The sequence below is a fragment of the Hippocampus guttulatus genome, chromosome 10 (assembly GCF_054856545.1).
Source record: "Hippocampus guttulatus isolate MCC_2025c chromosome 10, RoL_Hgut_1.0, whole genome shotgun sequence".
Taxonomy (NCBI): Eukaryota; Metazoa; Chordata; class Actinopteri; order Syngnathiformes; family Syngnathidae; genus Hippocampus; species Hippocampus guttulatus.
The window spans coordinates 3,015,650-3,087,041 of record NC_141270.1 but is presented as its reverse complement, the minus strand read 5'-3'; the positions used below and the strand labels follow the sequence as shown (position 1 = coordinate 3,087,041).

At 44.7% G+C, this 71,392-nt stretch overlaps 3 protein-coding genes, 2 long non-coding RNA genes and 2 other non-coding genes across 9 annotated transcripts in view; 5 read left to right on the top strand and 2 right to left on the bottom strand.

The window, feature by feature from the left end:
- Positions 1-4,599, bottom strand: part of LOC147198915 (uncharacterized) — a 17,278-nt gene extending 12,679 nt beyond the window's left edge. Inside the window, exons 1-2 of the long non-coding RNA XR_015101953.1 lie at positions 490-4,599; positions 190-368 (exon numbers count right to left, since the gene is read on the bottom strand). This is a non-coding gene — a long non-coding RNA (uncharacterized LOC147198915). The remainder of the gene's footprint in view (positions 1-189; positions 369-489) is intronic.
- A 6,305-nt stretch (positions 4,600-10,904) lies between these two features.
- On the top strand, positions 10,905-11,387 carry nkx1-2a (NK1 homeobox 2a). Its single transcript, XM_086122615.1, has one exon. The coding sequence runs from the start codon at positions 10,905-10,907 to the stop codon at positions 11,385-11,387; it is 483 nt and encodes a 160-aa protein (XP_085978741.1).
- A 5,210-nt stretch (positions 11,388-16,597) lies between these two features.
- Positions 16,598-32,773, top strand: LOC147198913 (carbohydrate sulfotransferase 15-like). 3 transcript variants are annotated; one of them, XM_086122269.1, is made up of 9 exons: positions 16,598-16,854; positions 23,427-23,910; positions 24,159-24,495; positions 25,004-25,150; positions 25,969-26,125; positions 26,198-26,354; positions 27,050-27,197; positions 27,392-27,616; positions 29,668-32,773. In XM_086122269.1, exons 2-8 carry the CDS (start codon positions 23,470-23,472, stop codon positions 27,580-27,582), a joined length of 1,578 nt encoding a protein of 525 aa, XP_085978395.1. In that variant the 5' UTR covers positions 16,598-16,854; positions 23,427-23,469; the 3' UTR covers positions 27,583-27,616; positions 29,668-32,773. The 3 variants fall into 3 exon arrangements, with proteins under 3 accessions (XP_085978395.1, XP_085978394.1, XP_085978397.1); XM_086122268.1 differs by lacking the exon at positions 29,668-32,773 and having other exon boundaries at positions 27,392-27,853; XM_086122271.1 differs by lacking the exon at positions 29,668-32,773 and having other exon boundaries at positions 27,050-27,193; positions 27,392-27,572.
- Positions 32,774-33,290: 517 nt separating this feature from the next.
- LOC147198910 (uncharacterized) lies at positions 33,291-40,465 on the top strand. Its single transcript, XR_015102076.1, has 4 exons — positions 33,291-33,763; positions 33,937-34,033; positions 34,134-34,189; positions 39,256-40,465. It is a non-coding gene; the product is annotated as an uncharacterized LOC147198910 (long non-coding RNA).
- Positions 34,890-41,683, bottom strand: LOC147198909 (G protein-coupled receptor 26-like). The gene is given in 4 exon segments (XM_086122272.1): positions 34,890-37,593; positions 37,596-37,848; positions 39,293-39,406; positions 40,858-41,683. Coding segments are annotated over 4 exon segments (1,095 nt in total). The 5' UTR covers positions 41,535-41,683; the 3' UTR covers positions 34,890-37,542.
- trnak-cuu (transfer RNA lysine (anticodon CUU)) lies at positions 36,056-36,128 on the top strand. The gene has a single exon. It is a non-coding gene; the product is annotated as a tRNA-Lys (tRNA).
- Positions 36,855-36,927, top strand: trnak-cuu (transfer RNA lysine (anticodon CUU)). The gene has a single exon. It is a non-coding gene; the product is annotated as a tRNA-Lys (tRNA).
- Positions 41,684-71,392: the final 29,709 nt, after the last annotated feature.

Genomic DNA, 71,392 nt, shown 5'->3' with positions numbered 1-71,392 from the left:
TTTTAACTGGTTTTGGAGTAAATTTCCTTGGGCGGCTTTTGCTCGTACACGAAAAGCAAACTGATGTCAACGGATCTAAAGCAATTACACACATTGTGTTACGGGATAATTCAAGGCATTTACAACTATTTGGAACAACTATTCCCACACAGTCGGTGGAAATGTCGAGTGAAAATGATTTAAGTCTACCTCTGATATCGGGCCAGCTCTGGAGTCGGTCACGAAGCTTCTCCCCAGGAAGTCTGAGCTGGGATCAGCCGTAATTTTGCTCCCACGGAGGTCACGGTCCTCGTCGAGTTCCCTCAGCTCGGCCTCCATCAGCCGTCGGTCCGTCGAGACATACACTCACACACACGACTGGCGCAGAGCTTGTTGGATGAAAAAGAACAATTAAGGAAGAAATGAGGGAGAATCATCAGGGGAAATAGCTGATGAAGACTTTATTGATTAGGGCAGCTCCACTGATCCACATCTCACTGTAGCAATTACCAGCGGCTGCTGAGGGTGTTGGGGGGGGGGGGGGGGGGGTGCTCATCCACAGGGAGAGCAGTGGGGCGCGCGTGTCACAGTGCAGGGGCCCACTTTGAAAACCATCACGGAAGGGGACAGGAAGTGAACCTGGCAAAGAAAAAGAGCAAAAAATGACAATGAAATTGTTGGGTGTTGAAGTGTTGAAGTAAGCTGAGGAGTTTCACTCAGACAAAAGTAGTGCCTTCCCACCATCTGGTGGCAATTTTGTGCCATGGAAAACGATGACGAAGTGATTTGAGGAACGTGAGTCAGGCAAAAGTAGTACTTTGCCGCCGCCTTGCAACATCCAAAGGCAATTACAATCCTTGGCGTTCACTGTAGAGTGAAGAGTTGGCCCTGACGTCATACCCTTTAAAATTTGAAAATGTGGATGGTGTATGAAACTTCGGGTCAGCAATCATCAAAGGATTAGCTGCTTGTTTTGATTTTTCTTTGGCCCTTTTTCTGGGTGACACTTTTTCCAACTGAAGCAGCAGCCTCAACCAGGAGTCTTTAGAGAAAACTAATTACACAGGAAATGACCTGGAGTGAGTGAAGGTAGACAGATTGTAGGGGTTCCGGTGTATTTATGTACGCTGAGTCTGCATTTACATACATGAGGAACAGAAGGCAGGCAAGAGGACAACCCAGTCTGGACAGCACACTAAATGTAAATTCCTTGTGAATAAAGCAATAAAACGCAAAACGCTGAGAGGACGTGTTGACAGTACGATCGGAACCTCCCCTTCCGTTTGCTCAGGTAAAACAGCAGCGTATTTGTACTGAAGTCTGCCTGCTGTCGCTTTGAAGAACAGAGATGTCGTTGGACGGGACGCTTGCTGGAGGCGAACGCCATGACGGCGATCAATCACACGCCGTTAGCTTTGCGTAGCGGCACTTCCAGAGCCTGAATGTCAAGAAAGGTCGTTGTGGAGGCAACCGGGATGGGATCCAGCATTTTCATCCACAAGATAGCAGGTTCAAAGGTCAAATGGGGCATTTTATTACGAGGTGAGAACCCCAAATTTAACCTGGAGATGGTTGATGGAATGACTGGGGCAGAAAATCATGTTTTCTGCTTGCTCTTGAGTAGATTGATAGGACACTAAAACTACTAAAATAAGCGAAAACGAAAGGCAAAAATGGGATTTTCTTGGATAGGTTTCAAACCCTGCAGAGTTTAAACAGCAGTTCCGTAGCATACACTTTCTCAGTTTGAAACCCTTGTGCACTATTTGGCAAGGGCACAGAAAGTGAGAGAGGGAGAAAAAAAAAGAGCTAACGGTCAATGGAGAAATATAAAGGGACAAACACAATCTGTTGGTGCACAAGCTGGAGATGAATGGAGCTAAATCCTTTCGCCTTCCATCACACCTCTCCACTCCTCTCCAATGATGATAAATACTCCAGCCACTATTTATATTTCCTAATTGTAATTAGCAGGAATTATCAATTACCGTTAGTGCCTAATTGCCCTTCATAAAGACAGCTCCCCAGGTTTAAACGGCTCCATTTAAATAATGTAACTAATAGCTCGCACGCCTTTACATCTTCATTGTTTCCGTGCGCGGGCCCGCGCGACGGCTTCGCTCGTAATTTAGCACTTCGGCGAGAGGAGGAGTGCAGGTGGCACCGCGCGTGTAATTACTGTTAATGAATTATGATGTGACCTTCTCAGAACAATGGCTAATCAATGCTCACGTTGAGTGACAGTACGACCGCTGCAGATGCCAGCCACGCTAGCAAGCAGGCCCAAGTAAAGAAGAAAAAAAAGGGAGAAAAAACCCCCCAAAACACTTCATTTGTACACAAAAGCAACACAAATTGTGAAAAGGGTTACATTACAATGCAAGATTGAAGACACAGCACACTGGAAGAAACAAGTTGACGACTTCGAGCACCACAACCAAAGATTGAGCAGATTGGAATCGCGAGGGTGACAGATAAGTCAACGCTGGAGGATCGCGGTTGTTGATAAGTGGAATGAAGAGGTCACAAAGAGAGTTTGGGGCAAGGTCACAGGCCGTACCGTGGGTAACCAGGAGGATCAGGCGGAGCTTACTGGGAATTCTACAGGATGCCATTGTTGGGTTGCAAGAACAGGGCTTATCTGAGCCCCGTGGCTGAATGATCGGGTAAGGTGCCTCGCTGATTGAAAGGAGAAATTTTTGAAGAGCCAAAAGGGCACTCAATCTTATCATCGACACAGCAGCTAAATGACAACGGCGAAATAAAAATATTTTTGGATGAAAACGTATATATTGGAAACAGTGGGGACTCTAGAATGGAACCCTGAGGGATGCCACACTTGAAGGAGGGGGATTTATGAACAGACATATGTTTTGCAAGAGAAGTGCATCAATGTATCATCGACGCTACGATTATATGAAATCACTCGAAAATACGGCTGCCTGCAACTAATGATTATTTTAACACGTAATCAAGTGAATTAAAAAAAAATCCATACCTTTATTTTAAAAATTACCTCAAATTGCAGAAAATGCACAAAATCTTCGTTTATCTATGGAGCCCTCAATAAACTTAGAGAAACATTGCTGTCATGACTGAGATGTAAAAAAGTTTTGACCCTTCACCGACATGTCCACAGTGTACGAGTAGCGCCGATGACGTCAGTGCGTGAACTGACCTTTACCTTGTTCCGACAGGGGCAAGGCATGACTGACGGTGTCCCTCAGCGTAATTTACCCCCTCCCCACCTCCATCCCTCTCCATTGGCCATGCGATGCAGTTGACCCTCTGTACAAATCACCGCCCAACTTTCCACATCTGCTGCCTGTCAGCATCTGCCAGGCGCACTCACCCGTCTCGCATATAATGAAAAACTCTCATTACTCGCCTCCACCCAACAGGTACACAAACCGTTAGGACAATTACCGGGCAATGCCACTGACCTTGTTGTCTCCGAGAGTCACACCAGCACGTGCACAACAGTGAGTGGCAGGGAGCCTGGTAAATACACCCACAGACGCGGAGATGTGGCCGAACAGCATGTGAAGATGATACGCACAGAATTCAACATGTACGTTTTTCAAAATAGGACAGCCATTCGATCTACAGATGGACTGAAAGGGTTGTTTTTTTTCAGGGCCGAACCGATCATTAGAAATCAAGGAGGCTGATAACCGATATTTGGATCTATATTCACGCCAACACTTCACTATATATACTAACTCCAACATTTACTCATTGGCCGTTAGGTTTTCAATATTATTTGGATGAATGTCTGTTTATCCCTGATCCATTCAACCAAATTTTTGGATTGTCCCCATTAGGTTGGCTGGTGTGTACCGTAGACCAGGGGTCACCAACATGGGGCCCGAGGGCACCAGGTCATCCCCAAGGATTACATGAATAGTAGTAAACAAGCATCAAAAATATGTTTAGAAAGATAAATTAATCTTTGCTTAAAATTCGCTGGTGGCCAATAATGGGTCATTTGAGCCACTTTGCACTAATCAGTGCTCAAGTAGCAGTTTGAAGTTTCAAACAGGAAAATGCAAAACGTTAACGCCAGCAACTTTTAAAGCGAACCGATCAATGAAATGGACATTAAAAAGTAGTTCCTAGACAACATGGACCCGACATAGAACAGAAAGGTGATTGAGTAGCTATAAAGTTTGAACAAGAATCTGGCACAGAGGTTCAAACAGCCCAACTTTGTTGCCCGCAAGTCACTTGCTGCTCCTTTGTTTGCCCCCCAACTTTACAGCGGCGTGCAGGCAGACAACAACGGAGACTGCAGTCTGCGAATACCAGTGCAGCTCATCATACCTCCTCCACCATTCGACAAGTAATCTGACGTTTATCAGGCTAAGGGCAGCCTCCCTGCCAAGTGATGACTTTACGGGTCTTCGGATGGAAGTGTGGCTCGGCGGCTCCCCCGGCGTGTGCGACGTGGGGTCTGCTCCACCCTCTCTGGGGCCACAGGCATCTTCCCGCAGAGCGTGAAGACAACCCGAGGGCCTTTATGTCCTCCTTTGTCCCACTCACACGCACAAACAGATGTCCGGCCATTGGGCTTTCTCGTAGGAAGTTGTAAAGCTCCAGCGTGTGGCCGGCCCCATTCATATGCACGGCACAGAGTGGCGCCTGCGTGCGCGAGTGCCATACACATGCAAATGTTGACAAGCAAGCCCCCCCCCCCCCCCCAACCACCCCGTTGGGGCGGCTTTCACAAATGTTTGACTATGTAACTGAGTCAGAGCTCACCGGTGCACCAGGTTATGACCGGCTCGGGCTGAATGCAGAAAACAACAAAGTGCAGCCAACGCAGGAAGCGGCAGAGGGAAGAATGACAAAGACAGACAGTGTCAACACCTCGCTGACAGAAGAAAGGACCACAATCTGGACCTCACACACTTCAAAAAAAGTAATTGCAGAAATGCGATGCCCGCGAAAAGTGGCGCTCAGCCACATAGTTAGATTATATTCCAGGAAACTCCTTTCAATTCCCTTCCTACGATAATGTGCCAAGTCACAGGCAGCACATAATGAACGATTGTACATCAACAGAATCATTGATTTATTTTCCTTTTGACAAAAACAACAACCTTGAAGTCACATTAATTCTGTTTTATGAACAGGTACTTGGGGTACTGCCTCAAAAGGCAGCAAAAAAAAGACAGAGTGGTCGACACCCTTCGAAAACGATTCCAAAAACAATCATTGTGATAGCAATCAGAGAATTTAGTTATGGACAAATTGATTGTAAACTACTTTCTTGATCTTTGGAATTAAGTCATTGGTTAAACCAGAAAAGGTACTGTTGATTCAGTCTCCAATAGTTTGCTGGGTCCCACATATGAAAAATGTGCAAACTTCACGTCACTCCTGAATTACCTATTGTTCTGTTCCAACAACAAGGAAGTTCAGAACAATCATTCGGAATACTTTGGGGGGTTAACAGATTCATGGTCACCACCCCTCGAATTAATAATTGATGAAACTTTCTGAGGAGAACACAATTTTAGCACAGAAACATATGCGGGATTGCTTGGATTAATTTTAGCGGTTCCATGAAACATCTGCCGGTTGTTGCTAGGCAGAATCCTCCATTAAGAAAAAGAAAATAATCAACTCGCATGTTCGAGTGAAACACATTCTTAGAGATGCGCATTAATTTTAAAAAGACTGTTTTAAATCGGGATGTGTAAATATGTATTGAATATGACAAACTCGTTTTAATCCCCTAGCAGGCATCATGGACTGGAACAAGAAAATAAACTGTGTCTGAGGACAAATTTATATCTTGGGGAAAAAAACAGAACTCGTTGTTGATTATGAGCTCGAGTTAAATAAAGCTTTGCCACTGCAGTAATTGGCTTGGCCTCCCGCTATCTGAAATGGCGTTCTTGGTCACCATCGGTTTGTTTTTATCAGAGTCGGACACCTGCTGGGAATATTGATCCCGCGGCAGTTTCAGCATTTAGCCGTCATCAGGCGGCAGGGTTTTGAACAACCCCTGTGTCACTCCATATTGAATACTAATGGCAGCGACTCGGGAGCCCATTGATTGTGAATATATATCTATCAGCTTAGGTGAGAAAACAATCAGCGCCGAGCATTGTGTGAACGTAATTTGGTTTGCATGGATTACTTCTAGTTGGACAAAAATGCGTATTAGTGTTGTTTAAGTTCTCACTGTGAACGACTACGATTATAATTGGAATAGGACACAACATAACTCGTCCACAATGTCACATTTGTCAACAAATGTAACGGGCTCTCCAAAACGTATATTATGGAAACAAGTGTTTATTCATATGTAAAATGCTCATACATGCACACATCTAAATACTAGGCATTTTTACAGCTGTTTAAGCTCTTATTGTGAAGAACCAATATAAACTACTATTTCTGATATCGCACACATATTGCTGGCACCCAGTCCTAAAAATTATATTTGCACATTTTATATTATAACACACACACACACGTATTTTCAAAATAACGACCAAATAATTTTTAGAGTACTCTATGACAGCAGGAATTACTTTTCATCATGTGTAACCCAAATGTTTTGTACATTGTCATTGAAATACCTCCACAAAAATGGTTGCCAATATTGTTTGAGTTGTTAGTACGAAGAAAAATAAAACTGCTTTCTGTCATGGATATTAAATTAAAAAAAGAAAAAAACACACACACGCATCCCTGCTCAAATGTTTCTGTGATATTTAAAAATATATAAATCAATCAAAACATAAAAGAATAAAGAGTTCAAGACTGGCGGCCCGGTAGTCCAGTGGTTAGCACGTCGGCTTCACAGTGCAGAGGTACCGGGTTCGATTCCAGCTCCGGCCTCCCTGTGTGGAGTTTGCATGTTCTCCCCGGGCCTGCGTGGGTTTTCTCCGGGTGCTCCGGTTTCCTCCCACATTCCAAAAACATGCATGGCAGGTTGATTGGACGCTCTAAATTGCCCCTAGGTGTGAGTGTGGGCGTGGATGGTTGTTCGTCTCTGTGTGCCCTGCGATTGGCTGGCAACTGATTCAGGGTGTCCCCCGCCTACTGCCCGAAGACGGCTGGGATAGGCTCCAGCACCCCCCGCGACCCTAGTGAGGATCAAGCGGTTCGGAAAATGGATGGATGGATGGAGTTCAAGACTGTTTAACCGTGAAATGCAGATGTTCTAGAAGTCTTTTTCCGATATCTTTTTGCTTTCTCATAGAAGCCTGTTTGGTGCCAACTCTATCCGGTATTTGGAACAGTCCACCTTGACTAAGGTTCTCTAGGGAATTTGGCAATTTTGGGAAAGTGGGAAGTATTGGAACGTGGAAAATAGTTCAGGGAAGAATGGGAAAGATGCGTGTGCAAGCAGAAAAATGCCAAATTGTAAATAATTATTAATTAAGCTTTTGGGAGGAGAATCTCGCAACATAATTTCCTACAGGGATCAAAATGAATAGAAACTCTTTGTGAAGGTCTACCCCCCCTTCAAAAAAATAAAAAACAACAACAACGACAGCAACAACAACTCCCAATTTGGTGACTCTGATCCTTCCCAGCACCATCTGTGGCCAATTTACTTTCAGCTCGAGCAATATTGAATTTAATGATATGGGTGATTATTGAGCAATACCCGGGGCTCATTAGGGGGTCGTGTGAAACACTAATAGTGTTTGCGTGACGTGTGTGGTGCCGGTGGGGGTCAGACGCTTTAAAGGATAGCCAACTCGCACCCCTCCTTCAGGACTCCACAGACGAGGGGAGAGCGCAGATGAGCTGGTTCCAAGAAGCACCCAGACTATGAGAGGATCCGCTGCGCGCGCGTAATTACGCATCACCCCCCTCCCCACCCCACGACAGTCTATTTTTGGTTGTCGCAGTTTTTTTGTTGTTGTTGGTGCTTTTTTTTTTTTTAAAGCATGCTGGATTCTAAGCACCGTGGAGTGACCATGACGTCCACTCACAAAATCTCCTTCTCGATCGTCGACATCCTGGACCCGAACAAATTCACCAGCAAGAAGGCGAGCGAATGCGCTAAGTTTGGAGTGGCGGACAACGAGAGCACTAGTTTGGAGACACAGAGCGACGCGGAAGGAGGCGACACAGCTGAAGGTAAAGAAGAAGAAGACACATGTCAAAACATATTTTGGATAATAGCACAGCAAACTGTCTAAATTTTGCATATGGCTGCCTTTTCCTGTGAAGATGGATGTACAGTATTCGTCAACGGGAAATGATGGTAAATGTTCAAGAAACATTGATTAAAAAAATAAAAGGGCAATTTAATTGTGCCTCAAATATGTACACCTGCGAAATCCAATCAAACAGAAAGCTGTTTGTATTATGATAATAATTCCCAAAGTAAAATTATTAACCTAACTAATACCCCCCACCACCCCAAAACCTTTATTGAATAAAGCTACATATTTTACATTCGCAAAAAAAAAAAAATAATAATAATAATAATAATAAATCTCACAGCACATCACCAAAGAAAAATGTCACCAGTAACCGGTATTTACTTTCAAAAAAAATTATTTTAAGTCGTCTTGCGGAAGAATATTAAACTGTTCTGGCCGTCACTATACGCCTGCAGCATAGATAGTTGAATAGTGACACTTCCGCATCTGGTTGGGGATAACTGAACAAAACATTTTTTTTTCACTATTGTGACTGCGGTGGTATTGAAGTTGACTGCAAAAGATAATATTTTGATCAACTTTAAGTTCACAAGTTGGGGAAAACAGAACGTTAGCCAAACAGCATTGTAGCCCAAGTCATACTTGTAACAATTTCGGGAAAACAAGAAAGAAAAAGAAAATTCAGCCAACAAGAAGAGGCCGGTTGCCTCATTTCCACCTTTGCCGTTTATGCTGACTTGAATGAAGGAGAATCGTCAGCCATAAACAATAGATAAAAGTTTTATCAAACATAGTGGCATTTTTTAAAAAATCATTATTTATTGTGACTGTTCGAGAGACAAATAACGCGATTAGAAACATCTCTCATTTGTTTCCTATACCAAGTTTGTTAAACGGTTGCACATAATCATGCTAACAAGCAAACTGTACATGACAGAATTTATATTAAATAAGGGAAGCATGCATCCAATTCCCCTGCGTCAAAGAGTTTAAAGAATGTTTGTAAAATAAATAGGTTTTTTTTTTTTGCAAGGAGTGAGTAGAATCAGGTTAAAGCCGTTATTTCACATTAAATCAGAGTCATCTTTGTATGACCTTCGCCTAATTTCCACGGTTAGTTCTCTTTCAAGGAAGCCACAAAGGCTTGTATCCCAGAGCCCCGGCGGTGTGATTGGCATTGGGGCAGGCAGGCTGAGATAATTGTTTAAATCGTCCCATTGAGGACGCTTTGATCGATATCCCATTACCACATCCTGCATATCTCCTCGCAGCACCTTGCAGGTACAAACCCGCACACCCCAGCCATGTCTGATCCCAAAAATCGCTCGATTCCGACTCCCCCGCCCGCCCCACCCCTCTTAAATAGATGACATTTATCGACCCGCGGGCAAATATGAAATCCATTAGCACGTCACGGCTGAGACGGCGTGGCTGGATTTAGGCGGGATTTCTTTCCGCAACATGACATTTGAGGCGCTATCTGCCGCCGATAATTTATTGAAGGATTAGTGGCCGAGTCCCGCCACCGCTGACACTTCGGGAAGAGTTTACTTCTGTATGTCCACTTTCACGTGATAAATAAGCGCGGACGTCGGTTAGACAAAAGTGAAGCTGACCCTTCCGCACGGACAGCCGTCGGTTGTGTTCGCCCAAGTGACATTATGTACTCAAAAAATAAAAAAACGGAGGAGACATAAGTAGCATATCATTAAATGTACAACATTTGTATCCTATACAAACACAGTACACTGAGTGGGAATATGGAATGGGAACTTCACATGAAGAGATGTATCAATAAAGCCTTGTCATTATTATTATTGATATTATTATTTTAACTCTTTCATGCACCGTGCTTTACCGTTGACATATGAATCGAAATTGTGAATCCATTACACAAGGGCAGCACAGTGGTTTGGTGTCAAGAAGTCGTGGGTTCGATTTTCTGCTACAGGCTTCTTATTTGCCATTTGCATGTTTTCCCCAAGCTTGTAAAAGTTTCCTCCGCGGATGACAACTTCCGCACACTTTTCAAAAACGTGCAAGTTCGATTCATTTAATCCTACTAGATCTGAAGGTGCATGAATAAGTTGTTAGTCAAGAAATGGCTTGTAATTGGCTGGCCATCACCCAGCTGGAATCACCTCCAGCTCATCCGAATGAAAACAAGTATGTCAGAATTGAATGAAAATGTCAACAATAAAAACGGTTAAAAGATCAGATGCACCAAAATGGTGCGCCAACCGAAAAAGAAAGCAGAAGAAGAAATAGAAGAAGGAGAATAGAATAAATAAAAGTCATGGCTGCCACCTCTCATGGTCACAAATGATGCTGGTTAATTTAGCATACGTCTTCCGCCGCAACAAGGATTTACAATTTACAGCACCAAAAGGGGTGACAACCAACCAGGACCTTCAGCCACAATGTGATGCAGCAACCTAGTAAAGGTTAACTTTTCTGTAATAAGAAGCACCGATTTCAAATCCAACCGCAACGTGTTCGCTACCGTCCACACAATCAGGGAACAGGGACTTTGAGTCCGAGCTCGAATTTTAATACATTCAAGTCGCGGGTCGAGCCAAACTATGAAAAAAAGTGCAACTTTTAGTCCGAAAAATATGCTAAACTGATCTGTGAGCTCATGTTGTTTTTCTCTCCATTCCTTCACTCCAAGACGACCGGTCTGGACACTCCAATCACCGCCCGGTTTTTGTCGACCCCCTTATGATCGCCCAGACCACCGAGAGAAAGCAGTGCCTGCCCGAGGAGCCAGATCACACGGCAAAGGAGATGACAGTCACCCTGCAGGATCCGCCTTCAACCCACAACAAGAGGCGGCGACAAGACCAGAACGGCGCCAAGCCCCGCCGCGCCCGGACGGCCTTCACCTACGAACAGCTGGTAGCGCTTGAGAACAAGTTCCGTGCCACTCGGTATCTGTCGGTGTGCGAGAGGCTCAATCTAGCGCTGTCCTTGAGTCTGACAGAAACGCAGGTAAAGATCTGGTTCCAGAACAGGCGCACAAAGTGGAAAAAGCAAAACCCCGGCGCGGACAGCACCTTGCCGCCCGCCCCCGCCCCGCTCATCAGTCCCGGTCAGGCCACATGCGGCTCGGGCCAGGCCGCCTTCCACCAGTCTTTCCCCAACCTCAGCTCTGGGAATGTTATCTTTCACACGACCGCAGCTACTCCGCTTTCATCCAGCGGAGGGCTCCTGCATCCCTTTCTATCCGGTGGATTTGTGCAGCCCTCCTATTTCAATCCACACCTATGAGAGAAGGACTGGACTCTCATTGCTTTTTGTCAATTGGGTAAAAGTGACTTATAAAATACTTTACATGAGGGTTGTTATCATTAAAGACTCCTAATTGTTGAATGTGTGAATGTGAGAGTGAATGGTTGTTTGTTTATATGTGCTAAGTGACCAGCTTGGGGTGTACCCAGACTCTTGCCTGAAGTCAGGTGGGAAAAGCTCCAGCTTACCCTCAACCCTACCGATGATATTAAAAAAAAACTGGTGGATAGTTGAGACTCTGGACTGTCTGCCCCCACCAGCAAGTATGAAATTCAAAAGCAAGGTCAATCTTTTATCTGCCTATTTCTCAAAATGTGTGTGAGCAAGTTGTTGGTTAACCACTGGTTGCTTTGAACATGCGCCATTCATTTGCAGTCTGGAGGGGTGAACATCTGCTTCGTAGGGAGTCACAGTCTCCAAAAACACCACCCAAAAAATAAATGAATAAAAATCACTAGATTTGTTGAACATTGCTTTACGAAAAAGGGTCGCTACAGCAGGCAGAAAAGTTGTGAAATACAGCGAGTGTCCTATCTCCTTCATGGTTGTCATGTTAACAAAAACTGCACTCTTTCATTTGCATGAGATTAAACCACCCCGCCTCAAAAAGTTACGATTTGAACCAGTGTAACAAATGGGTAACACGTGTAAAATACGTCTTTATCTCTCGTGTATTTTGACTGAATCATGTTAAGACACCCGGAGTTGTACTGTATTCCAACTGTGGAAAAGAAAAAAAAAATCGCCTTTAAGTTCCAATTATTTGTGTTATGTCCCACTTATGTTGCACCAAAATTGTTGGAACCCCCCCACCCCAAAAAATCAGTCTGTTTAAAAAAAAAAAAATAATAAACGGTCACTTTGTTTTTTGAAACACTGTAGTCAACAGATCTTGTAACACAAACGGTGGCATATTGCAACCAACCAGCTCACATTGCTGTTCAGTTATAGATATTAAATTTAAAAACAAACAAACTTGGGTCTGTGTCTGAAGGAGAGTTGAATCAGTCTACCCTCATTTTGTGCTTACATTCTGCCACCACACGGTGTCCCTATACACTCACGACTAATCCCAAACCCATTTCAAGTGAGGCTGTGTTTTTGAGATCATCTCTTGGATGTGTCAAGTAATGTTTTCCAAATTACCCACACGTGCTTTTGGAGAATATTAGAACGCCACAGTTTAAAGGTGATCACAAGCTCGATTGGTGTCGTTTTAGAAAGCAAGCTCACCCATTCCACTTCCTTGTTTCCAAGTGGTCATGACTTGTAAACCAGACATCTTAGAATAATACTCTTTGTCATCGGTCCGAGTCAGCAGTCTGCGCCTTTACCTGCAGGAAGAGAGCACGCATCAGTCACCGGAGTCAATTTGCCCCTGACATCACTTTGACAGTCTGAGAGTCTGGCATGCAATTTCTCTTTTTTTAGATGGGGCTTACTCAACGCTGTCAAAACCGAGACGTCAATCTGCTCTCTGTGTGTTGTTGTTGCGCACGAGCTAGGGTTCAGGTGGACATATTAGTGCACAAATGCTCTTAAAGGGGCGCTGGGATTAGTCTGGCGTCCAAGAGCATGTTAATCAGTTACCTTCGACCTGTGAGATTCTGGGACGAATGTCCACATTTTGGAGAAAAAAAATTCCAGGATAGTGGAAGCTGATAGACCTGTGAGGAACTGCAAGAAGCAACCAGCTTGTCTTCAATTTACACGCGTCCCAATACTTTTGCCCGGTATGTGTCTGTTTCATTGCAAGAATCCATCTATCCTCCATTCCACTGTTTATAGTGCTTATCCTGTTGATTGTCGCAAGGAGGAGGAGCCGATTCCAGCTGACTTTGCGCTAAAAGCAAATACCCCACAAGGACCGCGCTACATCATCAGTGGCCCCGGTGTCAAGACTGGGAAGACAAAATTCCACCGATTGGAGATGGGTAAACACATTCCAAATGAAGCCTTGATGTTGCGTGACATTGCTTTCGGGTATCTGCATGTGGCGGTTGGAGTGAGAAAATTCCATCTAAAGCCGTTGTTTGCTGTATATTTGGCGGCGAAGCGGGTGGCATTCGGAGCAAAGGATTTCCTGGCATGAGAGTCTCTGTGTGTGGTATCTTTGGTATTTGAGTCTATGGGGGAACAGAATGCTTTCCGCTGGGGGTTGGGGGGGGGTCGCGGTCATCAGGGAAGGAAGGTGGGAGGTGGATGAATGACGATCCAACGCGGCAAAAAGGAAGGACAGGACGAAAGAAATATGATTGCACACTGAAAGTACATTTAGTAGGTTGCACAGTTCACAAAAGATACCTTCATCCTGTTCCCAGAAGGGTGAAACATCCAAACATCTGCTTTTTTCCACTACAGCTTACTTTCCAAGTTCTAAAAAAGAAGGTTTAGTGGGCAACAGTTGAATTTATGCAACAATTCAATCAAACAATCAATAACCACCGCCGTTCTACTCATCACCTCCTAGTGAAGGTCCTGGCCTCTGGTTGCCTGGGAAACCGTCAGCAGTATGGAACACTCCCCCTGCCGGTGACCACAAACACTTCAATTAAAAGTGAGAGGTTATTTTCTCATGGGAGTCGATAGTCAAGCGACTATCGACCCCCCCCCCCCCCCCCCGCCCGCCCCCCCATCAGACTGGCAGTAGCAGAGTTCATTAACCTGCCGGCAGTTCGCTCAGAGATAATGTCCTCTAATTACTACAAAGTCTTTTTGTGTGTGTGTGTGTGCACGCGTGTGTGTGTGTGTGTATTTGACCTCTCCTCCGACATTGTGGTCTTTGAGTCAGCCTGTAATTAAGCGCCATCTTTACTCTTCTGTGCTATTAGCATCGCAGGTGATTGGAAGCGCCATTTGAAAACAACATGCAGCGGAGAATATAAAACACCAATAATGTCTTCAAGGATGTCCTCCATTTAAAAAACAACTCAGAAGAAACAAAACAAAGCTGCTGCACAAGTGGGATTTAATTGATGTCACATGCGCCGATGGTTACCAGAATAAACAACTTTTGTGCTTAAGTGCCGAGAGGAAACTGCTCTGCCCGGGTTCATCCTGAAGTTCAAGAGGATACGATGATCTGGAATCCCCTCCCGGCCGCCCTCATTTGACAAAGTCTCGTCACATGCTCTTCCCAAACCGCGAAGCCTTCTTTTGGAAAATGTGCTTTCAACAGCTCCTCGCTTCCTGTGCCAGTGATTATGTACTCAGAGTGCGTGCGGTGGACGGCGCTGCACACAAAGTCCTACGATTTGCGAGGCGAGAGCGGCGTTGAGCAGACAAGCTTGATCGAGATCCGACCAAGACATCCTTCATACTCTGACGCGTCATTTCCCAAACTATCTTGAGCGTGTGCTGGCTGGGAAGTGGTCCAACTACTTCCCAGTGTCATACTTAAATCATGCCCGCCTGTCAGGACCTGCTCGTGCTCAATTGAGAATCTTTTTATTGTCTTGCCACTGAGGATTGCGCCAGTCAAATAAAACGGCTTAACTGCATTATGATTTTTTGGAGTTTGAAAAATCATGAATGACATAAAAAAGGAGAGACAATGTGTAGACTGTTGAGGATTGGGGCGCGCAGTCCCATCGTCTGGAAAGTCTAAAAAAAAACCATTCTAAACCCAATCACCAAATGGAAAAATGGATTGTTTTCCTTTCGAGGCGCGACATAGGATTTAGCCGGTCTGATAGCATGCCTGTAAAAACCTTTAGACACAACTTTTCACCAACAAAACTGAAACAGAATTTTTTTTCAATGGCAAAGTAAGAACGCAGTCTAGCAAGAGAGTGTATTACAGTCAGATCTGCATTGGTTCCAATTCCCAGCTGACACGAAATGGATGGTGCGGCTAAAGTTAAAAGGTCTGATTTTGAATGACCTACTACACCAGCCTTGCCTGAAATTGTGTGATCATTTCATTATGAATACAAAATGGTGATTACAAATAATATGGCGGCGCTGCATTATATTTTGCAGTGACCAGCTGTTAGCAGCTGTGCCCGACAGCTTCTATGATGACAAACAGAAGAGCGACGGAAACAGCTGTCCTCATGATCCACATGTTAAGTACGGCCGAACAAACTGGTCTTGTTCTTTGCTAATGACTATGTACATGTTGTTCTAATTCCTGCCGATGAAGGGGATGAGGATCTGGAGTACAGCTTCAATCTGAAATTCCTGAGCCTTGACCCCTTCAAGGACTCCCCGTAAATTTGACTTTCACTTTAAACAGCTGATTAGAAGACCATTACTTCTGCCCCGCTGGTCCGCCGGTCCCTTAACTGCCATTTTGAAGGAAGCCGTTTTTGTGAGATGGACTCCCCTGCTGTGTTAGTGGATGCAGTTGAAAGAAAAAAATAAAAAGAGGCACGAGGCAGCATTTCTGACATTTTTTCCTCCTTACAGAAAAGCATGAATACTCTCGACAAATATTCAAATACGGAGTCAAAGAACACTTCATTTCAAAGTGGTGTTATGGATGTCGTCATGTCTGCGAGAGTTCAATTAGCAGAGGGATCCAAGGATCCGTGTGCTTTTTGTTTTCTCAAATAAAAAGTATCAGTTGAAGAAATTTGTCTTACTTGGCGGAAACAAGCTCCATGGGATCATAGCATGGTAATCCGGAAACACTCATTTCTTTCTTTTTTTTGTTACCTGAGACAGATAAGATCATTTTTAGGGTGTCAATCACACAACAGGCCAAAAAAAGGGGGGCTGTCGGCATCTTGAGAATATTGATGGACTGCTAGAGGAAGAAATAATCAGCAGAAAGTATACTTTAACCGTACATGGGATAGATATGTGACATCTGACTTGTTTCCGCCATTTTGTTTCATGGAGCCATGTCAGCATAATCAAAAGTCAGCATGTTTTCAAGATACTGTACAAATATCTGTAATGAGCGAGGTGTGTCAACAGGAGCGGCTAATGCGTTTTCACTTGTCCATGACTGAAGGCCAAATTATCCAAAAAATCTCTGTTTAAGGGAAATGTCATACGTGTTATAGTGTTAATACTCTTGTAGGTAATAAACACAAAGGAAGCCAAACGCTCGCACGACTCACCTTGTCACCCGCCAATTCTTCGAGTCGCGCGGTGGATTGTGGGTAGGGAGAGAAAGGCCACACCTAATCAATCGCGCATCAGTTGTAGTGGATGAGTAATAGGATGAGTGTTGCAAGATTTGTTCGTCGGTGCGCCTCCCCTCTCTCCAGCAGTCAGATGGAGGCAGCGGAAACTCTCTCAATTGTGCTGCGAAAGCCGACCATGAGCACAGTACGCGCTCGACAAGCACTCCGTGCTCTTTTCTTTTCCACGCAGGCAGACAGACACCTGTTCCGTCGTCTTTTCTATCGTTTGGATTAGCATGGGGAGGCAGATTGATTGATCATGTCTAGCAGGCTGCGAATGAAACGACGACTAGCTGCTCAACTCAATTGTTGTGAGTATATACGTATATTTTTAAGAGTAATGTGTCTTTATATATTATAAAAATAACATATGTATTTTAAGTAACTGTATACGTCTAATGTGACTAACAACAGGTAGACATTCTTATTGTATTGGTGGCTTTTTTCCCCCTCTTGAAATTTCTTTCATTCCATTTCTTTCATCGTTATGATTAAATAACTGAAACAATCTTCTCGTTTTCTCGTCGATAGCATCTTTTTTTATGTAAAGATTTTTAAAGAATGTTTTGCAAGTCAAGTTGTCACTTGTTGCTGGGTAAAGTTTAAAGTACTTCTTCATAACTACTCCATAAGTCTGGAAAGGAAATAATTTCACAAACAACCCAAGTTTAAGAATTGTGGGTTGCATTTATACATGCATTCATTTCACTGCTAAATCTGTATTAAATACGTTTTTGAGGAACAATTATTGCACTGTTTTATCAGCATTATTTGATGATATTCTTCTATATAAAGCAGTTTACTGTACATGTGTTTCCATCTAGACATGCAAATATGAATCATATGAGACCTTAATCCTTTGTTGTTCATGGAAACCTGCCAGTTCGCTCTTTTTTTTTTTAACCAGTCTTTTGTTTTCTTGAAGAAAATACTTTGCACAGTAGGTTTCTAAGCATTTGAAATGCGATCAACCTTGTGGGTTTTTGGGATAATAGTTGTGGTATATTCATGGTATAAACCAGGGGTGTCCAAAGTCGGTCCTGGAGGGCCGCTGTCCTGCCTGTTTTCCAGCTCTCCCAGGAGCAACACACCTGATTCACATCATCAGGATTGTTCTAATGCTGCTCCAGAGCTGGTTGATGAGCTGATCATTTGAATCAGGTGTGTTACAGCTGGGAGAGCTGGAAAACAGGCAGGACAGCAGCCCTCCAGGACCGACTTTGGACACCCCTGGTATAAACTATTAATATTGTCAAATGTATAGTTTTAGGATGATAGCTTGTGGCATATACTCTTTGGTTTACTGCAACCGGCTCTGCATTGCAAACCATAATCTGTTCTTAAGAGCCAATAGCGAGTATCCACTGTTTTAAAGGACCCCCCACCCCCCAAAAAACTGTTTATCACTGCTTGCTAGATGTGAGATTAGAAATCCTTAAATGTTGGCCAAAGCTCTTGAAATGAGTGTGCGTCAAGTTGTAATCCTCAAAGATAACCCTCCGCTCATTAAACAGCTGTAAACTGTCAATGTTATTTCGTGTTGCCCAAGTGGAGAGTGAACTGCAAACATTGCGACATTTACAGTGAACCGACGACAGCCTTATAAAAATATTCTAGTTCACATGGGCGACTGTTTGCGCTTCTGATTGTTTTTTCTGTTGATTCTAACATGACACGTTTAGATGGGAGTGTTGGACGAGTTACAGTGGCAGATTCCTTTGAATGCTCCACAATCCCTAGACCCCTCTATGCTGTTTAAGTGATGTTGGGGATATTTGGAGATGAATGCTCAATGCAATAACCTCACCTTTATAAAACACAGAGGCAGCACCACTGCAAGAGGCACTGAAAGTAAACACTGGGTTTGTCTATGGCAGCGGTCCCCAACCTTTTTTGCCCCACGGACCGGTTTAATATCACAATGTTATCAGTGACCGGCCTTTAAGGTGTGGCGGACAAATACAACAAAATAATATGGTATTACCTGCATGAAAACTGTGGTATTTTCGAAACATAAACACGAATCGTGACACGAGGAACGTCTTATCTGGCCACAAAGCTCTCTGGTCGCTATGATAACATTTAAACTACCTTCAAAATAAGATACAAAGCGCATAAAAACTACGACTCACCATCCGCCGGATATTATGCACATTGGGATTGCTTGAGCAAGTTTCTTCGAACATTTCATACTAAAAACATAACTAAAATCATGTAGCACTCCGACTGATATTGTATCGTTTTTTTTTTTTTTTGATCACGTAAAGACTTGAGACAGAGATTTTGATTCAAAATTTAAACTAGGAAGTAAAACACAACTTAGATGTCCGAACTGTTGTATCAATACTCTACCTTGAGATAGCAATTTGATATCCTTTACAACTTGAAAGAATAAAAACCCTAAATGTGGACACCCAAACTGGACTGTCCATCTGTCCAGCCATCCATTTTCTGTATTGCTCACGGAGAGCCGGAGTCAATTGCAGATAACTTTGAGCAAAAGAGGGACGCTCATAGAGAGACAGCCAACCGGTCACATTCACATTCACGCCATCACTGAGTGGGAACTGTCGTCAGCAAGATGGACGCTAGACTATCAGTGACCCCCCTCCTCCCCGACCCCCCAGAGTGTACAGCCTGGTGGAAATGGTCTTTATTCATCAAGGAAAGCAAATACAGTCACACCCAAGACTAACCTCCCTCAGGCTGCTGCCGTGTGGTTTATTTGGTCTGCCGGGCAGGAAGACTTCAGGTTGTCCCACCAAGTCCCCCCGCCTGCCTGCCTGCCTGTCACCTTGAAATAGTGGAAGCACTTCCCAAGATGTAAAAACCATGCTTCTTTTGGCAACCTCCAATCTTGAGCTCATGCTCCAAATATGAGAAGGAGGATGAGAGAGTGCTATCTGACTGTTTAGACTTAAGACTGGGGATCTACTACAAGCCTCAGAAGATTTTTTTTTTCTTGGCGCATCGGGAATGTGGGAGGAAGGCAGTGTGTCTTGACTGTCTTTTTTTTCATTGTTTACTCGTCACCATTTACCGCATAGCAACGTTAGCAAACAAACTATTGGCAGTTTTGTTATCTGCATTCGTCATTCCATCCTCCTCCCATCAAGTCGTTTTCCCGATGGCTAATGGCTTTCCCTTTCGATTCCACGTGATGGTATTTCAAACGTGTTATTGCTACGTCTTGTTTTAAGGAAGGCTCGGTTCTGAATGTTTTTTAACTCAAGCTCATTCTGACGTCTTTTTTTTTTTTTTTTTTTTTTTTTTTTTTTGGATTGGCATTGGATAAATTACACCATGACAGATGAGAACTTTCCACAGTCTTCAAACCGCATACCATCATTTCGATCCGTCCATACTGCCTGCGCGGACTCCATTACGTGTGCGACTGGCTTCTCCGTCTCCTTTACAAAATAAATATTTCACGATATCGTCAACTGCATGGCGCTTAGGGCTTTCGCAGACAGACGTCGGGTTGTCTCTTCAAGAGTGACTCCCGACAGAAGCCGCGGACGTGAGCGGGATCAAGCTAGGACATGTCATGTGCGCGCGCTAGATTTCAACTTGCGTGTCTGAGAGCGTTGACAGGTTTATTTTTGTGAACATAATCAACGGCCAAAGTGTGCGCCGAGTTGAAACCGAGAGCGGGCGTGTGCCAGGTTCACGCACCACCACCGCTTTTCACATTCAAATGCACCACCACCGCTTTTCACATTCAAATACAAAAATGAAGAATTTATGGAAAGACACGGAACATTGGTAGTGTAGTGGTTCACATATGTCACAGTGCAGAGGTCGATCCCAGCTGCGGTCTTCCAGTGTGGAGTTTCCTCCCTGGGCCTGCGTGGGTTTTCTCCGGGTATTCCGGTTTCCTCCCACATTCCAAAAATATGCATGGCAGGCTGATTGAACACTCTAAATTGTCGCTAGGTGTGAGCATGGATGGTTGTTCGTCTTTGTGTGCCCTGCGATTGGCAGGGCTTTTTTTGATGATGCTAATGTGTAAGTAAGTGAGCCTTTACGTTCACCAATACTCCAAAGACGATTGCAGTGCGAAAAGCCATATGCAGTCCTCCAGAGAAGCTGGATACATTATTTTATTTTTGTTATTTAGCAGGACAGACCACTTGGCAGCGGTTTTCTTTTGCTCTGAAACATTAACGGCAACGTTTTACGTTACCACCACTTTCTCCAAATAAAGTGGTTTATAATAACGCTCCATTTGTCTCTCAAAATAGCGGTAATAAACCCGAATGACCCTCTTTTACCTGCAATTACGCCGCCTCTTCCTCACATGCCGCACAGTAGTACCCATCTTCAGCTGCTCTCTGCTTGTTATTAATGTCGCGTTGGCTTTAAAGAGCCGCTAAAGAAAAACAACCACCTGCGCGTACATACACAACTACACGCGTGTGCAAATACACACTGGAGCACATATGTGATCCATATGGCCGGGTGGGCTTTCCTGAACAGATGTCATATTTATACAAGAGGTTTAAAATGACGTTGCCTTTTTTTTTTTTTTTTTGAAGTGTCTTGTTTTGGTTTGAGCGTGTTTGTTGAACAGATTATAAGAGGCCAGATTCCTGGTATGCAATCCTCATTCGTCAATGACAAAATCAGTCATGAGAGGCGTTCCGGTGTGACTGAATTTTCCAAATATGGAAATTATCCATTTGGCACTCAGCTTTTCAGTCCGGGACAATTGTTTTGACCAGCTACAGCAGTTTGCGATCCCTCCACGTCGCCATCCCAAACAGATTTAATCAGGCTTATTTGAGCCTTTTGCGATTTGGTGGTTGCGATTAACAGCCTCTTTATTGTGAAATTGCAAGGTTAATGTTGTCGCTGACTTTGATCGCAAGGGTGGGAAAATGCCCAAACTCAGCTCGATAGCCATTGCCATATGTGTGCAACATGCTTGAATGTAAACAAAAAATAAATAAATTGCTTCACTTCCATATGTGGCTGTGCTTTCTGTTTCCAACACTTGGATGCAGCCAAAACACACTGGCAGCCGGTCACTCTGTACAGTATTTACGCAGCTATAAACATCGGGATGTCATGCGTTCTGTGAGAGAGTCGAGCGCTTGCCTGCGCATTGTCACAGAAGGCCCTGCCATTTGTAGGAATCTGGTACAGAGTGCAAGTTATCATGCTGATGCTAAACAGAGCATAATGATCTCAAGAAGCAGAGTAGAAGAAAATGGAGGTCTTTTTTTGTTTCCCCGAAATCCACAGCGGGCACTCTTACAAGAATGAAGCAGTACATTGGAAATGTAAAGGAATCAAAGTACCTTCGAAAAGCATCCCTCTCGATTGATGCTAACTCTTACCACTTGATACTAAAGTCCCCTTGAGCAAAAATCATAACGCTTCCCTCGCAGGATCACGAAAGGTGGCTTACTTTACTCCCCTCGAGCATCCCCAATAAGCCTGAGAGGTGCTCTGAGCTGTTTTATTGGAACGCATGCTTTTTTTTTTTTCCTTCATGACCTTTTTTTTCTCACTCAGCCTTCATGTTGGCACTTGTGCCGACTTTCTTAAAACAAGCCCAAACCAAAGCTGACATCACTCATCACAAGCTGTGGCCTACTACAATCTCTTTGGGTTTCTGAGCGTTTCTTAGATATTTATAGATAGAGAGTTTCGTGATATGCTAACGTTTAACCTTTCTTTTTGTTAGCTTGCCGTGAATAGCGACCATCCACGACTATATAACGCCTTAGAAAGGTTTATACTTGCTTAAAGATGCCACAAGTTGGCGGCAACTTACTAAAACTGAAGTTTAAAAAAAAAAACTAAACAATTATATTTCCTGTATTTTGCTGATTTTCACCTATTGTAGGTGGCTTTTGAACTTATTGCCCCAGATGAATAGGTGTGAACTGTATGGGGGGGGGGGGGGGGGGGTTCCTGAGCGTTCCTGACGTGATACGCTAACGTTTAGCCTTTCTTTTTGGTAGCTTGCTAACATTTAACCTTTTTTTTTTGTTGTTAGCTTGCCATGAATGGTAACATTCCACGACTATTTAAGGCCTTCGAAAGATTTGTACTTGCTTATAGATGCCACAAGTTGGCGGCAAGGCACTAAAACTGAAGTAAAAAAACAATTACATTTCCTGTATTTTGATGATTTTCGCCTATTGTAGGTGGCTCTTGAACTTATTGCCCGTGATGAATAGGTGTGAAGTGTATGGGTGAAAAAGGGCAGGCTAAGCAATTTTGACGGTAGCTTTCCAGTCACCTTTTCCTCCTTTTTTTTTTTTCGTGAGAGCATGTTCGTGAGGTGCTCTTGTTTTCTTAACTGATTGGCCAATACGTTATTTGATGTTACTGCTAACGTGCTAAGTGATGTCATGTTTTCCGGGCTGTTGTCCAACACTCCTCAGCTGCACGATGACGGAGGGGCAAAGAAAAAGTCTCCCAGTCGAGTGTCGCGAAAGTGTTTTGGCTCTGTTACACGTCTGCGTTCGCTGCTTGTAAGGAAGCGCTGTTATAATTGCCGCATTCTCGGGTGTTTTTTTCTTTCTTTTTTTTAATCGCCAGCGGTGCTCCTCCACCTGTGTCAATATGCGAAGCGTGTTCATTCATGTGCTGCGCAATGATCCTCGTAGGGTTAACAAAAATAAAGCTGCGGTGCGACAGCTTTGAGTCCGCCGAGAATTCGTGTTTTGTTTTCAGTGTTGAATTACAACGTCACTGTTATTCTGACCTCGACAGCTCGGCTTTTGTGTTCAAAGGACCACACGCACGTGCACGCGCCTCTCAGCTGAAATTAGGAAGCTTCACATTGACACGCAACGCCCCCCCCGCGGGAGAGTAAATATTAAAATGATCTTTTCCGTTGCTTGAAAAAGTGCTTCGACTTTTGCAGAAAGCCCAAGACGTGACCGTATCGATGCCTGCTTCACGTCAGCATGTTGGGGTCCAAGAACGGCAGAACCTCCCGGTCGGACCCCCGCATTTCACCTATTGTTGAGCATTATGGAAAAACACCCACCAGGGCCTATTTCCACTTCCATGGAAATGTGTTTTTGAGGTGGTCCCGGTTGAGCCTGTGGACCTTCTCCAAAGTCCAAGCGGTGGTCTTCCTGCTCAGTTTGACGCTGAGCTTCCTCATCATGGCTTCCTACGTCCTGACGTGGGGTAAGAAAGGACTCCTGTTGACGCCCTCTCCCTATCACTTTAAAAGTGCAGACATCCCGACCAATACCACAGCAATAGCTTCGGCATCGGGCCACCCCTTAAAAAGGACGTCCGTAGACATGAAGTTGTTGACGAGGATGATCCGATCCAAACTGGACTACCCACCGCGGAGGGTTCCGGATGAAAAGGACATCATCGGCACGGACACTCATGTGAGTATTTCAGTCAGGGATTTTCACGTTGAACTTGGGGATAGAACAGAGACGCGCCCCACACAGAACAGGTAAGGAAAAGGAAATGTAACTCGTAATATTAATACGATATATTGAATTACTCATGATACATTTTAGTTAATTTTGTCTTTATTAATTGAACGATCAATGATTTCTCCGATGACTCTTTCTGCTGATTTAAAGTCCATCTGTTTGATTCAATACTCTCCTCCTCCTCCTGTCCACAGTTGTTCTCTGCGATCCCTCGGCACTTCCTGCCAGGCGTCAAAAGCCCGTGCTGGTACGAGGACTTTCCCGTGGAAAAGATCCGAGATCCGTACGGGGGGAATCTGTTCACCGTGCGATCCAAGAAATTCAAGATCGTGTGTGACCGCCTGGCGTCCGCCTTCCGGCATCGCCCCGACATCGACGGCGGGCTGTCGCGCCTGCGCTGCCTGCCGTACTTCTACATCATCGGGCAGCCCAAGTGCGGCACTACCGACTTGTTCCACAGGCTGCTGCTGCATCCCGATTTCAAGTTCAACATCATGAAGGAGCCGCACTGGTGGACCAGGAAGCGATTTGGTGAGGCACCGAATGTACAGAAGCACAGATACGCTACCTGTGTAAAAACAAAAAGAGCCTGCTCTTTAACCCTTTCAGGGACAGCGGTGACGACAGTGGACACCTTATCATGTTACAGTTTCTTTGATTTTTGGGGGGGGGGGGGGGGTAACTTATCCTTTGCTGGTGCACATTCCAAAGCGATGTTTTACTTTGGCGCCATCTGCTGGAATTTTGTCTCGCGGTTCAATTCATTTAATCGTCTTGAACTACTAAATTAAATCGTTTATGTCTCATGAGTTAATGACTACGCGATTCGGAGTTGATGCTTTATGATCCTCTTTATTTGAAATAATTTGCCACCATCTTGTGGCATACATTTGAAAATGCAAACCCGAATTTTCACTATTCACGGCAGGTCCTGATTTCCCGCGAATCCTGGCGATTCCCTGTACTTTATTTTGGATTCGATTGATCAGGCTGTGTCGACTTTGATTATTATTTTGGGGCTTTTGTTTTTTTGTGCCAGGTTACATCCGTTTCAAAGATGGCTTCCAGGAAAATTTCCCCGTGGAAGATTACCTGGACCTGTTTGACTTGGCTGCGTACAACATCCAAGGATCAAGCGCTGGAAATTCCCCCGGAGAGCGACGGCGCCTCGTGCGGCTCATAACAGGTGAACACATGTGAAAGTCTACATACAACTCTCGGGTTACGCTGAGAGTTCACTGCTCATTTTTTTACCGTTTTCCCCTGAAGAGGCCCAGATGCAAGCAGATGGAAATGAAATCATATTAAATTGTGAATATTTTGTGGTTGCAATGGAACAACTCGCTTTTGAATTGAATGTTCCGTGCATGGGGGGGATGCGTCGGGTTGACTCAAAATTGTCCAACTTTTGAGTCAATAAAAATGACTTTATCCTCTCGATAATGCTTCAAAGGGTATTCATTTAAATTCCAGAAAACAAATTCCAAATAATTTGAAACACATTTAGACACTTTGGAAATTATATGATTATTGATATTTGCATGATTGCATTATTGATATTTGCATGTCGGCTCGTTGGTCCAGTGGTTAGCACTTCGACCTCACAGGTTCGATTCCAGCTCCGGCCTTCCTGTGTGGAGTTTGCATGTTTTCCCAGTGCCTGCGTGGGTTTTCTCGGGATACTCCGGTTTCCTCCCACATTCCAAAAACATGCATGACAGGTTGATTGAACACTCAAAATTGTCCCTAAGTGTGAGTGTGAGTGTGGACTGTTGTTTGTCTCTGTGCGCCCTGCGATTGGCTGGCAACCGGTTCAGGGTGTCCCCCGCATACTGCCCAAAAAAGGCTGGGATAGGCTCCAGTACCCACCGCGACCCTTGTGAGGAAAAAAGCAGATCGGAAATGAATGAATGCCTTCGAAAGGAGTACAAATCTTGAGATGAAATATCCGATGGCACCTCTGCATTTCAAACATTCGGAGTGACTGTCCAATGTCTCTCAAAGGTGAAGCCAGCGCGTCCACTATGTGGGACAACCAAGCATGGAGTTATCTCCATGGTGACAGGGAGGAGGCGGAGCCGCCCTTCCTGGCCCAGGACTTCATCCACACGGTGCAGCCCGATGCCAAAATCATCGTCATGCTCCGAGACCCCGCGGAGAGGTAAATGGCCGCGGCACCTTTTGGGTGAGAAATCCTGTCCAATCCTCAGTTTCGGTCGCTTTCCGTCCCCAGGTTGTACTCGGACTACTTGTACTTCAAGATGGCCAACAAGTCGGCCGAGGACTTCCATCAGAAGGTGGTCGAGTCTGTGCAGCTCTTCCAGTCCTGCGTGTCGGAGAGCTCGCTTCGATCCTGCGTCTACAGCACCGGCCTCTCTAACTCCATGCCAGTCAGCAACATTCATACAATTTTAGCATCACTCCGTCATACTCGGTTGTAAATTGGATTTGTTTGTTTTGTTTTTTTGTTTTTTGTTTTCAGGCCGATTCCAATGAATAGGCTGTTTAATTAGAAACGTGTATAATCAGCCAAAAAGCTTCCTTTCTGGTCCTTTAGCACTTGCAGCCATTAAAATATGAATTAGAGGCAGAACCTTTGACAGTTTTACAATAATTTGTCCTTTAATAATTGTTTGTTGTAGTGTGTTAAAAAAAAAAGTTACAGGAAATGTGACTGATTCCTGACAATGACCTGATAACCGTTATTTTTAAGTTAAAAATATATCAAAATAACTTTTTTAATATTTAATTTGTGTTCAGTCCTCCCCCAAGTCATAAAAGGAAATAAAAGAATTTTGCCAAATGAAAATAACTTCTTGAAATGGAGTCCAACAAAGTCATATAATAATAATGGTATTTTTATTGGAAATCAAAAACAGATTCTGATGTTCCATGTTATGGCGAGGATGACATTTGTTTTTTTTTTATCGTGTGAACTTCCTGTCAGTGGCTAGTTCTGAACTATGTCTCCCTCTGGCGTATTTTACCTGTCAGTGCAACTGGAGGCTCAAGCTTTGAAAACTAATATCACAACCAAATCCCTTCGGGGCCACTGATAGCGTCTGTTTGTATTTCTTGCACTCAGGTCAGGCTGACTCTGGGCATGTATATCGTCTTCCTGCTGGACTGGCTGACGGTGTTCCGCAGGGAGCAGATTCTGGTTCTGCGGCTGGAGGACTACGCGGCAAACCTTCAAGGGACCATAGAGAAAGTGTTCGACTTTCTGAATGTAGGTATGTAATGAGAGTTCATTTAGAGTTACATCATACATCTAATTTTTTATGTGTGCATGTTATTATTTTCTAGTTTGTGTGTCCGCTCTGTGAGAATTGAAATGTATAATACAAATGAAAAGTACTTCTTTACAAAAGCACCGCTCCATTATACTGCGACAAACTGGCTTTAACACATTCACCCTCGTGGTCAGGTCCTTTGTCCACGCAAGCAGAGGTAGCGCTGACCAAGCGGCCGTTGTCCAATACCCGACGCGCGGCTGACAGGAGTCTGGGCCCCATGCTCCCATCCACTCGGAACCTCCTGTGGGAATTCCACCAAGCGTTCAATCGTAAACTGGCCAGCGTGCTGGACAACCAGGCCTTCCTGTGGAGTGACACATGACTGCCTACCCTTGAAAAAGACACTCTGGATTGATGTATGTGCTTTTTAAATGTGTTATTTATTTCTTCTGTGTTTCTCAAAAATTACAAATATTAGGGTGGAAAACACTTTACTAGTGAGGACAATGAGTCTACTAGTAAATGACCCCAACCCACTACTATCGTTACAAATGTGACTCGTACAACTTGTCGTATGGCCAAAGATTGTTTTGTAAGGGGTTTTCATCATTTCAGATGAAAGAAAGCAAGAATTTTCCATTAAAATGTGTACAAAAGAGACAAATAGGAATTATATTTTGATTTTGTTGTCAACGCACATCAGGTTGGACTCCATCCCACTCACACACTACTGATATACTCTCACACATGACTTCAAAATGCTCTCGTCTTGTACACACTAATGAAACAGCCTCTCACATTAATGAAACCATCTCAGATTCCTAACCGAAATGCTCTCACACATGTTGGTGAAACACTCATACACACCTGTAAAGCTGTTGACTCACTGACACCACTGAAACACTCACCGGTTTCTAAAACTCACTTCTAAAATGCTCAGGCACTACTGAAACACATTCTACTGAAACACACACACACACTTGTGAAGCGCACACGTTCTACTGAAACACGACTAATGCACTCTCACACTCAACTAATGGCTCACTCCCACATACTACTGAAACACTCATACTCACCATCGAAAAGTTACTATGACACTCGCGCCCCAACGAAACTCGGTACAATAATGCACCCTCACACATGAGTGAATCGTACACACAAACGAAAAACTCTCACACACATTCTTAAAATGAAATGTTAGAATACTTTTTTAAAAGACTGAAACACTCACATAACCAAGTGCAACTCTCACATCAACAAGTAATTCACTGACTTCACTTGACACGCGCAATTGAAAGACACGTCGTATGCTCTCACACAATGAAGTCAAATACTCTCACACGACCAAGTCATGTGTGAGAGGTAAACCTGATTTGTGTCTCTGACAGCCACTCATACATTTTCACTGGGATGTACACTTTTACAAAAAAAAAAAAGGGCATTTTCAGGCACGTCACCACCCCCCAATAAACCACAGTTCCACCAGGGCATTGGCTTCGTGAAGGTGTCGCTAATGTTGGGTCCAGTGAGTGTGGCAATGATGCATTAAGCGCAATTAAATCCAACAGGGTGGAATACGAGGGCAGCGGAGGATTTGAAAGCGATCGCAGTCAGACAGTTTTCCTCAATTATCTCGACTGATCCGCAATCAGCTAGGAGATGAAAATAATGGACTTGGGTGCTTCGTGACAGGTTCGGAAAAGAAGACCCGTTGATAGCTTTTAAGCTGCACAAAGGAGTTGGGCGAGAAAAACTAATGAAAGTATACTTGAAATAGTTTTAGCTCCAAGTATGCATGGTCAGGTTTACGTCACACCTGACCTTTAAGGAGCAGGGACACTGTTGCTAGGCAGGGGTACATCAACATTTGTACGCTCAACAGCATCAAAAGGACACGCAGGGCTAGCAAGAAATCCTTCATGATGAGTATTCTCAATACATATTACAATTTGTTTTTTGGTTTTAACCTGAACGAGTTGTTGTTTGTTGTGTCTAGTGCAGTGGTTCTGAACCTGGGTTCGATCGAACCCCATGGGTTCGGTGAGTCGGCCTCAGGGGTTCGACGGAGCCTCTGCCATGGAGGGGAAGACACACGCGACTCAACATGTTAATTAGTTATGACACGTCCGCTTGGCCATCATTGGCTGCAGATGATCACATGACATTACTTGTCCAATCAGTGATGTGGGAAATTTAGATCGCTTAGTAGTCGACGTGTGACTGTCGTGATAGTACGTCGTACACATTTTTAAAAAGGTATACTTATCTCTTGACATTTTATTTACTTTTTTCTGTTTTTCATAAATGCGTTTTTTTTAATATCTTGAATTTGTGAAAAAATATACACTATATTTATTTTTCACTCATGAAGGGTTCGGTGAATGTGCATATTAATTGGTTGGGTTGGGTACCTCTGAAAAGGTGAAGAACCACTGGCCTAGTGGTTGTTGTTTTTTTATGTTTGCAGGCACCTGATTGGCTGACAGGTGAAAGCGGGTGACACTTCAAGTACCGAAATGATGTGATACACACACAAACACGCACACACACTTGTATCATCTGTCTCCTAATGAGTGTGAAATGTGAGCAGCGAACCAATGGAAGGAGGCTGGCTGCTTCGCAGCAGGTGATGATGATGATGTTGTTTTTCTTCTGCCTGCATGAACCGGCGTCATTGTTCTGCGTTTCTATTTCCAGGTCTGGCCTCACTCACACGAAAACATCACTCACGTTGAGTGGATATACAACATCTGCACTATACACCTCACCTCAAATGTCAGGTTTTTGTGATTATTCAAAAAAAAAAAAAAGACCACGTTCTTAAAAACTGTATTTTCATCATTCAATTGAAAAAAAAATATCTTTTTTGGAGGGCAAATTCAAATAACTGTGATCATGTGATTGCACAAGTTTGCAACAGTCTCTTCTGACTGGGCACGTGGCTGTGTAATAATTTACGTAAACTCCTATTGAATGTCAGTAAAAAATTGCCACCATTTGATAAACAATCCATAATGTTCAAGTTGCTCTCGTAGGATTTTCCTGACATTTTTGCAATTAAATCGTACAGAAAAAGGTATGATCCTCAGGAGAAAAGTCTAAAAGAATTTCCAAGGTATTAAATATACAGGGGCGGCCTGCGTGGGTTTTCTCCGGGTACTGCAGTTTCCTCCCACATTCCAAAAACATGCATGGCTGGTTAATGAAACACTCTAAATTGTCCCTAGGTGTGAGTGTGAGCGCGGATGCTTGTTCATCTTTGTGTGCCCTGCGATTGGCTGGCGACCCGTTGAGGGTGTCCCCCGCCTACTGCCCGAAGACGGCTGAGGTAGGCTCCAGCACCCCCCCAGGAGCTGCTGAAATTTCTGGCAAGTACTGGCTGTTTCGGTACATGTGACAACAATCTCCCATTATCTTCATCTGTCCGGACTACGAGGTTTTGTGGCAAGATGGAAGCTTATCTTGCAAAGAAAAAAAAATCTTGCCATCTATCAAACACAAAGAAAAATATGTTATGGTCAGATGAAACCAAGGTTGAACGTTTTGGCCTTCAAACCCCAATCAAGTCTTTACCATTCCCTGTAAATACCTCACCTCATTTCCAGTCATTTTAAGTACTTATTGATGTCTTTTATGTGCAGGACATTGAACGGGCTTGAGACAGCCATTCTGGTGATTAGTAATTCTTCCTTTTGAAAGCAGCTTGCTTGCTCGATTTTTGGTTTGACCTCCTCATTCACCGGCAAGGTGTCTTCTAATCAAACATCCTGATGGATTTTCGCTAAGCTGAGAGCTCTTGGCCGAGGGAAACAATATCCAAGTGGCTCCGTTTTGTTGCCATAGATTCCCAATCCCTCCCCGATGCGTCCCTGATAATCGGCTCACGTTGTCTTGTTGCGTTTTGCGTGTGCTCGGTGTTACTGACTGAATGAAACAGTGATCGTGTGACATGCTACACCACCGTTCTACAGTAGCCGATATTACCGTTTTAGCTTGAAACGGAATTTGTCTTTTGGTGGGGAGTTTATAAAATGATCAAACTGGATCATCTGTGGTGGATATCTGCTGCTGATTGGGATCACTGTGGCAAATTCCTTCATTAAAACCTTGGAATTAACCCCGGTTCAAATCAAAATGGCCGACTTCTTTCTTCAATTCCCATCATGTGTCCTTGAGAGTTTTTCTTGCACGATGGACAGATCCAATGAATTCTCTGTGGATGGGTGAAACTGACGTCAAGCGTGAATTCTTTCTTTCCAGGGCACGCTTTTGGGGTCGGTTTTCGGGGGGGACTCCTGCCGTTCTTTGCAGAGGATAAAGAATAGATGTATGTTGTTCAATATCAGAACTGCTTCATTGTCATTGTACCACAGGGTGCATAGAAATGGAAGAGACGCAATCCATCCAACAGATCATTTTCCAAAGGCTTAGCACTACGAACAAGCATAGTTTTTCCTCAATTCTGTACAATATGGCCCTTAGTGGATAAAAAGCTTCCCCACCCTTTGATTTTAAAAGTCAGTCTTTCCTCTGTCACTTAAAGATGTGATCCTCTCTGGTCTCAATTATTTGTCTGATAGCTGTCTCATGTCAGGGTGTTTTTCCCCAATTCTTGACACCTTTTTATCTCACATGGCTTTTTGACAGAAACGTAATGGAAAAGGTGGGTATGAAGTCGGATTGCGTGTCACACAGCCTAGTTTTGATTTGTGGCAAGGAGACAGGCTGCCTTATAGACTATTTACGCCAGGCCAAAGGGGGGAAAACACATCCTTTGATTTGATGTCAGAGTGAGTGGGAGGTCTGCATGCGCTGTTCTATTAATGAAGGCGAGGGCATCTTTGTGAATCTGCGCCTTGTGCGAAGCGAACCGTTCCGTCGGGCGTGCTAACTGCATGACAAGCAGCAGCATTTCCGAGCACCCTCTGGGGGGAGGCGACATCATGGAGTTGCAAGAAAACGTGTTGCAACGCTCTTGAATGATTTCTGCATAAATTGGCCCTAAAATGTGATCAGAACGTCATTGAAGTCACAATAAGAGACAAACGGCTCTTTTATGGTTACGGGGAACTAATGAGAGTCACCAAAGAAACATTCACCTAGAGTAGAAGGAATTAAATTTGTACCTCACGGCTACACTTTATTTTACTTTGGAGTCTTTTTTTTTTCTTTATTAAAAACGTTTTTGGGCGGGTTTGGATTGAAGGCATTTCCATTCATTTCAAAGGGGAAAACCGATTTGACATAGAAGCAAATTGAACACAGAGCGAATTACCCTCTTCAGTCTTCAGTGCATTTTTTTTATGCTTCAATACAACTAAAGCCGCCATTTCCTGTATCGGTGACTGCAAGACAAATGGGTCTTATGAGCCATGGCGCTCAAGATAATTAAGTTATTGTAATCCGAAGCCTTTAAAAACAAAACATTCTAGGAGCGCCACTTTTCATCGGAGCGCAAATGAATGCCTGCAGGGACCTCCCCCAAAAAATCTCAAGTGCCAGAAGCAAAAACAAGCAGAGCGTTCCACTACAGAAATAGACAATCTGTTCTGACTCTTGTTATTATGATGCCTGTTTGCCAGGAGAGGGAGGGTTGGGGGTGGGGGAGCCGTAGGGAATACTGTGACATTTGACTCCGACATTCCCACGATTTGCAAGACACGGCGTTATCGGAAATGATACGGTGCAGTTATGTGGTCCGAACAAGTCCAGAGCCATTTCTGCTATTTTCTGCGTGTCCACACTTGTGTCACAGGCGAGCTGGCGTCGATCAAACACCCTGGACTGGTGGGTCAATCGCAGTCAATCGAACAAGGGGTCGGCAATCTCCCTGCTGGAAGAGAGGTTTTGGTCCTCTACTACAGAAAAAAAACAAAATAAAAACACTAAAAGTTTAGTGTGTGTGTGTGTGTGTGTGTGTGTGTGTGTGTGTGTGTGTGTGTGTGTGTGTGTGTGTGAACCGCTTCATCCTCACAAGGGTTCGAGGAGCGTGCTAAAACCTTCTTCGGGAAATAAGTGAGGGACACCCTGAACCGGACGAACAACCATCGGCGCTCACAATCACACTTAAGGACAATTTACAGTGTTTCATTAACCAGCCAAACATGTTTTGGGAATGTGGAAGGAAACCGGAGTACCCGCAGAAAAGCCACGCAGGCCCGGGGAGAACATGCAAACTCCACACAGGAATCAAACCCTCGACCTCTGTCCTGTGAGGTCAACGTGCTAACCACTGGACCACCGGGCCGCCCGCCGCCTCAATGTAATATTCATGATTCATTTTTCAAAGTCAGAGAGAGCCACAACCCGCGGCTTTAGATCCACATGCGCCTCCGAAGCCGCAGGTTGCGGACCCCTCGGCAAACAACCATTCGCATTCACACCTAATATTTTTGTTCCCGAGGAGGAAGCCAGAGTAGGTGATTCAAACGCGAACATCAGAACTGTGAGGCAGATGTGCAAGCCACAAAATCCACCGTGATGCCAGCATCATGTCGAAATATCAGCATGACTTCATCTTCACGAGAGGTAGAAGTTCATCGAGGACGATGGCGAGTGGGAAGGTGTAGAATCTCTCTATTGTTTTTTTTTCTCTCTTCACACTCTGTAATCAAGAACATTTTTAACTCGACGCTGCTGCCTTATTAAAAGTCTTTGTCCCACTGCCACATCAGCAGCAGTGGCAGAGGCAGTGGGTGGAAACCACTGTTCATTAGTTCCTTTCTTTCATCCTCAGTGTGGGGGACTCAAGGTGTTATTCACGCAGTTTGAACATTTTCGACATGGACAAAAGGGAAATTTTTCCTTATCCAGATATCGACACAATACAAATGGTGAGAAGGGCAGAGAAGGTCCCTAACTGAGCTCCAGCAATCGGTAATGGGAGCGGTACGATTATAAAAGAATCATTGGTGTGGTCTCTTCGTATTGCAGGTTTTCATCTGTGGCTGCATGGTTGATCTGGAACATCCATCCTCCACTTCCGGCAGGTCGGGAACATCCATCCATCCATTTTCTGATTTGCTTCCCTCAGATGGGTCGCGGGGGCATGCTAAAACGTATTGCAGCTGTCTTGGGGCAGTCGGCGTGGGACACCCTGAACTGGTTGCCAGCTAATCGCAGGGCACACAGACCAACAAACATCCGTGCTCGCCCTCACACCTCGGGACAATTTAGAGTGTTTCATTAATCAGCCAAACATGTTTTTGGAATGTGGGGGGGGGGTGGAGGGGGGACCGGAGTACCCGCAGAAAACCCACGCAGGCAAACATGCAAACTCCAGAGAGGAAGGCTAGAGCCGGAATCCAACACTACATGTCTGCATGTGAGGCGCTAACCAGCCGCCCGGGTCGGGAACATTTCTCTTGCTATGAATATGGGGTCACTGTATATAAAAATAAATACTATTCATTTGAGGGGGGGAAGAAAATCCTCATTTAAAACTGCGAGTTGTAAAGAGCTAAATTCAAATTACAGGATATGTAAACTATTTTCATTGGGATTTTATTTACGCTTGGTTAAGTGCACACGCCTCGGGTCAAACTGAAGGTTCAATCAATACTTGCACTGGATGGTTTTCGGGTAACTTTGAGGCTTTTTTACTTTTAGACCTCTGTGCCGTCTTCATGAAGCATGCGTCTGCGTGTGTGGGTAGTTTTACGTATCCAGATATGCTAGCAGCCCATTCAGTTTGCATTGCACAAACTTTATTGACATGTAAACAGACAAACATCAAACACAGCTTGATAAAAAATAAATAAATGGATGCCACTTAAACGCTTTATGGTCAACATCCTGATTTGTCACAAATCCCTCATGAGTTACGAGGTAGAATGGATCCCTGCTACACGCCTTACCCTGTTTCGCCCGATGTCACCTCACATTAAAATTACTCACATGCTTACACCTACATGACATTATCCCACAAATAGCAAAAGGTGACTAAAGGTTTCGGATTAAATGAGGGTTCTTTGTCTGAAAGGCACTTTACAACTCATGCCTGACAGCTCCATCATAATACATCAACCCTGCGTCATTTGCCGCCATGTGTGAAACGCGCCATACAGTCCCGAAGGACTTCACATTTTACATTATCCCCTGAACACATAGTGCGTCTAATCTGGGATTTTCCATTGAGGTTACGCTTCAATATTAATCACGGCACCCAGTTGGGGGGGACGAACAGTATAGCATTGGTAATGCTGAAGGTCTTCATGCATTTAGGAAGCAAGGACCATTTTACGACTGTCTTGATCACATTTGGATCATATTGAAGGAGTTAATGGCACCAAACGGTATTTTACATTACATTACAGTATTTTAGATGGTCAATTTAAAAAAAAACATCTAGTATCTTCAGATTATTTTCTTTTAATCTGAAAAGCAGACCAAAATGTTTCCTATGTGCTTTGGAGGAAAAAAAACCCCAACTCACATTACTGTATCCTAGGCTCCATACCAAAATTTTAAACATTATTTTGGAGAAAAAGGGTGGTTAGATCAGGTGGGACTCTTACTTTCAGGGTTGTGGTCTTGAGCCTTATGATGAGCACTGGAAATAGTCTCTGTGAATATTTTTCTATCTGCAAAGCGTATCGTAGTCCTCAGATTTAAAAACATTTTTACAAAAGGCAAAAAGTCTGCTTAGCTCAATTGATAGTCTGTTTGACTCTCAGGGTTGTGGGTTCAAACCCCACCTTGGGCGTTAGCTTTTGTGTAGGAATGTATCACTTGATGTTATATTTTAGACTGCGCACCAGATTTAAGAACACATTTCTGGGGGAGGTTGTGAACTCGGCTGGTACAGCATGCAACAGGCTCAGATTTCTGGGTGTAAGACCCACCTGAGTTGTATCGCCCGGTTAGCTCAGTCGGTAGAGCATGAGACTCTTAATCTCAGGGTCGTGGGTTCGAGCCCCACATTGGGCGTTGCCTTCTGTTGAGGTGTCTTAAGTCCCGTGTGCTCCATTTAGACTTGAGACAATATTTCAACATACATCCACAATGGCAAAAAGTCCAACATTGGGTGTTAGAATCCTATACAGCCAGGTCGGTCCCGACAAATCTTTTCATTCGGCCCACGAAAGCAATTCAAGCATGTCAACTTCCATGATGCTTACTAAAGTCTGGAGATTTCAAATAGTCATAACTATAATGTCAGTTACAATGTTTGTACAATCCATTATTCTAAACCTTAAAACTAGTTATCCATCTATTTGTTGTTTGCTGTGTATGTAAGATGTGGAGGTGATTAGACATTTATATGGTTTCACAAAATTCAGTCATAACGGCCCTCCGAGGGAAACCGTAATAACAATGAGTTTGGCAGCCCTGCTCTTGAGGGATATTTTTTTCTGCCATGAGAAACTCGGTGTATCTTCGGCTCCATGCCAAAATTAAAAAACATTATTTTGGAAAAAAAAGATAGTGTACAGTACTCCTTCCCAGATTTAAAAACATTTTACAAATGGCAAAAAGTCTGCGTAGCTCAAGTGATAGTCTTTTAGAGCTGTCGGTTCGAACTCCACCTTGGGTGTGAGCTTCTGTGTAGTAATGTTTTGCCTGATGTTCGGCGTATCCCAGACTCTGCACCACTTATAAGCTTTGGATGCACCTTTTATTTTATCAAAAGAAACTCAGGGGGCATCCTCCACAGCCCGGTTAGCTCAGTCGGTAGAGCATGAGACTCTTAATCTCAGGGTCGTGGGTTCGAGCCCCACATTGGGCGTCAGGTTCACTGTTGGAGTCTTTTGTCTGGTGATGACATAGCAGACATAGCAGAGTATGCAAAGCCTGGTTAACTCACTTGGTCAAGCGTGACACTTTGACACCTACGTTGGGTATGCGACCCTGTTGAGGAATAGTTTTCCTCCATGTCAAAATAGGTGTATCCTTCAATCCATACCAGGTTTGAAAACGTACTTCCTGGAGCACAATCCGGGTGAACTCAGTCAATAGAACATGGGAGTCCTAATCTGAGTGTTTTGTGTTCAAGCCCCAGATGGGTTGTTGCTGATTTGTTGTTTCTGGAATGTGTATCTACCTGGTAAACCTTGGCGCGAACACGTAGCTCTCATTTTCAAAAAGATTTGTGACCCCAGGTTGAAAGCAGCGGGTTACGCTAACGGTAGCATGCACTGTTGTCATGCGCTTCGCTCCGAGTACTTCAGATTTCTCCCACATTCCACAAACATGCAGGTTCACTGATGACTCAAAATTGTCCTTTTGGTGAAAACGAAGGTGTGAATTGTGGTTTGTCTCGATATGGTCACGCGGGTGGAATTACCACCACAGCTTCATTGAAACCAAACATCAAGACATTTCCAGGAGGGAGAAAATACAATCATGGTCTCCGCTTCACTGGCCAAGAGATGATTTGCTGCCGGGCGCTTGGCCGTGATCATTAGTCGGGTTGGCACCGAGCTGGTCGTCCTGATTCCTCCTGGCGTTGGCCTTCAAAACGGCGGAGAATGATTCCCGCTGGCTCCTGCCGAGGATCTTGCGAGCCAGTAGGCCGCAGGTTTTCCTGTACTGGTGGCGGAGCAGCGAATAGACGAAGGGGTCGCTGGCCGCTTTGCCGTACACCAAACATTTGGACAGCGCCCCCCAGTGAGCGTTGATGTGCTCCGGGGAGAAGAGCTCGACCAATCTGTCTCGAAGAGAACAAGAGTGTTTTTGTCACGGTCGATTCAACCATTCTGTCCATTGAGACCTCTCAGCTCATTAGCAGGGCGCTAATCTTACTCATTCTATGCAGAGGATCAAGAACATGTAAATAGCCTAGTTTAACAAAATAAGCAGTACAAAGTACAGCTTTCTGCTTTCAGGTGCAGGCAGTAAAATGAAAAAAAATAGTCAAGCACAGAGAGTAGAAAAAAATCAACTTAAGGAACGTAACCACGTATCGATATAGGACTCTGATATTTCCTACAATGGGAGGAATTTAATTAGAGTGGAAGAGCCTCCGCGTGGCGAACATTCTATTGAAATGTCACGACAACGTCTGCAAATGTCAATCCGCCGATGCCCGAATGCATCCGATTGTGTTCAAGCGAGACGAACAAGCAAATGCATTGTTTGGTGGCTAATCTGTCCTCTTAATTACGCAGATCTCCTCCATTCTGTCAGACGGCTATTTCCATCCCACCGAATCTAACAGCTTGCGACAGGTCTCCGGCGCTAATGCACGCGGCCAAATACTAATGAGAGCTATCGAGAGTGGCGCTGACTCATTTGCTTCTTTCATCTCGCCGACGAGGATTAAGCGTGCTCGCAGGATCGATGGGCGGCGTGAGCGAAATCTTATTGCCACCACGACGCGGATCAAGTATCAGCACAATAAGGAGTGACTCTCAGATTCAATTCAAGTCCAGTAAAGTGCCGTTCTCATGGCGGTAATTGGCGATTAGCGTTATCGGTTCGTCGGTCACTCGAAAGTCAGAATTACAATTGAGCAGTGAAAGTATTAGTCACCTGTTGTGCCACAACAGACAGCATTTAGATTTACTGCACGTCGATGTAGCGCAATTAAGAGCAAGAAGAATAGGCAGAGAAGGTCCCCTATGAAGTAATAGTCGATACTACAGTAGAATATATCCCAGAGAGTATTGATGTATGCTCTGTTTGGATCTGTTACTGTTCCACGTGTGTTCAAATCGCAAGTGTTTGAAGATTTTTAATTTCCTTAGCATTTATGCTAATTTCCATGAGACCATATATGGAATTTCACAAACTGGGTTAGCATTAGGCAGCCCGGTGGTCCAGTGGCTCGCGTGTCGGCCTCACAGTGCAGGGGTTCAATTCCAGCTCCGGCCTCCCTGTGTAGAGTTTGCATGTTCTCCCCCCCATGAGCCCGAGTGGCTTTTCTCCGGGCACTGCGGTTTCCTCCCACATTCCAAAAACATGCGTGGCAGGCTGATTGAACACTCAAAATTGTCCCTAGGTGTGAGTGTGAGCACAGATGGTTGGTCGTATCTGTGTGAGTCTTGAGTCCAATGTCATGAAATGGCCCTTGTGCAAACCCTCCAATTTTGGTTTCGTGAATTTCTGACCACAGCAATTGGGCCAAAGTTGCGGCAAGTTCTGCTGCTCACCTGGTGATGACGTACGGGGTGAAGCACAGCACAAACGTGCCGATGAACGTGCTGATCTTGTTGGTGGAGCGCTGCCTCCTTTGCTTCTGCTCGTCGAGGCACTTCTGGCGAACACTGCGGAGGACATCGGGTGATGAAGCAAAGCATGCTGGGAAACAGCAGATGACATCAGATATCCAAAAGGCTGTAGAGAAATACACATTTTGAAGTACTTTCTTTGGCGTGTGCTTGATTTCTACTTTATTTTTCAAATCGTTGGCCAATGCATGAAGGTGGTGATCAAACTTTTTACACACGGCAAAAAATACTCGGACAGCTTCATAAGCCACATTAAAAATACAGTCGCGTAGTAGGCCAAGGTGTTCATTAAGAAGAAGAAGACAGACACTGTATTCCGAAAAGTACATTTGATATTTGAATAAGCCACTGTAAAATTCTGCAGTTTGTGTTGTGGGGTTTCCGACAAGGGTTAGACTTTCAAATCAGGATATCGAAGTTGGCATCGGCAGTGGCGGTTCTGGGGGGGGGGGGGCAACGGGGGCCAGTGCCCCTGTAGCACCGATTCTGGCCCCCCCTGTGGCCCCCCCTCCGAGCGCAGATTACGCAGTCGTGCCGAGTCGCCGACGCGAAAGGTGGAACTAAAGTGCGTGATTTAACATTCTAGACGGACCCTTTATTGCGCTGCGCCATTTACAAATGAGCGGGAAAATGAGAAGCAGTCCGCAGAGAAGGAAATTACCACGACACGAGTGCTATTTGCGTGTGTGTGCGTGTGTGCGCGCGCGCGTGTTTGTGTGTGTGCGTGTGTGTGCGGGTGTGTGTGTGTGTGTGCGCGCGTGTGTGTGTGTGTAACTTTTTTAGTCTCCCTTTTTATTTTAATTTTTATTTAACAGGATCAATATATAAGACATTGCCTTTTAAAATTTGGATAATTATATGCATGTAAAACATCTAGCTTCAGTGTATTTGCAATTTTTGTCCCCGGCAAGCTGGTACCATATCATCCCCTGGCTTGAATATTCTCAACAGACGTATTGTTACGCTTGCAGACATTTTAGCCCTCCTAATACTGTTTTTTTCTCATCACTGTAATGTTATGACTACAATTTCAAAGTCTGAAGAAATAAAAAGTCAAATAAGATTTCGAATCTGTCTTTTTAGCCCTGGGTTGAATGTGCCCCCCCATCAAAACCCCTGGCCCCAGCCCGGCCCCCTCAGTGAAATTGATCCAGAACCGCCCCTGGGCATCGGGTGTCAAAATCGGGTTTCAAAGTAGATTTAGAGTTTTAAGTAGGGTGACAGTTTATAACAATGTCAGAATGTGTGACCTCAGGTTTTTTGCTGCCCATTAAAATTTTTTGGGGGGGACGAGAGTGAGTGAAAGCACCCTCTCCCCCGAGAGCAGCTCCCCCGCCCACCACAACCACCACCACAGCCCCCCCCCCCCACCTTTTGTACGCCCACTGTTACAGACAGATTTTGAAGCAATGCAATTTCCTCTCCTTAATGCAAAAGATAAGAGGGGAAGAAGAAGACGACGAATTCCGGTGGGAAGTGCTCTTCACCTGGGATGAATGTCGACGAGCAGCAGCAGCGTCTGCATGGTGATGACGTCGATGCGCTTGCAGTGGAACCTCGCCACCCGGAGCACTTTCAAGTAGGTCACGCACATGGCCACCAGCGCGAGCAGACAGCTGAGCGCGTGCAGGGCCACGGTGAAGACCAAGAAGTGCGGTCCGCCCCCCTTGGCCCTGGCGCCGCGTAGGGTGCACGACGCATACAGCTGGTGGTAGCCCACCCACGAGCGGCAGGAGGCGGCGGCGGAGAAGCACAGCGAGTGCGCCCACGTGTAGCCCACCGCCGCCGCCGCGTCCCGGCGTCGCACCCTGGAGTGGTAACTGAGCGGGAAGACCACCGCCACCCATCGGTCGATGCTGAGCGCCGCCATGGTCAGCATGGAGTTGGTGGTGAGGAAGGTGTCCAGGAAGCCCACCGTCTGGCACAGAGCCCCTCCTCCGCGCTGCTGCCGGCCGGATGTGAGGAGCCCCGCGAGGGTGAGGGGCATGTTGGAGACGCTCTGCAACAGGTTGCAGAAGGTCAAGTTGAGGATGAAGAGAGCGGGGACTTCCTTGCGGATCTCCGCGTTGTGCACGAAGCAGATCAGCACCAGAAGGTTGGACAGCAGCGACACCGCGATGATAACCAGCAGCAACGCGGCGCACGCCACGTCCGCGTCGTGCATGGTGCCGCGTCCTCGGGTCAGCCGAAGCTCGCCGCGGGTTGCCGCAGACTCAACACGCGCATCGTGCGAACTGAACACCCAAGAATGTGCTGGCTGTTGCTTCCCAAGCTTTGACTGGATCCCGCCGGCTCATGCGCAAATACGCATCAACGCAAAACGCATCCTCCAGAAAAAAAAGGGGTGGGGTGGTGCTGGGGGGGGGGGGGGGGTGTAGTCCAACCTTCTCTTTTCTGCCAGTGACTGTGTCATCGTGCTCGTCTTTTCCGTCGGCGCATCAGAGGACTGAACAACCCACCCCCTTGTGTTTAAAAATAGACCCATTTGGCATGGGAAAAAATAGCAAACGCACGGTTGCGTGGTTGCGTTCTGATGTCACGGAGAACGTCACCCAAACACCGACGCAATAGTGATCGATCGAAATGTGCTTTTCGAACTTTTCTCCCCACCCTCAAATGAATAACTTCACATTTCTTTTGCTTGCCCCGTGGGAGGATGCTTTTCTGCAATATTCCCTTGCGTTGATGAAAACTGGGGCGGCACCGCGTTCTTTCTTTCCTTCTTTCTTTTTTTATCTATTTAAAGGACATTGTAAACTGCCTCATTGACATGCAAAATGCCAAGTTTTTGTTGGCCGGACTAGACGGTTAAAATCAATTTGGTAATTTCAATAAAAGTGTCTATCTCTATTGCAATGACATTTATATCAGTTAAATAGCTTCATGGTTGTTGAGATGCCAATATATACTGCAATATATACTGTATACGGTAGCTACAGTATATATCTCTAAAACAAAGGTGTGGCATATCGGGTGGTATTGGTCCGACGCGGCCCTTCCAAAACAAAACTTCAGACAAAATGCTATAAATAGCACACACACCAAAAAAATCTAGTTACATCCTAGTTCTTCAACAAATTAGACTGGTCCTCACAGGACTGAGGGAAAACGGTTCCCCAGCCCTACGTGAGGGTTGCCAAATATGGTTCCGAGCACCATAAAAGGTTAAAATGCCTCTTCGCTTGAGCTCAAAGCACAGTTTCATCTCAGTGTGACCGACCCCATTAGTGTTGTCTGTAATATGCCGTCTGTGTCACTTTGAATTCATCACAGACGTCTGCATCGACTGCATTGGTGGTGCAGCCTTTGGCATTGGCAGTGCAGTTCTCGTATCGTAGTTGAGGGGTGGGGGCATGCTACATTTTCACGGGCGCGAGACGTAAAGCCATTGTGATGGGTTGTGTGGGTGTTTGCCAGCAACACCCGAGCACATGTGACCATGGCGACCAACTTCGCTGAGATCTCTCCCTACTGTACAGTTTGTATCATCGGGAATCACATTGCAACCGCTGTGAGATGCTCACGTGTTTTTTTTCTCTCCTCGCCCCCAGATGAAAGCTGGCAAACAACATCCAAAGTAGATATTGCGATTGTTTTTGCTGAGGGATGTATGAAAGGCTGAATTGAGAACAATGGGTGGAAAAGGCATCACAACATTTTGTGAACCTTGCTTATTTGCAAAGTTGAATGATCCTGGTCACCGCCTCTTCCCCCTTGTGTGTTTCAACATGATTGGTCAATAAAGCTGATTCTGATTTTTGGGAACGTGTCACATGATTATTCACCGTAAATCTTGTTCGTTTGCTGCAAAGTACTTGACCACTCCAAAAATGATTTAAAACAACGTCACATATCTGTAGGTTGGTCCTTGAGTCACTCGCGAAACTTGAGCGTTTTGTCATGCCCCATATTTTGCTTTGTGCTGTATTTACATTATTCTGGCTGCAACCTGACGTCTTTAACTATGTATGTATGTTATGTACACTATATATGTCACGTAACTCACCGTAATAAATAAATACAGAAATAAACGGTCACTCGCGGGAACTTTGTTCTGGGAGGTGTGGTGGTGGTGGGAGAAACAATTTTTTAGGACGCAATTGTTTCCATATGACGTCACATGTAGCCATGCCAGTCTACTGTTTAGCTCGCCGAACAACAGGTGTTCCGTTGCTAGCTTTAGCATAGAGTTGAACGGAGCGAAAGTTTTTTTTTTTTGGTCCCTATACTTCAAACTAACGTCACACTGGTGAGACATATTTCACTTCTAACGTTTTTGAGTCTCATTTAAACGCGTGGAAACTGTCCAATTCACTCAGCTACCTAATGTCTAGATTCTGCTTCATGTCTGTATCGTCATGTTGGCGATAGAAGGTCATGAAATCCCTGAAAATGTCCACATTAACATAATTTCTAGTTAGTTTTGGGGTGAAATGCACGACGTTGTACCCATGTCCACATTCTTGCCAGAACACATGGCTTCTATTTTGTTTTCCTCGCATATAATCTAATTTTATTTGCATTGTTATTCTAATCTGGTCTATTAAAGCAAATAACAAGACTGTATTTTATCGAAGTACTGAAATCTAATGTTAATCTCCATGAAAGTGTATTTTAAGATGCATGTAATTAGTGTGCTGGAAAATTGTGTTAAATTGTTCAAGTTATTGTTTAGTTAAATTGCCATTGCCGATTACAGTATCTATTATCTTGTGATTATTGTTCCCTCTGGTATCTCATCTCCCTGTTATGTCATCTCCCATTGGGTTGTATTTGACACATAATATCCCAAAATGTCCGCTATTATGTCCCATTATTTCTCATTTTGTCCGACAGAGTCCCATTTGTGCCACAGTGTACTTTTAATATCCACAGTTATGTCCCATGATGCTCTATTTTGTTCCATCATGCCCCATGTTGTCCCTTATTGTTACTTATGTCCATTTTGTGCTATACTGTCCCATAATGTCTGATACTATGTCACATTCTGTCCCAAATTGTATCTCATCATGTCCTATTTGTCTCATACTGCTCTTTTATGTCATTTCTAATGACACTACTTTTTTTTTTGTCTTCATGTCCCCTAAAGTCGCTTTTGTCCATATTGTCCCATAATTGTGTCATATTCTCAACTCAACTTTATTTACCGAGCACTTTAAAACAACCATAGCTGCATACAAAGTGCTGTACTGGACATAAAGTAAAAATTGGCATGTAAAAACAAAACCGTTAAAATATTTTTAACAATAATTTTAACAAAGACAGTAAAAACAATCAAACACTAAAAGATTGCCGAGTCAAAAGACAAAGACTAAGTTTGTCAGACCCTTCTGCGCTCTATGACACGAAAAAAAAGGAAATGATGTATAAATATGTCATGGGTAGGCGGTCGCAGTGGCTTTTCTTGGTGTATTTATCCGTCACGGGGAATAAAAGAGTTAAGATGAGTTTTAAAGATGGGAACAATTTCCATTTGATTTATTTTATAATCATGAAGACGTATTTATTAAGTGTTCGTCTGTGCTTCATCATCCTTATTACGATGAGTGTTTCTAAAAAGCCCCTAAATGCAAATTCTCATCAAGGAAAGAGGAGCAAGTTAGTCAGCGAAATGTCCTCGTGTGTGGGACCAAAACAAACGCATTAGTTGAGAGCGAGCGGCCATGGATGACTCATGCCCGTGGCTCGATGAAAACACGCCTGGCCGCAGACCCAACTGGCTGTCCTCTCTTATTATTATTTGTACCTTGCGCGGTCGTCTCCCGTCTGTAGGCAAAACTTTACATGCACATACATATGTACGTTACGTGGTCTGCGTGCTTGTCCATGTCATGATTCATAAGTTCAAATGTTGGCCGGCGTGGGGACACACACAACTACGCTCGTGAACATGCCGGTCGTGTTTCTGCATTTGATGATTCTCTGGAGGGAACGTTGTAACTGCGCAGCCGGTGAAGGTCAAACGGCAGCCGAGAGTGGATTTATGTAATTCAATGACATTTTTTATTGGCCAAGGAATGAGCCAAATGCAAGCGGACGTCTTATCTGATGGTTTTGGAGTGGAAACTCCGAAGTCTGACGCCCAAAAGTCTGACGAAAGATATTTGGAAAAATAGGACAACGTAAAAAGCGGATAGGAAAAGTCTACACAACACCGTTCATTTGACATGTTTGTGAGCCGTACCGCGTCCGACTCAACTGGAGTAAATGAGAAAATTCAAACTGGTATACAAATGGGAGTCAGCACACACCGGCCACAATTTGAAGTGCCTGAGATTCACCCCCATTGAAATTCAGCTGTTCAAGTAATTTTCGTGAAATATTTTTTTCTCTCTCCACCTGCAGCCTCAAGGTTTTGTGCTAACCCTGATTGGCATTTGGAAAACTGCTCATGATTCCGCCTGCGTTCAAACAAGCCCTTGTTCCAGTTGTACACGGTTTGGTTCACAATCAGTCCGGTAAGAAAACTAAATGAAATTGCCCTCTGCTTTTGTGAAACAGGAACAACGGCATTAATGACATTCAAAAGGAAACATTAGCATTTATGATATTGTCTTTTAAAGAATGGTTAAGCCATATTGGTATTTTTAATTGTATTTTTTTTTTTGCATTTATTTTTTTCTTTTCAATTTCACTTTGATTGATCCAGGCGAAGCATTTACCTTGTTCGATTTAAAATGATTATTACAAATCATCTCCATGAAAGAGCGGCGCATTAGCTTCAAAATATGACATTTGCAAACATCTGCTTTGACTTGACCACAAATGGAGTCCTGGAAAGACGTGAGCGTGATGCTAGAAGTCAGCAGCTGAAGACTTTTGATCAGGTGTCTCCCTCTAGCGGGCAGCATTGGTACAAACGTGCAGGCGGTCTTGGGTATTGCACCACGCGAGTTGCTGTCTCTCTCTCTCTCTCTCTCTCTCTCTGTCTGTCTGTCTGTGGCCAAGTCCAGTTTCAAGCGGTCACTCGTGTTGTGCTGTGGGAGCTGTCAGCGCTCATTAGCGCTGGCGTGTCATTCAAGTCGTGCCGGGACAGCCATGAGCAGTGAAATGAGCATCTGCCCTGCCTCCAGGCCACAACAAGTCAACTTTGTTGCTGAGGCAGTCGTAGCCCCTTAAGGTTAAATTAGCTTTCGTCTTTATTTATTTATTTTTGCCTCATTGAAAGTCAGGAGTCATTTTGGCAGTTCTATTCTCCCTCACACAATTACAATCTGTTTCTTTCAATATGCCAACTTCATTTGCCTAAAATTACTTTTCTCCTAGCATTTTCTTTGATTATGTCATGTTGTTTTCCTTTTAATTATGACACAAATGCATGCAGTGGGCTCCTTCTAATTTGCCGTTTGGCATTCGCAAATTCCCCTATTCACAAACGGAAACTAGAATCCGTGACTCGCGGGGAAAAAAACTCAACTATTTGCGAGCAGAGTTTGCACAGCCTGCCCACGTACACATTAGCAGGTGAGTCGTGAATAAGAAGCAGGAACCAATCGTGTCCCATTTACGATTAGCAATGATGCTAATGCTATTGGTAGGATCGTAACTTCAAAAATGATTATGTTTACATTATAAGGCGTACTTATTGGTCCCAATTGGTCCATTTCCTCATAGTTCACTGTGTCATTTTATCTTATTCTACATTTGTCGTGCAGTAAAATAGCAGCGCTTGAACTTAATGAATGTCGATCAAATGTTGAATTACTCTCCGATTGTATTTGTGTCTCCGGCGTACGGCAGAAGACCGTCTCAGCCCCCCATAAATGACATGAACCGTTCGGTTCGTTGTTGAATTCTAGGCCAGCCGTCTATCGGCGCTCCTTTCCGAAGGCCTGCGCCTCTCTCTCAGCCTTTCATCCGCACGGCATTTGGGGTCAAAACCACGATAGAGCCCCCTCGTTTGCCTTCCCCCTTTAATGGGATGCTTTAGCGTGCTGCCGATGGCGGTAAAAAGATAGCCGGGGCCCTTTATACCGTCTGAATGGACATATTAGCGAGTAATGTCCTTAAAGAGGATTAGCGGATGGAAAGAAAGCGCCAAAGGGACGGCCGTGGCATAAAATAGGCAGGTGATAGCAGGAACGTCAGGGGAGCTTACGCCGCTTTGTGCGGCCTCCGGCTACGGACTGGGGATTAGCGACCCTTTGTGAATTCTGTGCCGTCTCGAGTCATTAAAATAGACAAAAGATTTATCAATACAGCGTTAGCATGTCTCCACACGTGAGCACGAGAGTCATATTTTAATGTTGAGCTAAGCAGTAACCAAGTGAATCGGATTCTACGAGAAGTGAAGTTGTCAAAGTCAAAAAAGTGGCAAACGCAGCCCCGATGGCCGCCCGGTTCACTTGTTTCACTTCCGAGGGCCAAGGTCAAGTGTCCCAAACAAACACCAAAGTCGGTGTGTTTATTTGGATTCGCAGGTAATCTGCTTAGCACCCCAAGCACCTTCCGAAACAAGCGAGGCAACCTTTGAAGAAATGGAAAACCTGTTAAGAGTTGCTATGGCAACATGAACAAAGGAATGCTGAAGTAAAATGTTGTAGAATGCACTCAAAAGGTTGAAAGCAAGACGTTCACAAAAGAAAAAGATGACTTCTCCATTCGTATGGGAAATTTAGGATATTTTCCCACTGGTAATGCGGACTTTTGTCCATTTCGAGGTTAGCATGTTTTACAGGTTAGCATGTTTCACAGCGCTTGAGAAATATTTTATATGTTAAATTTCTCCATTCATTTTCATCTTTTTTTTTTATTGTATGAAACATGGAATTATGGGAAAAGCGGAAATTTCATTTTGACCATGAAATGTCCGGATAATTGCTCTGCCGCATGAGGAAAGTTGCCTTCTGTAAACTGTTTTGGCTGATTTGTTCACGCATTGACCACACAGAGTCAGACCGGGTCAGCGCAAAATCTGCTTTAGCCGCAATTCGTTGGAAAGGAGTCAAGTGGAGGGCAAGCACCTGGTCCAGGTGACCTTTATCACAGAAACATGAAACAGATCGCGACAAGAGAAAAGCATTTTCCCAGGCAAGTGAAGTGAAGCATGGTGGCATCAAATCCCCGACCTTGAGATCTGTTTGAACATCACAACGTGCAACAGTCTTCAAATCCTTCATGAGTTTGTGTTTATGCAAAGTCCTTTAGTGAGCAATCCCCCGCCAGAGCGGGCGGCACGTTGATATAAAAGGAGCCTTGTGCGCCACGTCACGCTCCATGGCCAATTGACTTCTTTCCCCCGTTAATCAAATGCTCTCTTTCCCTCATCTGTAATCTGCCATAGCATTCAAAGACGCAGGATTATCCTCGTGTTTCTGAAGGCGTTCCTTTACTGCTCATACAGGTGGTCCAGTAACACCCTGTGCATTTTCAATGTGCGCCCTCTGTATCTCCCAAAAAAAAATTAAATAAAAAAAAAAACGCCCAGCTGCACTCCCACCACCCCAAGAACAAATAAAAGTATTATGTCCCCCGATTCAAATCAGATTAAACAGATGGAAAGGCAGTCAATCTGAAATTGGCTTGCGCAGCCTTGGAGCAGGAAGTTGGGGTGGCTACATTTCGCAATTGTGAATCGGATTGCATTTAAAACCTTCTTTGTAAAACTAGATAAAGACTCCGGCAAGGCCAGAACGGTGCAGGCCTGCTTGTCGTTTGTACTGCTACCTGCAGAGGGCGCAACAACGCTTCTAACCGTCTTGCAACAACTGCAAACTGTTTGGTTTCATTGGGATCGCTCTCTCTCTCTCTCTCTCTCTCTCTCTCTCTCTCTCTCTCTCTCTCTCTCTCTCTCTCTCTCTCTCTCTTTCTATTTCTTCATCTCTGTCTATGTCTCCATCTGTTTATCGATCCATCCAAGGATCCACTTTGTGATCATATCCATATGGGGCAAAGATATTGTATGTATTGTTGTCCATTCCAAATGCGGGCACGCTTGTACTTGCTCACATCGTTCCGCCGTGTTGACGTGATGATGCCGAGGTTAATCTGTTGGCCCATCCGGATGCCTCAGGGGGGCCACCTTATTAGAGGAAATAAGACGACGTGAGGCCGCTTGGCTCCGCGCGCATTCCTTTGTGTCTTATGCATAAGAGACCATCAGTGAGAGGAGCAATAGCATTCGGCGCATGCCCGGACAAAACAGAGCCCCGGACAAAAAGACCCTTGTGCGGGAACACGTGCGCTACTGGACAACAAAGCAATTTTGATAGTTTATCTCGAAAACACAACGTGACCACCGTCGACGACTGACACTCTGACTTATTTGGCTCAAGGTAGTTGAAGAAGAACCCGAAGACTTGATTGTCCAAGACCCTCCCATTGCAGGGCAGAGGTTGAAAAGATGGGGACTTGTTGAAAACGACTAATAACAGGTTGTTCAGGTCATTTGTGGGGGAGCTTGCCAAGGAAGGACTTGACTGTACGTTGAGATGAAAGGCTTTAATTGGAAATGATAAGCTGCTGACAGAGGGCCTCCGTCAGCCGGCAAACCCCGGCTATCCGTCCGCCAGTGCCGCAACAATATCCAGAGGGAGATTGGCAGATAGAAGCTGCTGTCAGCGCTCTTCATCCAACTCCGCAAAATTTTCACTGCTTGGGCTTGCTTCAAATGTGTGCCAGCGAGCTGACCATTACAGCCAGTCCGATGCAAACGATCAATCAAAACAAGCATTCCTCAAGGTGACGGTCAATATCCAGGAAAGCAGAAATGCACTCAAATAGTCCAAGCGGCGCAACCAAGACAATTGAACATTTTTCATTCTTGGGGCCAGAAAATGGAGGATGATCCGACAGGTGTACAGTGTTTTCTCAGCCCCTCCGCTCGTGTTGCCATGAGTAGAAATTAAGGTCGCACTCTTGTTCATTAATGGCTGGATTCAGATATGGCAAAAAGTTTATTTTGTTTTTTTTCCGAGCTCTTGTTCTGACTGAGGAGCCTGGTATTGACGTTGAAGGTTTCCCAACACTCTAAGAAGACCTTAAAGTGTGTGTGTGCTTGTGTGCTTGTGTGTGTGTTTTGGTTTTTCTAAATTTTTTCCGACATTTTTTTTTGAAGACTTGCAAAAATGCGCATAAATAAAAAACAAATAAATTAACACCCCTGGAAAATGATTCTTCCCCCCCCCCCCCATCTGGGGTCCTACTGGGGGTGTATGTGGAATGTTTCCCGGCACTTCTGAACCTAAAAGTGGGGATTTTAGCAACTTGCAAAAATGTTCGCTTTTGTGACAGAGCACCGAAAGTTTAAATCCCTGGTAAAATGTCTTTTTCATTTTTGGGTCGCCCAAGAACGCCATCACAACCTTCTCATTTAAAGCCATCATGAAAGAGCCCTCGCCTGACGTATCTCCGCACAGACAGATGTCAAGAGATTCCAGCTTTTAAATGGGAGCCACTCACCATCAGAGGGCCACCATTTAATTATGACACACAGGAAATTATCCCGGGAACGGGCCCAGCGTTGATAAGAAAGTCAAAGCCCTCTGGATGACAGCTATGGAAACCTGAGAAGCCCGCACCAAAGTGAGGGTTGGAGGCCCCATGACAGGGCGCCTGACAATCTGATTGGACTGTCATCCCCGGGTCATAATGAATATATTTATCAAATTCATAACTGAAAGGAAAATCTCAGTACCATCAGCGCTATTGTAAAAAGAGGTTTGGCTAAGCCCCGGAGGTGAACAGTGGCCAAATTCATGCGGCGGCCGCTTTCCCTTGTGGCTAATAATGCTGCTGTCAGTATAATACACTAAAAGGGGGTTTGGGGTGTGTGGGGGGGGATTGCCTCCCTTGGAGGCCATGACAGATAAATTGCCTCCCCTCCCGGACAGACCGAAGCACAGTTTAAAGGAAGAAAAGAAATATGTAGCGGCGCGCTGACAACCGTAGCCTCAGCCTTTGCAAATGAATGCCCGCTATTGTGGAAACGTCGCATGAAACGTCAACAACCTTGACATCACAGCGTACAACTTGCCGGTTCGAAGGTTTTGCATTGAAGTCGTTGGCGGCTACTATCTTCAACATGAATTTCTTTTTCTACTATTTGCTTGTTCAGATTCTCAGTTGGACGACATTGCACTCGTGACCCGGGGACCGCAGGCCTTTCCGTCGCCTCTGCAGGTGGAAGGCCGCAGCGGGGGATACTTTTATCAGGCATTCCAGCGAGTACAAAACAGGAAGGAGGAGAAGCCGAATTGTAAAGGTAACACAATCATCCACTAAAGTAGTCACAGGAGTATCGCTTTCTTTAAGCCGCGCCGAGCACGGCACAAGATTAAGATGCGGATTACCGAACTTTCACCTTGTGTCTCATAGAGGATGCCGTATGTTTTGATTTTATTTTTTTTTGCAAACAGTAAGACACCTTGCCATACCGCCAACCACTCTTCTCACCAATGTCATGTGCTTGGACATGAAAGGACAGAAAATAAACTAGGACGACTGTTTTTGGAGTTGGCTAAGGGTCACCTCACCCCGATGCACAATCTTTTTTCAAAGCGGGACTATTGAGAGGGCACTTCCTCCTTCCCTGGAATCCAACCCTGTGGGCCAGACGTCACCTTTGACTCTTGTACTTGACCTCCTACCCTGGACTTTGCGGAGGTCGAGACATGTTCAGACTGTGTTGCGCAGCTCCGCTTGACCGCTTTCAAACGGAGATCTGACTGAATCACTAACCGGTGACACGATTACGAATACAAGGCGCGCAGGATTTACGATGGATGTCAAGCACTACGGTGACGATCCAACCCAAATTTGCACCTGATTCGGAATGCGCCAACGTTTTTTTCACTGAACTGTGATGATGCAATAATGAAGTCTTAATGAGAGTAAATATTGACTTTTGTGAAAAGATATAGTTTATACACAGCAGTAACTTTGATGCTTGTAACTTTGGCTTTCGTGACGTCTCAAGCATCTAAACAGTTGTTTTCTTTAAAATACCAACACCAACAATTAAACTGAACTTTTGATGGCAAAATACTGAATTCACAATGATTGACCAATCAATTCAATCACCGTGACAGTTTTATATTTGACAAACTTTAGAAACTATTTGGCACGCTATTTAGTTGTAGTTGTATTTAGTAGTGTGTGTGCATGCATGCATGTGTGTGTATACTGCCATCTGCTGCACATAGTTAATATTTTTTTCTTCTTTGTTTACTTTCCCGGCTTAATGATCAAACCAAGACTTTTCTCCACCCATTTCCATTTAAAAAAAAAAGAAAAATGAAACAAACATTGTTGCCTGCAGTTGACGCAGACGGCGCTCCTGAGTCTTGCTGTTGACGGCATTTCACGTCAATGGCACTCAAAGAGTAGTGCAGTCCACAGGTTGACATAAGATTGTTTTCATCAAACTTGAAAAGTTGAAGTAATAAAGCCACAGATTTGTTTATGATTTATGTTTGCGCGGCACTTGTTTAGTTGAATTTTGTGAAGTTGTCGTAGTAAGTGCTTAAAAGAGTTTAAGGGAAGGTTTTTAGTAAGTTTATTCAAACTGAAGTAGATAATTATTTTTCATTTCATTCATAACCATTTGTCTATATTTTCACATTGGCCTAACCGATAAGACCAAAACATTGATGTCTTATACATCTGATAGTGTTTATTATAAAACAGGAAATGGTATTGCTTTTTTTTTTGTTAATGAAATGACTGCATATTAAATCGCAATATTGAGTGAAAAAACACAATTAGATGACTTTTCGAAGTCATTCGGCCTTGGCCTGCATCATGTGTCAGCTGACAATGACTTTTTGTTGTCCACTTCACTCATTCTCCCGGAGACCCTGCACCGACTGCTGCTCTGGAAGTGGGCAGCACAGGTGCACATTGGTCTCAAAGTTACACAGACACCCCCTCCCCCCTCCCCACACCACCCACCACCTTCTCATCCCTCCATGTGTGCTTTGTGTCCTCCCTCTTGAGGTCCATGTTCCATAGGAGCAAAGCGTGTTTGTATTTCCAGGTCTTTCGAGATCCTGCCCACGATCCACCTGCCCACCCGAGCGCTTTTTTTGCAAACAAGATTTCTGCTTTCCACTGCAGGTGGAAAAGCGTTTGAAGAGATAGAATGAGGGTAAGTAGGGGTGAGGCCACCCCTCCCTCACATTTCCCTCTCATTTCCCCTCACCTATAGTGCCCCCCTCCCTTGTCACCCACTCTCTCCCGAAGCGTTTTGCCTCTGTGAACACACACAAGGTGTCCATTCATGCCACATGGCCCTACAACTGTGCCGCTCCGTCCACCGCCTCCCTCCGCCGTCTCCAGCAGCGGCAATTCAACTCGGGCCAGGAGCAGGGACCTTTAATCTAACAGAATGTAGCAGGCACCTGAACTACTTAACCGCTGTGCTTGTTCAAGGGGGGTGGGTACCGAGGCTAAGGTAACTGACGGTGTAACAAAAAGCCTCGAACTTTATCCCCGGCCAGGATGAGTACATTTCCTTTCTGTTGTTCCCCACAAAGGCCAGCGGGCACAAATGGGCCGCTATCTGTGTCACCGGGAAGTGGAGAGCAATTTGTTTCTATCAAACAGGAGCATCCACATCTTCCCCCGACTGACGCCCCAACTCTGAGCCCGTATTGCTCCAGAGGTCCTTTGTGCTGCCACTCAGTGGGTTCAGCTTCAGCTCGTCTGTTCGTCCTGACCAAAGGCATGCTAAGATGAGTCATTTATCAGGCCCATTGAGCTATATTGACAAGTCAAAATTGGATAAGAGCAGTATTTTTAAAGCAGAATTCAGTGAAATCTGGCCGCACCTGTTCAGACGCAAAGCGTGTACTGCTACTCTATAGCACCTTATGCTTTCTTTTCTGAGACAGATGGATTTTCCTCAAGTCCAGCAGAGGGCAGAAATACAGCATTGATCCTTTTTATTTCAAGCACACGAATTCATTTGCAAGTAGACCCATTCAACCTGCTGGACATCACCTTTTTCTTTTCCAATAAAGATTCAGCTGGCACAATATTTTAAAATATATTTTTAAATAATGATTGCAATGATGATAATAATAATAGTAATAATATTAATAATAAATAAAAATAATTTCCCTCCCACATTCCAAAACAGCCATGCTAGCTTAATGGAACAAAAATTGTCCCTCGGTGTGACTGGATGTCATGAATTAAACAATGTATGCATCATGATTTAATGCTTGAATTCAATTAATTGTGCTGCTCCTTCTGGCGTGCTTGCCTTGACCACTAGAAGGCAGTAAAATACAGTCAGATAGCCACAAATGAAGAACAATAGTTTTATCACGAGCTTTCTGATATTTGATTAATGTGTGTGCAAACTGTACAGAAATATAATAAAAAGTTAAAATATCAACCAATTAATTCATTCAAATAAATTACATTATGAGTTTCTCACTAAATACTGTATATATATATTTGTCAGAATTTTAATATATACATATATTTTAACGTCTTTCCATATAACATTGGGAAAATATTAAAAATATAGTACACATTTATTTTGTATGGTTTATGTATTGACCCATTAAAATATAAATATTAAAAAAAGATTCATACTGTGGTGAAAAGCAATTTTGGGGGAATTATAAATCCTACAATATGATGAAAGAATTATGTAGATTGCATTTGACAGAAAAAAAAAGAACCCTCTTCCTATCCTTGACTCCATGACTCAATTAGTATTTGGACACGTATGGTTCAATTCATTTACCTAATGAGCGCCCCTAAATTGGTTGATGGCGAGGCACCCCGCCTTTTCCTCTTCAGCAGTCCTTCCATGTCTTCACATTTTTTCTCCCTTATCCCATTTTGGTTTCGGCCACTCCCTCCCTTTCTTTGTATTGATGTCCTGGGACCCCATCTGGGTCCTTTGGAGGCGTGAAATGCACAGTAATTATTAGTAATCATCACACACCATCAGAAACGGATCCTAGTGCTGTAATTACATGATAAATGTCTGCCTAACACATGCCCTCTATTTAGCAGCCCCCCGGAGACCGCGGATAATAGACAGCTAACAGGGATCCACAGAGAAGGCCTTTCAGCGTTCGCCGGGCCCCATTGTCTACACGCCAATACACCCTCACACGCCGTTTGGCAACAACGGAGACCCCAATCAATCCCCCTCTGCTGCCCCGCCCTCTTTCCCCTCACTAGTCTGCTGACCCTTTCCTCTTAACACACACAAAAAATCCTGGGTCACTGCTAAGCAGACGGCAAGTCAATCATTGGCGCTACACTGAAGTGCTAATGGCTGGCAAGCCATTTCACTGCAGAAAAGGGGGAAATTGTTCAGCTATTTATCAGGTTATGGTAACTTGGAAAAAAAATTGCTGTGCCTTGTGATATGATAATTGTTGCAATTATTCCAATAATTACTATCAGGGCTTTTTTTCTCTCTTTTCCCAGAGAGCAGTTCCCATCAGAATTGAGTCATGGCACGTACGCTGAGCTCAAAGGACATGCTTTGTTGGCTCCCCGGAATGCCAAGATTGCTCAACTGTGCTGGTACGTTTATTTTAACACTGTATAAAAAAAAAAAAAAATATATATATATATATATCTACTGTATATATATATGTTGGGTCATATTTGGTCGGAACATTTAGTCGTTGAAAGTATAGTGCTCACCTCACCCGCCACCCTACGAGGACAAGGGCTGTTGAAAATGGACGGATGGACTAAGAGAGCAAAGTGAGTGTCAGCCGAGGGTTAGCTCAGTCCACCAAAATACAAAACATACAATGCTTTGAATTCCGAGCGCTTTTGTAATTGTGTATAAATTGAAACGGTACATCGGTTCAGAACATTTGGAACGATCAGATATATATGCAAAGAGCCTTGGTGAAAAGAGGAATCGTGTTGGTGAACAACAGGGGCGATTTGCCTGAAGTTTGCCTGGCAGGCTGGAAACAACGGTGGGCATTTTTATACATTAGCCAGACGCGGCCTCCCGGGCGTCGGCGGTTAAACAAATTCCATGTTGACTTTATTGCGCCCTGTCAAAATATTAACAGCAAGTGGCTTGGATTTGGTTCCGCTTGCTGTTTGATTCCTGCTACTACCGATAATAGTCTGCCTCATAAAATGATTGACTAGTTCTTTGGCGGTGGTCATATTACACATTTCCTTCAAGTGCGACAGTGGCTGTTGGACAAGAATGTTTTTTACCTCCGGAGGGCAACAATATCCTCATTGGCTAGTTTTTAGCCACACTGTCGTGTCTTTCTGAAAGCCCCCCCCCCCCCCCCCCCCCCAAATCCAGCCATGAGATCAATTGACAGCTGCATATTGGCTGCGTCAGAGCCAAAACGCGGCACTCTTTCCTCTTGTTAGAACTTCAAGATTTGTAATTCAAGTGATGGTGACACAACTTTTAGTAACGATCAAAGTTTTTCCTAAACTGTTAAAACACATGATTAATCAATCCATCAATAGATGTCCAAAATATCAATATCTCAAAAAGTAGAGCCAAGGAAAAGAAAGAAATGACATTTTTGGACTCTGCAGAACCCAGAAACCATTCAAATATTGGATCTTTGGCACTCGGGGGTTGTGTGTGCGGGGGTGACCTTATATCGGTCTATCTGTAATTATTGATAGTGTTACAAGCAAACTGTTGCCCGCTGTCAGCCGCATGCCAAGACCACACACCCGAGCGAGCACATTACAACCGCCAGCTCAGCCAAGGGATGAAAAGCTTTGCAATCTCAAACAGGGTCTTGACAATAACACACATATCAACTATCCCCTAATTGATACAGCTAGGCGTCCGCTCAGCCACTCATTTAATGAATCGCTAATAGACCCCCCCACACCCTCCTCCCTCCCATTCCCAGCAATGAGCAGCGCGGCTGGCAGGGGCCAAGCATTCCGCCTGCCGCAGGCTGCCCGGGGGATTGCGGTTGGATGCGGATGCGTCTGATTAATGCGGGGCGGGGATGCCTGCTGATTGTTCCTTCTTGTATGAAGGAGGCCTCTTCGTCTTTGCACACGGAGGCCAAGCTCCTTCCGTTCACTTGGCGTCAGGCGGCTAAGTGACTCCCGAGTCACTGATAATGAAGTCTTGATCAAAGAGGCGCGGCATTCCAGTGGGCTTGACGGGGCAACCGGACAGAAAGACACGAAGACGACGTCGGGTGGGATAATAAAGGGATTCACTCGAGCCGGCATAGTAGCGGCATTGGGATGTAGTTATTTATTTGTTTTCTTGTGCAAAGCATATTTTGACTGCTGAAAGAAAGAAAAAAAAAAACATTGACCTGCTAGTCAGGCCATCGGATGTAAAGAAAGCGCCTCACTGCATATGTTGAATACTTTGATGAACAATATTTTGTACAATTAGCATGCAGCACGGAAGGTGTCCCTTCTAGTATGCCTTTATTTTACTTTTCTTCTTTTTTTTTTTTTTTACATTATATTGTAAAGTGGCATCCAAGAGTCTAAAATCCGGACGCAGCATTTTGTACTTGGAGGGTGCATTTGCAAAAACTATTCTGAACTTGCTCCATGCTGCATAGCGCCGCATCGTCTCTTTCAACGTCCGCTGTACGGCTGCCAACGCCTGCCGCGCGAGCGGTTGCGTTAATGATGTCTACCGGGTTGTAAAGAGTCCACGTTCGCGACGTCTAGCCTAGCGGTGGCCTTTATTTATGGAAGAGGGCCACAATTAATTCTGGTTCGGCGTTTACCAAAGATGGTATACAAATGCATCGCTTGAATAAGACATGCACATTGTGTATGCGACTCACTCAGCTGCCGCACTTGCCGCGAGCCGCCGCGCTATTTATCTTAATGCATAGAACAACCAGCCCCTCCACTGACCCGTAATTTGTAACTAATAACTGCTGTGGGCGGAGTGATTATAGCTTTTCATTTGTGCCGGCAGCTTTTTACTACTGCTACCCCAGCTAAAGGGCCCTTGCCGTAATTGTTAGCCATTATGAATATAGTATGTTAAAAGTATGACGGTGGGAGTGGGGGCGGGTGGTTGGGGGGGTGTTATCGCGATGATTGAGCAATTAAACTTTGCCAACTTAATTACCTCTCCACAACAATATGACGATGAGGCGTTAAGCCTCCTGAACGGAATCAAAAATCTCCGTGAGTTGAGTGTGTAAAAGTAAAGAGGGACGAGCCGCCATTTATTTTTCGATTGTAATTTTGAATACATCTTTTAACATGCACTTACCTTGCAGCACACTGACATCCTCCGATGAAAAGTGTGTTGCATTCCTCTTTTTTGGTGTTGGATGTTCTTCTATACGATATTATCACTTTGAGCCTGTTTAAATGCCACGGAGCTCCCACGCAGTATTCTGCAACTATTTTGATGAGTTATAGCGAGTGCTACTGGGTTTGATGGATGTAAAAGCCAATATAAAACTTTGTGTTCTATAACATGAGCTTTTTCTCCAAAAAAACCACCAAAAAAAAAACAAAGCCAGATCCAATGCACTAATCCTTAATTACAGGTAAATAATATTTTTTACCTGTGGCTAAAAAGTGAAGCATGGAGAGTCTCTGTCACCGTACAGTGACTGCATCGATCCTTGCCAACAGCCTCTCAAATATCCACTCTCTCTCCTTTAATACTTGCCCGTTTCTTCTCTTTGTGTGATTATAATTTTACCCCCAGTCTGCTTCTTCCTTGATAATCGCGCCATTCGTAGAAGTAGCAAAACGTTTCCAAGTTCGAAGAGGTCTGCGCTAAGCAACATCCGACACGGTTGTTGCAGTTTCTCTGGCGAGGGTCAATCGCCAGGTCGGCGATGTTAGTCGGCGGCTCTAATTTGTTGCCGATTGTTTCGTTGAGTCCCAGTTAGCCGCGTCGCTCGGCGTGCGGCACGTCGCGTTGGGATTCGTATCTGACGGATGTCAATTGAGATTTGGGCTCGGGCGAGCGCACTTCCAAAGATCAAATTTCGCATTTTGACTTGCAAGACAAGAGCACATAATCAGTCGCCCAAAGCAGCGCCTCTGAATGTCTGAAATAAAAGAGGCAAACAGATGTTGCGCCGGGTAAAACAAAAACAAGCGAATAAAAAAAGCCAGCCTCCATTCGTCAGCCCAAAGTAGGAATCACACTATGCAAGCGCCTCATTAAGTGGCATTAAAACTGTGAAGGCCCATAATTAGCGAATAAATCCCCCTCCCGTCTGAATGAATTCATCTGCGTTCCATAATTCTTCGCCACACAGACGAGCGCTGGCGCTGAATGAGTCTTTTGTGCGCCACTGTGGGAAAGCTTTTGTGAAATTACACCGCCGCATAATGACGCTAATCATAGATTAGCATTTCAAGATGGAGCGCCACATCGCCGTGTGTTTGGTGCGGACGCGGCAGTGTGTACGTGTGATTTAAGCAGTCTCGTTAAGCAGTATAGTTTGCCATTCTCCCGCCGTCGTTCGCGCAATTTCACACATTCATTTGCTGGCACGCTTCGCCGATGCGCAATACGGCGGATGGTATCGCGTGTCCAAACAATGCGCACGGGCATTGTCAAACCGAATGGAAGGCATATGACGGTGATATGACATCCAAGTTGCTATTCATTGGCGGCGAGTAGCAGGTGTGTGTTTCATTATGCGGCGAGGCAAACAAAGTCTTGTTAACGCCGGTGGCGGGGGGGGGGGGGGGGGGCTTGACCCTCTGATGAAAGCGGACAAAGAGAACGATCGAGAGGCAGCGCCCACTCCCTGTCCACCTCGCACCCTCCGCCAACCCGGGTCCAATTAGGACCTGCTTATTTGATGTGGCAATTAACATCGGGATCCTTGCTCATTAGTCACTATCGGCGCTTTTAAGGCAGCGCCTTGTTGAAAATCGGGCCTCTGTCTTGACAGAATGTGTCCCTGTGACATAACCGTTTCTTTGTTTCTCAATTCTCTCAGGAAACCGTGCGAAAAGCTATTAATTGCGCCCGCGCGAGCAAAAATGTGTTCTCCGTAAACAGACTCAGAATACTGCTGTGACGCAGTGACGAGATGGCACTGTTGTCCATTGCATTTTTCAAATCGAAAAGCCAGCAATTGGAAAAAGGAAAATGCCTCATTTCGGTCATTAGTCTTTATTTTTGTTGTTGTTGTTGTTTTTGTGTATTTTATATATAATACATTTTTCTAGTGTCCAGATAAGTTCCGTGCTTAGGAAGTACAGGCCACATCTTTACATTCATACCATGGTTTCATGATAAGTTGGAAGTGATAAAGCCACGGATTGTGTTTGCATCTCCAATTTTTTCGCAAAATTGTTTTAATCAGAGCAATTAAACTTTTCTTGATCACTTTTATTTGGTGCTGATACCTTATTTTATCCAAGCACATCAGGGTTTCATTTAAAAATATGTATAAATATTGTTATACATTTATGAATTCAGCATTAGGTCCATCAACAGGTGATCCCCCCCCAACATCATAACCATATATTATAAAGCAAATCCTTATTATGCAAGCTTTTCTAAGTCAACCTTAAAAACAAGAAATGAAATATCCCAAAAACCTGTTGTGCTCGAAAATGTAATCAAAAGTGATTTCAATTATTTTGTATGAACTTCCTACAAGTTTTTTTTTTTTTTAACACAAGTTTTTTAATTTCTGGTGCCAACACTATAGCTTAGGCCTTCTGCAGAAGTCCTTTGCATAAAGGACATGTAAATAATATATGATGTGTCATAAACCAAGTAGGTAATCGCGCCATTTGAATGTAGTTGTCCTTTGCTCGACCAGTCAATCATTAGCCTACCTTTCAAACTTTTCGATGCACATCGTGTGATCTCTCGTCCAACTTGACATCAGCTTCTGAGACAATGACATGGTCAAAAACATACTGTTTTTTTTTCTTCCTTTTTTTTTAGCAGGAGGGGAGGTGGGATTGGTGGGGGGGCGGAAGCCAGTGAGGTGCATACACTGTAGTTTGGTTCACAGGCTAATGCAGATGTTTAACACCCACTCAATCACCCGCGGCAGAGCGTAGCCATCGGGTAGGGGAAGGCCCGAATAAAATGTAAATTTCACTGCAGATATACACTTTATGAACCTTTTTGTGTTAAGCGTGTTAAAAAAAAAAAAGTGGCAAGGAATGTGTGCCGTAGCCGTGGCCACTAGGTGGTGCCCCGTCTCTTCACCAAGACAACCGGGTCCTCCCTGATTCCCTCAACCTGCAATCACTGAGTTGCTCCTAACAAGACTCATCAAGCGTGTGATTGTGTGCCTGTTTTGTTTTTAATATCCTGATACAATATTGTAGCTTACCCGCGAGAGTAAAAAAATAAAATAAATAAATCTTGGTTTTGCGGCCCCCGACGTGTAAGGCGCTTGCCGCTTCCCCCTCGATCTCAATAAGTCATAATGATGTGTTCCGAGGAGAGCAAAGCAGTGGAGGTTAATGAAGAGGGATTCAGACGATGAATGCTATGGCGGTGCTGCTGCAGAGGGCCTATAGTCTCAACCGGGGCCCAAGGCAGCAGCTGGAAATGTAATTACGGCCACTGATTTATACATCATTATGGCCTCCATATAAGTCACCCCATTTGAAAAGAGCAGTTAAGCTACTTATACTTTTCACCAAAAAAAAGAAAAAAAAGAAAAAGAAAAAGCAGCGGTGATTCCGTCTGAAATGAATGTATCCTGTTCCCGGGCAAGCATATGGTATATTTCTCACCTATTAATAATTCAGGTCGAATGAGCAAAAATTAGTTGGCTCGGTTACCGCTGCGTTTGTCGCACATTAATTTCGCTGACGTTTTGTAAATGGGAATATGAGGGTCAAAACAAAGCACGGGCGAATGAGCGCGGTTTGCCGTACTTAGGAAAAGCCAGGGCCTCATTCGTACACCTGTCATTTTCAAACAAGGCACCATTATGGGTTGCGGAGAGAGAATCTCACACCTCTCGTCGCGCCTTCTGCGGGAAAAGCGCCTCGCCTCGAAAGAATCCTGATATTTGCTTTTTCCCTCTCCACTATGTCAAATGGCTGCATTTCATTCAGCGATTGAAAATGAAAGAAGCAAATAATTAGCGTTACCGCCCGGCAAAGCCGACGTACTTTACGTTGCCCGCTCTTTCATCTGACACAATGACTGGCGGATGGTAACGAAGCTTTGATTGAAATCCAATGTAGCCCTCGTTGTTTGGGCCGAGCTGTAGGATACAAAAGTGAACAGGTGTTCTTTTCGATGCATCCCGGGGCAATACGGCCCTTGACACCTTACACACGCACCGATTTCTCGAGATGCACACGCGCATTCAGCGTCAACACAGAAGGAGCCGTTCAATGGGGCCCGGGCACATTGTTGCTTTAACCTTCTGCGCCGGTTATCCCTCTCACAGCGCCCAGCCTTGGCAGCTAACTCTATTGGCTTTTTGTCACGGAGCCTTGGCTTGTGCTGCGGCTGAGGGTGGGGAGCGGGGTCTTCAAGAATAGGGGAGAACACAAAAAGAAAAAAACCAAAAACGGCAAGAAAGGAAATCTCTTTCACATTATTTCTCATGTGAAGTGGGAGTGAGCCAGGGGCCAGAAGAGGCCTATCGTCGCTGATTTGGAGATCCCCCCCCCCCCCTCCCCTACCCCCGTCTTCCAAGCCTTGCGTCCTCTTGGGGTCGTTATGCTTGGCAGATGATTATGGGATGTGAAGAGGAGGCACACGACACGGCACCTTCAAGTTCCACATAGTGACCGCACCACTCGCCCCATTGTTTCTTAAGCAAGGGCTTAACAGTGAGTCAATGACCTGACCTCCCACATCAGCCGTATTTTGTCATGGCCAGGCTGCTGCTTGATGCCGATAATGGTTGAAGAGATGCAGCAATGGCCCTCCCGCTCGAATCCTCTGAGTCATGGTTTGCACCGGATGACCCTTCGACATGCCGGAGTTATTTATTTCACAGGTACCTTGCGACTTTGAGACAGCGCGAAGCGGATCAACTACAGTCGAGCCTCATTACGACGTACCTCGGGCGACGTAATGATTCTGGATGTTCTAACGGTAGTTCGTTGTAAGGATTTCCAACAAAATGGCCGCCAACTACGATGAATAAACATGTCAATTACAAATATGCGTATATGAAGAAAAATGATAAGGCATGTTAAAACGTGTTTTCTTAGCATGTACTCAGGACCGTGCCGTGCCTCCGATGTGCGAGTCGATCAGAAGGCGGGTACATTTTGTTCAGAAGCAAGGTTGCGGCGGCAGCTAGCTTGCCACGGTTCGTTGTAAAATCTGATGGTTACAATCAAGTTTACATTATAAAGGTGTTTGTTGTACGCAAAATCAATAAACAAAACTCATTATGAATTTTGGCCTATCCTACTTCGTCATACAACCTAGAAGTTTTCTGGACTAAAGCATTGTTGCCTTCCAAGTGCTACTGCTACATTTCCGATTTTTAAATTCTTATTTTTCCAAGTAGTTCACTAACACATAAAGCCTGGTGGCGACATTCCTAAAAAAAATTTCTTCTCCAGTAATTTTCAGTATAATCGTCCATTTACGCTGTCTGCTCATGGTACTGCATTGAAGTTGGATTTTTTTTTTTCCCGATTGTAATTTTGTGATGATGAGGATGTATCTTTAATTTGCATCACACCCCAGTTGAGCAGCTCAAAGGCAATTCCTTGGGACACAGTTTTAAGAAAACTGTCCGACAAATACAACCGCACTTGATACACATCAGCGGCGTTTCATTGTCTACCTTTCATGTAGACATTTTGAAGAGATGTCGGTGTCACTTTGACAGTTTATGTGATCTAATTTGTCTTTAACGCAGCCATTAGCGTGCAGGGAGAAACCAGTCAAAGCGAGGTCATATCTTCAATGGTTTGCAGTCATAAATAAGCGGGGAGTCGCTTGCTTGGCGGTTACACTTACAAATGGGGGGTGTGTGGGGGGGCGTCTTTTGCGGCTCTCCTACCTCACAATCGCTTCCTCCTTTTGCTTGAATGTCACCACTCAGCGGGAGGATTTAATGTTGCTTTTAACCCTCGGCGCCTGATAATTACCTTGACATTTACCCTGCGTTCAATCAAGTTTTTAACAGCAGATTTACTGCGGTGACTTTTTTTGCGCCGGTGATTACGACTTGACTCGTTCGAAGAGCCGCGTTGTTTAATTCGCGGCTAATACCCGTTTACGTGTGTGCGCGCGCCCGTTTTCCTGTCGCGCGCCTTAAGACCGAGTGACGCGGCAAAGGACAGAAATACTATTAGCTGAAGTATCAGATGACTTCGGAGATGAGGAGCGGAGCAGCCTAGTGACTGCCTCTCCCTTCTTTTATTGCCCAGGTTATTATCACAACTGCTGGGGAATTGTCGAGACGGGGAGATAGGAGTGGCAACGATCCATCCGGGACTCGTTCATCACGTCGCGATTTAGAAGACCCCCCCCCCCCCCCCCCCATCCGAATAGAAATTACATCCGCATCTGAATTAGTAACATTATTCGGCAGTTTGACTCAGAGTGAACGTTGTTCCATTGAAGGTGGAATTAAATTACAAAATGAGTGCGTCTTTTAATTTTCAGATTATAAATCAGGGAGGATCGTTCACCTGCTTGTACCTTAAGGGCAATCACATTATCCTAAGCGACATTTTATCCCCGGCGTTGCCGAGTAATCTCGCCTTGACATGCAGTCACACACACCAATCATGTGTCTTACCCGGCCGGGAAGCGGGAAGCATTTTTTTTTTTTTGTTCCCCTCCAGAATTAGATTGCAAATAGATGGCCGTCCTCTCCTGCATAAGAGCTTGATGGTCGTACGGAATCAAGTGATCTAAAAGCACGTCGCCGTATGCTTGTCGCAATCTGTCGTGTCGCTCACTTTCAAAAGAATTTTGAAACAATTAGCCTGCCGTGCATGTATTTGGAATAAAATAAGAAAAATGTGTGAGGAAACCGGAGTACCCGGAGAAAACCCACGCAGGCCCGGGGAGAATATGCAAACTCCACACAGGGAGGCCGGAGCTGGAATCAAACCAGGTACCGCTGCACTGTGAGTTCGACGCACTAACCACTCGACCACCGGGCCACCCGTGGTTTTTATTCGTTACTCTATTCTTTGTTTTTTACATTCTGCACAACTCCTTTATTGTGCAATAATCTAATAAAAATGTATTTGTTACATATTTTGATGCTCTAGAAAACATTTATGTCTGAATTTTGGGGCGTCTTGGAACGGATTAGAGCATTTACATGGAAAACGCGTCTCTACTTACATTTTGTAGTGAAGAAATTTCTCCCAGAACCAATTAATTTCGTAAGTAGAGGTACCGCTGTATATGAATTCAAAAACCACACTTGAATCTTCGTCTTTCTTTTGGGTCTCTGTGGCGCAGTCCCTTTAAAACTTCCCAGCAGAAGAAAACATCTTTAGCTCTTTCCCAAACAGCAGCGCTATCGTAAAAAACGTGGCTCGGTAGTAATAAACAACGTGGCAAGTTATAGTTGCACATAACCTGGTCACATTAGAATGAATGGATCGACCTTTTACGGCACTGGCCCAAAACTCTCTGACTGTTCATCTCATTCTGGCCAGTGCCCAGACCTCATTAAAAATGAATGTGCTCCTTAAACCCCAACACTAGGCCTCTTCCATCCGGGAGAGAGATATGAGGGCGATAAACATTATTTGTGATCGGATATGAATCGTGCGAGGATTGGCTGCAATATTGGAAGCCGCATTGGAAAGCGATTGTGCTTGAATTCCCCCACGTCGTCTCCCGCTATATCGCGGCCCCTGTAATTTGTTTCTGCTTCATTTTGGCCATTGTTGCGTGTCATATTGAAAGCCCAATCGCGCTGATCTAGACCAGCCAATTTGGATTTTTGTTATTCCGTCCCACTTGGTTGATTTTAAGCTGATCAGGATATTTGGCCTGGCAGTCTCTCGGGCGTCCTCAATGGCCTTATCTCGCCTTTAATTACAACGCTGGCTTTGTTGCGGTCGAAATTCATCTCTCTTTGCGGTGTATTTGGCCTCGTTTCTGTCCGCGGTATGAAAGAAAGCAAAAAGGCCGCCCGTCTTCAATCTGTCGAAGCCTTCTTAGTATATGCTGTATTTCCATGGAAACAATGAATGAATTGCCATAAAGGGCGATAAAACCACATGCTCGTAAGTCACCCCTTGAGCGCTCTGGTGACAACGTCCCAGACTTCTGCATTTCATATGCCATCGATTGATAAGCTTTATGGGACATGGTTAACATGATTATCAATACCGTCCACAGGAGCAACGGAAAATAGTGGTTGACATTGAGTGGAGATAACACCGGTATGAAAGGATATATATATATATTTTTTGCCATTGTACCCTTTTATGACAACGAGAGCATTCATGTGTGTGTGTGTGCGTGTGTGTGTAGGCCTTAAGCCCATCTCCATGAAAGCGCGCATTTCGTCGGGAAGGGCGGCACAAATAGGTTGCCTGTCTTTCCACGCTCCTGGTGGTTCGAGCTACATTAGCCCAGGCTGTTTGACCCCAGCGTTGTAGTCAGCGGGCCCATCTCGCTTCTCTTCCAGGTTCAGCGGCAGTCAGAAAAGGACGATAATGGTCGCCCTCGGTCACGGGGGGCAGGCGCTGCGACGGCCCGTGGCTCAGGGATGTATTAATATTAATACGTATAAAAGCCGTCCGGCCGGCCCCGAATCCGCAGCACGTGCAGACGCACGGACTCAAATGCACAGCCTGCACGATTGCGGACGCGCACGTATACACAAAAACAAGTAAAAGGCCCATTATGGATGGAACTGCAAAGCGTTTGGCGGATGGACCGTTTCCCAAGGTCAGTTTGAAACATTTGCCAGCAGGAAACCTGCACAGAGTGCCGCTTGCTCACGCCGTTTGGGGGTGGGGGGAAAACACGCATTATGTAAATGATTCTTCTTTTGGAACACGACCATGGCGCTAGAAACAATGGGCTAATGGCGATCATGTCAGCCAAAGCTAATGGCTCTTCTGTCGGTGTGCTCATATGTATGCACGGTTTGCATCAGTGCAGGTGGAAGTTTGGTCTTCTTTGCCAAGTAAAACTCCATAAAGGACTAGACAAACTGGAAAGCAGAGGGGAAGCGCCATGATCAAACACGATTCCCGATGATTTGTTAATCTTAAAAGCAAAACCAAAAAAAAGGCATCATACAACTTTTTAGTGGAAAAAGGGGGGGGGGAGGGTCAGGGACATTGCAATGATAATCCTGCAGTGGTGACGTGATCTAAATTTGTATGTAAGTGAGTCTTCTTTTTTTTCAGGGTTTTTTTTGGTTGGTTTTGTGTGTGTGTGTACAAGCAAGCTTTTTTTCTTTTTTTTTTTTAGTTGGACTGTGTAATTTATTTATTCATTTATCGTTTGTTGTGTACATTCTTTTTGCCCCATGGACAGCATTTTGTATCCATCGGTGGTTGTTTTAAAGTGCTCAACAAATACAGGTGAGTTGAGTTGAGTGTTATCTGGATGTCTACCCAAATTCAATCTTTTTTTTTTCTTTAATGCACATGTGTCAAAGTCAAGGCCCGGGGGCCAGATCCGGCCCGCAAAAGCAAATCGTGTGCATCAACTTCCATGATCTTTGCTAAAATTTGCACCAAAATGTCAAATTGTTATGTATGATAAATAATGTTGAGATTTTTGTGATAATTTTGTTATTCTATTAACACTCACTCAAACAATAATTGAACAGACTATAATAGTTGACTCATTTCGAAACTGGTATTCCATCAATTAGTTATGTACAAGTAATAATATATAAAACATTTATTCCGTTTCACGTTTGTACCGGCCATCGACTACATTTATAAAACGCGAACAAACAAACTCACCGTCCGGTTTCAAAACGTCACTTTTTGTCTTATGCTTTCCGCTCTTGGACTTTGAAGTATTAAAGTGATTAAACAAAGGTCAGAAATGTTCTCAGATGGAAATTTGAACATGGTATTATTTCCCCAGTTTTACCCGTAGACGAAAGAAAACTCTTGTTTTTCTACAGCGAGTGCGGGTTAAGTTAGTCGACCGCTCATATTTCACCGTCAGCCTGACTTGCCAGACAATGTCAGAGCGGGTGACAAATGGCCCGACTCATGATGGAAATCTGACAAAATAACACTGTGTTTTATAATAGCGTCCCCAAGCAGAAATATGGCAGCTGCAAACTAAACAGTGCTTCATCACCTCCGTGCCGGTCCCAGCGGTTCTCCATTAAGGGCCAGATCATTGCGCGTCGCCTCCCCCATCCCGTCTGACCGCTCAAGTGACAGCCTCGGCGTGCAGCGCTGACATTGAAAAATATTTGCAGTGACAAGGCCACAAATCACACGCCGACAAGTTTTAAAACTCAATATTCGCTCAATGTGCATCTGCTGTATTCTCGTTAAAAGTGTAATGTAGCAGTCTCACCCCTCCGCGCGCTGTTATTATTACGGTATTGACAGCGACTATAATAAAGTCGTGCTGGTTTGATGCCAGGGACGCGATGAAGGGAATAGCGGGACGGTGAGATAGTCGCCGCAACAAAAGTGCTCCGTTTTCATGACAGAATTTCATCTCGCCGCCACGGGCAGCCGCCGGCTCTGCCGGTGAGCCCACCTGCCCGCGTCGGGCTGCTTGTCCATGCGTCAAATGCGATATCGGGCCATCAAAATCGTTGCTTGACCCCATTTTAAAAACCCCTGCCTCGCACTCTGCGTATCGCAGCTCATCGGAATACTCTCAGCACCTCTAGCCCTCTTCCGCCGCGCCGGCGGTCGCGCTAATATCGCTCGGGTTTGAAGCCCCGTCGACCACGTAGGCCCTAATGCGCGCCCCGTGCGCACGACTAAGTGTGCTTTGGGCTCATTGTTAACATAAGGCCAAATCTGTAATATAGTACGGACAATTAAGTGCACAATTTTTGTATAAATGCAAAATCCCTCACTGTGAATTATTTAATTCCCCCCTCCACGGTTCATTTAATAGAGCCGGGGCGGTTTGAGTCGCACCAAACTAATTTGATTCTGCCCCTTGATTTAATTAGATTTTATGATGTATGGTATTGCTAATTCGGTGGCTCACCGTGCGTTGTCGCCGCCTGTCCCTCGCGCTGGCGCTGTGCTGTCAGAGCCCCATTTTTAACAGTATTGAAAAATTCAAGCTTTATTATTGCCTCCTCACTCATTCCCCCTCCATCGGTGGGGAAAGTAATGAGCTTTTAGTCTTCCCTCGTGCTCGTCCCCCTCCCTCGCTCTCTCTCTCTCTGTCCTTCTCTCATCCAAAGCTTTTTCTTGTCTTTTATTTCGGCCTCCCGAAAACAGTAACGCTTTGGGGGGACCACAGGGAAGGAAGGAAGAAGACATGATGGCAGCGATGGGGTAAACATGAGAGGGGAAAATATGTCCGGCGACACATTTCTAAACGTTGCTCTTTACTTAGGCTTGTTCCTGCTTGTGTTTTGAGTCTGTGCGCAAGATTGGTATTTGTTTGCATTTTAATTCATGAAAGCATGACTGTGGGTGGTATGATAAACAAGGACTTCTCTGCCACGTTATTTGTTTTGCTATAGTGGGAAAGTAATTATTTGGACCATGGCCACCCCTGGCCACCCTCTAGCTCCGCCCCTGGACGGGAGTGAGATATGAACACGGTGGCCATATTGAATATGGGCGATAAATAGCAGTTGTAGGGGAGTAGGGGCGAAAAGGGGAACATGAAAAAGCTGAGGGAATCATGACGGCGAGAGAGAGGCAAAGTAGAGTGGCTGCAATGGAGATTGCGCCATATACGCTCGCGCGCCGCTCCGGGCTTGCTCTTCCAAGCATTAGCATCCTGATTCATGACTTAAGTTTCCCCAACTGCCCACAGCTATTAGCTTTCCGTTCCTTTGCCTGTCATTTACCCGCCGAGAAGTCTTTTGCTTAATGCACTGCTTTAATGAGAGTGCGCCCCCTCCGCTAATATATTTGACTGTATGAAAGGTCACAACAGGAAGCAAAACAGATTGAGGGAGAGGGAGAGCACAATGTCGGCGGAGGCGTCAAGACGAGAAAAGGGATTTGCGAAGCTAACAAATTGGAGCGAGGGCGTCAGGGGTGGGCGTTCTTTTTTTTTTTCTCTTTTAGGCGTTTACCCATGAGGGAGCTGGCGACAGTGTCACTACTGCACGCATCGCCTCCTCAGCATCCGAGTGTGCATAATAAGTCTCAGAAGTGATGGGTTCCTGCGTCCGTCTCGTTCTGCCACATCCGTCAGCGGCTGCGAGCGGAGAGATAAAGTTGGAGAAAGAGACGAGGGGGGAGAAAAGAGCAGAAGGCAAATGGAAGGGGCCGACACAGAGAGGCGGCACGTTTCATCACCCATATAATCACCAGTCTGATTGTCTTGCAAGCAATATAAGAGAGCCCCCCCCCCCCCCCGCCCTCCCCTTTGGAAAATTGACAGCCACTCGACTACAAGATCCCAGCCAACCCGTTAAATCTCCCCGCAATTTGGAGCAGTTGGAGAAATATGGAGCACGATTTAGTAAAATTTGTCAAATTGCCAAATTCGGTGCTTTCCGTGAGTATTTGTTTTACCTTTCTCTCGTAATTTTTTTCTTCTTTTTAAAACATGTCTTCACAATCCGGATTCATACGACTGCTAATTCAAATGAAAACATGAGTTCATTTGAAAAAAACATTCAGAGGCTGTCAAAACCCAATCATAAGATCGTTGGAGCCAATCAGAAGCCTGTAAAGTAAAGAAACGATTCATCTTAATCTTTCATTTGTTTTTAAATCTCGGACTGGTCGCCGTACAGTCCTGCCCGCTGCCTCGGGCCAGCTGACCAGCTGCTTCTGATGAAGTCGTGGTTGAGTCCAAGCGGCCGCTTGGAGGGGTTTGACCTTTCTCTGTTGCTGTTCCCACTTTGTGGAATGACCTCCTCCTGCACATTAGGGAACCCGCACTCACTGTCCATCTTTACAGTTTTTCTTAAAGCCCACCTTTATTCTTTGGCTTTCAAGTCAGCATGAGTCTGCACATGTTTTTGTAAATTATTTTTTCAAATCTCTGTAGAGCACCTTGTTACAGCTGTG

Excerpts from the sequence above, each read along its gene's own strand:
- nkx1-2a (XM_086122615.1), top strand. The coding sequence starts at position 10,905 with ATGACAGTCACCCTGCAGGATCCGCCTTCAACCCACAACAAGAGGCGG.
- LOC147198913 (XM_086122269.1), top strand. The coding sequence starts at position 23,470 with ATGTTGGGGTCCAAGAACGGCAGAACCTCCCGGTCGGACCCCCGCATT. Across the intron at positions 25,151-25,968 it reads CCTCGTGCGGCTCATAACAG|GTGAAGCCAGCGCGTCCACT; the intron begins GTGAACACATGT and ends TGTCTCTCAAAG. Across the intron at positions 26,126-26,197 it reads CTCCGAGACCCCGCGGAGAG|GTTGTACTCGGACTACTTGT; the intron begins GTAAATGGCCGC and ends TTCCGTCCCCAG.